Source organism: Prionailurus bengalensis, chromosome E2, assembly GCF_016509475.1.
Source record: "Prionailurus bengalensis isolate Pbe53 chromosome E2, Fcat_Pben_1.1_paternal_pri, whole genome shotgun sequence".
NCBI classification, from domain to species: Eukaryota; Metazoa; Chordata; class Mammalia; order Carnivora; family Felidae; genus Prionailurus; species Prionailurus bengalensis.
Window position 1 is genome coordinate 22261919 of NC_057352.1, and position 72089 is coordinate 22334007.

The window sequence follows — 72089 nt, forward strand, 5'->3', positions numbered from 1 at the left end:
CACCTTGCCCCTCAGCACAAGGTCAGAGGTGTGAGGTAGCAGCAGACTGTATCTTCAAGGACAACTTCACTCTGCCCTTCCCCCCAAAAGAAAAGATTTGGGGTAAAAGGTTTATTTTCAATAAAATCTTACATTAATGATGCTAATATAAGAAAGCATATAGTTCTTATAGACAAGCTGTGTGTGTGTGTGTGCGCAAGCGTGCACGAGTTGTTTTGTGGAGGTGTATAAGAACTTGAAAACCTCCAGCTGTACAAGTTCACTGGACCAGAACCCAGAACATTCCTCCGCTTTTAGAAGCACCTCTTGATGTGCTTTGGAGGCAAAATCATGCTCTCAGATTGTTTGGGTCTTCCTTCCCAGTGCCTTGAGCTAGACCATGGGAGCAGGTCCAATGGTTCAAGTACCAGCCCTCAGAGTAATACCATAATGGCCATCATTTACTGGGTCTTATAAAAGGCCAGGTATTGCTGGCCCCTTCTGAATGCTACCCTCTGAACACTAGCCATGCAAAATGGGAATTAGTATCCCCACTTTCAATGTTTTGTTTTTTTTTTGTTTTTTTTTTTTTTTTGGGACAGAGAGAGACAGAGCATGAACGGGGGAGGGACAGAGAGAGAGGGAGACACAGAATCAGAAACAGGCTCCAGGCTCTGAGCCATCAGCCCAGAGCCCGACGCGGGGCTCGAACTCACGGACCGCGAGATCGTGACCTGGCTGAAGTCGGACGCTCAACCGACTGCGCCACCCAGGCGCCCCTAGTATCCCCACTTTCATAAGAGACTGAGAAAGACTACATGATTTACAGGAGCCCAAGACTCCGCGAGTGGTGATGTCTAGATGCGCTGTTGGTCTCAAGGGGCCTCTGACTGCCGTGACGTCATGCTGTGCCCCTGAATGTTCAAGAGCAATGGGCAGAATTCATGCATCCAAGACCATGGGATTTAGAGAGTCCAGCACCGCAGCTCATCAGTTTATAAATGCCTTACTAGTGAGCTTTTGCAGGAAGTTTCAGTGTATCAAGGTATATTTCTATTTATACTGGGAGCAAATAGAAAGACTTACTATTGCTCAATAAGTGGAGAGGAAAATTGAGGGAAGACTCGGATAGGTGTTAGGGTCAGAAATAGGGTTTCATTCATTCTGTTGACCGAGCTCATTATGAAGCGTGACTGCTAGGATCGCCAAGCCGCTGAAGAAAATGGGAAAGCAATACCTCCAAGGTCCCTGAGACCATCCCGCACTCGAGTACCGACGCATGGGCATGGGGACCTGGTGTGCCCTCGAAAAAGACAGGTAATGTTTCAAGCGCTCAGAAAATGCAATACGCCGCTTGATGCTCTGTCAAACAATCGCATCCCAGCTCCTTTAAGAGCACAGGATGTGAAGAATAGCCAACTGCCTCAGCATGCCCTGCTGGAGGCCCCGGGGACAGCATGGAGCTCCAAGTCAGGGGGTCTGCGTGAGGCGGGACGCTCTTCCAAAATGCCGGTCCAAACGCTGTCACTGATCTCCACTCAGCTAGCTGCCAGGCATGCTGTGGATAGCTCCAAAGGTTATGCCAGCATTGCCTTTCCAGAGAGGCTGGGGGCTTAGTGGTGAGTAGGGGCACCTTGTCACAGGATTCCTGGAATGTTCTGCTTGTCCTGAGTCAACAGAAAGACGTTTTCCACTATAGTGCCTCCCTGCATTCCCAGCATGCCTGGAGTTGGGTCACCCTGGGTTGCTGAGCACATATGTCCCCATGTATTTGTGGCTGCAGAAGCCCAGATGCCCCTGAGGCTCAGGCCTGTCCTCATATACCTCTCCTGCCCCACCTGGAGACAGTCCAATGTGAGCAGATCGGATGGAGACACGGAGGTGCCCTCGGCAAGGCCCCTTCGCACTGGTGTATTCAAATATTTTTCAGCATTCATTCAGTGAAGGAGGGAAGAAAGTGATATTTATTTGTAAAATTGCATGCATTTATTTTTTCAATTTTATGTCATGACTATATCAACATAAAACTATAACTAAAAATTAAACATCACCGGAGTACATAGAATAAATGTGTAAGTCCCCAAATATACTTAACCCCACCGCCGTGTCCCTCCCAAATTATGGAACAATTAGATGTACATCTTTCCAGTCATCTTGTCTACCCCTTTCCATAAACATATATAATATATATGTGTGATATAATATAAATATAATACATATTATATATCATGTTAATTATATATTAAATATGTAATAGGATTTTCACATAAGCAAAGATGTATCATACATATTACCCTGTATCCTGATTTCTGTTACTTAATTCATTAGCCAGATATTTCAAAACCAATACTCATTATTTGTTTAACAGCTGTTTAATATTCCATAGCATGGGCATGCCATAATTTATTATAAAACATTTAAGGCACTTCTATTTTTTTCATTATTACAAATAAGACTTTGATATAGAATCTTGTATGTAAGTCTTTGAACATTCATGGAAGTGCTTCTGTAAACTAGATTTCTAAAATTAGGATTAATTTTTTGAAGGGCATGAACACTTTAAAATCAGATGCCTTTATCAAATGGTAGATGTCATGGTGTATTTTTTATATCCTTGCCTGCTCAAGATATACTAGTTGTTTAAAATTTTGCCATTATAAGGTATAAAAACAGACAATCTTGTTTTGTTTCATGTTTTGAAAGGGAAAGAGAGCTCAAGCAGAGGGAGGACGGAGGGAGAGGGAGAGAGAGAGGATCTCAAGCAGGTTCCACGCCCAGTGCAGACCCCAACTCAGAGCTTTGATCATGACCTGAGTTGCAATTGAGAGTCAGGTGCTTAACCGACTGAGCCACCCATGTGGCCTCAAAATAGGAATGCTTTGAAATAAATTATTGTAAATATTGTTCCCAATATATCATCTCTTTTCTGCAGAAGATTTTGTTTGTTTTAACGCAGCCAAATATGTTCATGTATTTGTTCAGAGGCCCTGAACAAATATTTAGGAGTACTTTCTATACTGTAAGATTATTTTCCTTTAATTGTGTTTATGAACTTTTAAACCTATGTTGAAATTTTGTATATTATGAAACAGGTCTAATTTTTTTTTTTTTTTCAAATGAATCGCTGACTATCTTCATCATTGGGTGATTGGTCTAGTCTTTCCTCTTCCAACCACAGTGCTGCCTTTGTCATAAACTAAACCCTCACATGGTTCTATTTCTTCCCGCTTCAGGTTATGCCATTGAGCTCTTTCTTCTGTAAGATCACGTGGCTGTGACCGCCATACTCTTAGATTAAGGGTGGAAATTTGGTGGGGAAATTAGTTCTCCCACATCAGTCTTCTTTTTTCAAAATTGTCCTCATGATTCTTCAGTAATGTCTCTCCCATATGCTCTCAGAATCTGCTTGTCACCTTTCTTTAAAAATCTCTTACTGGGATTGAATTGGGAGATGTATCAGACATGTTGTGTCCCAATAACACACCTCAGCAACCCTCTTTGTTCCAGATACTGCTGGATTATTTCCTAAAATAAACTCCCTGCAGGCAAATCCTTGTCTCAGTCTTTGCCTCCTGGGGAAGAAGTCCCCAGCCCGAGAAAGGAGAGCACTGAGTATTGAATAGACAATTAATGTGGGGAGATTTGACAAGTTTGCATTATTATTGCATTATCTTCCTACCTCTGAGGACTCTTCAGTTAATGTTCTCTCCTTTGTAAGCATTTACAGTTTTGTTTTTACAAGTCCTGCACATGTCCTGTTAGCTTTTTTCCTAGATGTTGTATGTGTCTTGTAGCTATGCAATGGGATATTTTCACTGCGTATTTCCTAGCTGTTCTTGTTGTTGTTTAGAAATTCTCTTTTTATATATTTATCTTGTATCCAACTACCTTCAAATAATAATTCCAAGGAATTTACCTAAATTTGTCGGATATGTAAACTTATTAATTATAAGTGGTAACAGATTTTTTCTGTTACGATGTTTTATCTATTCCCTTAATTTCAGTTTTGTATTTAGTGGCTAAGACTTCAGCGAGTATCTTATCCAGTTTCTTAAGAAAACCAAATAAAATATTCCTAACTTTACATCATTTATTTGTGTTTCTTAACCTTTTAATTGTGTTAAGAAGGTTTTTTTTTTCCCTTTCTTAGTTTACTATGGCTTTTTAAAATCATGAATGAAAGATTAATTTTACTTAAGGCCTATTCATATGGCATGTCTTTTTAAATCTATTAATTTTATTGATTGCAGAGATAGATTTCTGAAGGTGTAACTGTCCTTCCGTTCCCCAGAGAAGATCAACTTAGTAACGAGTTTCATGATTATGTCTTATTTTGAGTTTTTGTATCTATGCTCATGCATTTAAAAAAATTAGTTTCCTTTTTTATGCTACTTTTATCTTCTTTTAGTGACAGGGAAATATTATCATTATAGAATGAGTTGGGAAGGTTTACTGTGAAATATAAGAATTATCTGTTCTATTAGAGTTTTAGCACAACTTATCTATAGATGGTATAGGTCTGGTGCCATTTTTAGGAAAGCTGTTATCTTTTTCCTTTGCTATTAAAAAAAAATTCTCCTACAAATTCTGCATTTCTAAGGTGGTCCACTTGAATCAATCTTACTGATTTGTATTGACTAGAAAATGTTCGATTTTGGCTACATTTTAGAATATAATAATATTCACTTAATTCTATAATATCTTCAAAAGAAATTATATTCTTCCTTGTTTCTCTTATCAGCTACCTTACATATATTAATTTTGACCATACTGGACAGACATTATTTTTTTGTCTTTTAAAAGAGCAAGATATTAAAGCTAATGATGCTTTTTGTTTCTTTAAATTTCGTAAATTTTGTATGTGTTACTGTCATCAATGTTTTCCTAATTTGTTTAGGTTTATATTGTTATCTTTCCAGCTTCTCGAGTTACATATTTGGTTTATTTAATTTCAACCATTTTAATTTTCTAGTTCATACACTTAAAATTCATTTTTTACATTTTTTAATGTTTATTATTTATTTTTGAGAGACAGTGAGAGAGACAGAATGTGAATGGGGGGAGGGTCAGAGAGAGTCGGAGAAACAGAATCCAAAGCAGGCTCCAGGATCTGAGCTGTCAGCACAGAGCTTGATGCGGGGCTCAAACTCACGGACTGTGAGATCATGACCCGAGCCGAAGTCGGACACTTAACCACCTGAGCCACCCAGGTGCCCCTATACACTTAAAATTCTTATAGTTTCCTTTAATTTCTTTAAAAAAGATTTGCGTGACTTATTTTTATTGTGAATTTATTATTTTGATTTTATCTCCTTTTTTAACTCAAGGATTATTTTAGAAATCTCGACTTTTAATGTGATCTGTTTTTATGATCCACAGCATTTCTGATTTGAGGAATTCATAGAAATTTTCCTTGTGGCTTAATGCATGGTCACTTTTGTAAATATTTCATGTGTGTTTGACACTAACGTGAGTTTTTCTATTTGCTTGGACAAAGTGTGTGCATATATACAAACACATATATTGTCAAGCTTATTATTAATTATTCAAATATTTGATAACAGTACTCAACTTTATTTTCCCCTAGATTTATTAAGATATAATTGACATACAGTGTCGTGTAAGTTTCAGGTGTACAATTGGCTCTCATTTTTATTTTAGTCTGTGTGTTCTTTATTGAATTCTGAGAGAAGTCAGGCAAATATCTCTCCGTGTTAGTAAGGATTTATTACATTATTTCTATATTTCCATTATTTTTGCTTTATAGGTTATGAAGCTATGTTCTTGGGTATATATAGTTACCTTTCGTAAGATGAACTGAGACCTCTCATCCAATATGCTACTTCTACCTGGGGTACGTAAAAGAGTTTGATGCGCCCTGAATGGAGGCATCATTCCAAGAGAAAATTTTGGTAAATTTGGTAAAGAACAGATTCTGTAGGCTTTTCAGTGCTATGCTATAAGTTTTGGCTTTTGTTTGCTATGTCATGAAGTCAACAAAGGGTTTCCCCATGGTCATGATGTGATCAGATGTTTTGTCTTAGAACACTCACTCTGGCTGAATTATGAGAATGATGGTATGAGAGGGTGGACAGACTGACAGCCGGAGGTGTCTCCCTCATCACCAACTTCATCCTTGTTGACGAAGTTTCCTATGGAAGGTCATAATGAGAATAGAAGAGAAGGCACACATTTAAAGACATACCCTTCACCAACCCTTAGGATCCACACAGCCATTTCACAGAGTAGCAGATCCCACAAGCCAATTGACCACAGAGGCCACGGGTAAAGGTCCTCAGAGAACTCAAGCATTCAATGTCGCTGAGAAAAGACTTTTGCTGGAAAGGAGATTATGAAACCCTCAGCCTGGAGGGACAGTTCAGGCTGGAAACATGGTGAAACTTCCAAATTGCATAGCAGATTGATAAATGATGAGCCCACACTTGGTTATTAGGAAAGACAAAACATATCAGAGGCACTGTCCCAAAGCAGACATTCAGAAGGACAAGCAGTGTCAGTATCACATCTGAGAGGCTAGATGGGTCAAGTGGGTGGCCATCTGGAGCTCTCTGCTTCCTCTTGACCCATAAAGAATGAAAGTGGCACAACAATATCAATATGGTCTGTCCATGCTGTCACTGCCTCTTTCCTTCCCTCCTACAGTCGGGGACAAGTGGACAGACATGAACCCTAAGCACCACCCAAGCATTGGTAAGCTGTGACTGAATAGCTGTCTTCTTAGAGGAATGCTTGTCCCTCAAATTCAGGAACAAGTTGGTTCGCCTCCTATCACTCAGAAAACAATGCCAGGCAGCCCTCATGATGCAAGAGCAGACAGGTAAGCAGGTGTATCTCTGTGAAATGACCTCCTCAGAAGCACAGTTACTCAACACCCCCTACGAAGGAAGCACATCAAAATGAAGCTATATTTCTCTGACAGAAGCTAACAAAATATAGAATGTTCTGGCGAGGGAGAAAGAAGAAAAACAAGAGAATAAATTAAACTTGGAGTTTCAATGTTGACCTTGAGTTTTCCCTCTGTTTTCAGAACTTGGGGGTCAAGCAACGTCTGTTTCCAATTAATTTTATTCTTTGTCATTTTCCTTAAAGGAAAACACGCCTTTAGAATCAAGAGATTCTCTGTATTGAAAAAGTAAATAAAGACCGACAAAAGTGCCACCGTTTAGAATCTGCTTTTTGCCACAGGGGAAATGTGCCATTTGTGACAAAGGGGTATTAAGAGAGGTGCAAATATCTGTTATTGTTTCATAGAACAGTTTTCCTCTTCAGAAAAGTTATGTAACTAGCAATTCTGAAAAAGCGGTCATCAGTTTATGTTTGGTAGAAACTGATGCCACAAGCATATATATGTATTTTGTTTGAAAAGTGTTTTCAAAGTTTTTGAATTCTTTCTTAGTGCCAATACTCTAGAATCAAGAGATTTCACGTAAAGATCTGAACTCCACTTTCATTCTGAAAGCTATGGAGGTCTGATAATATTTCACAAATGGCAGCTACCCTTTGGATGGACGCACCCTTCTTCACCATGAGCTCCCTCTTCGGGCCCTGGAGGCAGGTGCCGCGTGGCATTAACTTTGCATGACGCTTCTATGTGACAGTAGAATTAAACACGTGATACCCAGGTGGTTACCAAAGTAGAAAAAGAACAGCTATGCTAAGCCTGAGGGTTTCAGAAGCTGGTGTGTGTCACACCCAGCTTTATTCACCGTGTCACTCATGCAGCCTCTGTCAGCTTGGGGCACCTGGGTGGCTCAGTCAGTTAAGCATCCGACGTTGGCTCACAATTCTTGAGTCTGAGCCCCACATCAGGCTCTGCTCTGATAGTGCAGACCCCTGCTTGAGATTCTCCCTCTCTCTCTGCCCTTACCCTGCTTGCACTCTATCTCTCACAAAATAAATAAATCAACCTAAATATATATACATACAAAGCTGAGCTTAAGTAAAGAAATCTTCAGGGCCCCTGGGTGACTCAGCCAGTTAAGTGTCTGACTCTCAATTTCAGCTCAGGCCATGATCTCACAGTTTGGGGGATTCATCCCCACCTCGGGTTTGTGCTGAGAGTGTGGAGCCTGCTTGGGATTCTCTCTCCCTCTCTCTGAGCCTCCACCCCACTCACACTGTCTTTCTCTCTCCCAAAATAAATAAATAACATGTTTATATATATATATATATATATATATATAGTTGAAATATATATATATAGTTGAAATATATATATATATATATATATATATATGTTTGAAAACAGAACACATGGATTAAAAACATCGATAGAGCATCTAGAAATGAAAAGCATAGTAAAATTAGTGGATGGTTTAAGAAGTAGATTAGACAGAGTTTAGGATAAAACATCAAAAGTACACGCCTGTGAGTTATAAACAAACTTGAAATTATCTTTCTTTATTCCTTGTCATCTGTATCTTTAAAAGGACGATGGAACAATAAGTATTACTGAGGACTCAGAAGTGTCTACCCAATGAGACTTTGTTCCATAAATGTAACATATAGCCACAGCACCATTCTCACCCCCAAGGCATTTAATACGAATGCAGTAATATTAGGTAATATACAGTCCATATTTATATTTATCCATTTGTCCTATAAATACACCTATGGCTCTTTTTTTTTCTTTCAGGATCCAATCAAAGATCTCACATGTGCCTTTGGCCCATGTCTCTTTTGTCTCCTCTTATAACTGTTCCCCCACGCTTTTATTTTCTTGCTCCCATAGCATTGACACTTTTGAAGCATCCAAGCCAGTTATCCTGTGAAACATCGACCAGATCCGGATTTTTCTAATACTTCTTCATGACTGGATTCTCATTAAACGTATCAGTAAGACAATCACAAAGAGAAGAAGGCCACTGCAAAGTACCCTGAACTTTAGTTAGCAAGCGGGTGTTGGTTGTGTTATCAATAATTAGTAATTCTGAAATTATTGTGTGCATACTGCAACTAAGAGGGGGGGAAATCCAAATATCATTAGTGTGATTAGCATTGCTGAGAGCTAGAATTTTCACCAAGAAAGGACATGCTAATGTGGATTAGAGGACAGTGAGGGAAATACCTGTGGTATTGCAAATGAGTTGCAGGGATTCGTATGGAGTCATGATTTGGTTAAAGAAAGACAAGGAAAGAAGTAAAAAAGTAACACTATGTTTTCTAGCTCTTTCCATTGATATGGCCTAGAAACAATGACCATCCGGTAGCAATGAGCACACCCGAACCCAGATCTTACTTTGCAAACGCCATTCTCCGCTACAAGCCACCAGGGTGTCTGGAAGAAATGGCTGATCCCAGCTCTGGGACGAAAGGGGCAAGCTGACCGTGGAACAGCTTGTGACAGAAAGCAAGGAAGTCCTCAAGCCAAAGGGGTTCCTAGTGACCAAATTTGAAGACGATTTGAGCTTCAAAGAGAATAAAGGCAGTAATGGATTATAGCATACTGACTCAAAGAGAATCCAGGAGTCTATGGTGATACATTCTTATTTTACATATCAACACCAACTAATAATTGTAGAAGTAATGACCAAATTAGAAAAATCACCACTTGGCAACCAGGAATGCAATAACTGACTCAGTCATGGATTGTTCGAAAATCATTGGTTGAAAAGCCACTGGGGAACAGGATATTTCCATGATTTCTAAAAATTGTCCCACAGATTATTCACTACTTATAAAAATCACAAGATGATTTCTCTAGTGGAGAGACTGGGAAGTTATGGCTTCAACCAGGTGAACAATCTTAGCATCATTTAATTAGTAGACAAATCGACATCCCAGTCCTCCTGATGTCATGCCACGGGAAGAGGAGTGGCTCTTTTGCATTCTATTTGTACCCAGAAGCTGATGTTTTCCGACAAAATGCAGAGGAAGGAAGTATAGTGCATCCACAGAATGAAGGCAGAAAAGGACCCCACACTTCTCAGGGGCTGAACTTCACTCCCAGGCACCCTGCTTTTTTTTTTCTCTCAAGATCCCTTCTACATGGTACTTATCGTCCAACTGGTGCTGCCTCCCCTGGGGTTCCCCAATATAAGGCGGTCAGGGTCCAGCTGTAGCTATTATTTGAAGCCGTGACAAAAGGCACCCGTCTGGCATAAGAACATTTCATTGACACTTAAAAAATGGGTCCTGAGCTCTTCTGAATTTGGATTAGCAACTGGACCCAACCACAGATGAGTGGGGGTATTTCCTCTCTGTTCATGTCCCCACAGCCAGGACAAGCAATCCAGCTTCACGGGAGTCTCAGGGCTGGGTGTTAAGAATGCTGCCTGGCGGGGCACCCATTAAGCGTCCGACTTTTGATCTCGGCTCAGGTCATGATCTCACAGTTCAGGAGTTCGAGCTCGGGCTCTGCCCAGTTCGAGCCCAGTGCATCGGGCTCTGTGCTGATGGCGCGGAGCCTGCTTGAGATTCTGTCTCTCCTTCTCTCTGCCGCACTCCCACTTGTGCTCTCTCTCTCTCAAAATAAATAAATAAACTGAAAGAAAGAAAGAAAGAAAGAAAGAAAGAAAGAAAGAAAGAAGAAAAAAAAAAGAAAGAAAGAAAGCTGCCTTGAGCCCCGTGGTTGGAAGATTTGATTCACTACCTCTCCTCGGATCCCAGGGTTGGCATGAATTGTCTCAGGATTTCAGTGATGCAAGTGGCCTTCTCTTGCCTCTAGGGCAAGGGACTGGGCTTCCATTCAGCCCTGGAGGGGCGAGGGGTTCTATGTCTTTCTGCTTGTCCTTATCTTACCTTTCACAGGATCTTTTTCGGCAGGTTGTAAAATACATCCTCTGTCCCAGGAGATTCTCTGTGCACTGCAGTCCATCTAAACAAATATGTATTTACAACGGGTTCTTTTTTAAAACATGCATTATGTGCCTAATAGACGGAAATGACTCTTTGGGGGAAGCACGGCATAGATCCCGGCAGTTTCTTGTTGTCTATAACATTCACCTCTTTTATATGGCTATTTATTTTTCTGCTGGTTTGGATGGTAAGAGGGGCTATGAGGAGGAAAAATCATATGCCCACATACAAACTGCAATATATAAAACCAAGAGATTGGGCATGCGGTACTAATGACTTTGGAGGCAGATGTGAATTTGAGCTCTGTACTGCAAAAAATCAAAAGGGGGGAGAAAAGACTTTTCATCTTGGTTGTGAGTTTCTTTATATGTGTAAAGTGTGGGGGGTATCCCTGTGGCAGAATGCTCTTGGCTATTAGGTGAAGGGAAACCCCACCCCCAAATGGCATAAGCAATAGAGAGACCCTGTCGTCTCAAACACCAACAAGCCTAGGAACAAGCCAGCTCCAGGGATGCCTAATCCTACAGTTCAACCATGTCCCAGGACGTGTGGGATTTTCATTCTTTCACTTCTTTCCCTTCCATGTAATGGTTCATGGTCCCCACAAGAAGCCTGCCACCGTTCTGTCACAGGAAGACTCAATGATGGCCGGCAGGGGAAGAGAGGCCACTTCTCCTTTTTTGTACACTTGGTATGCTTTCGAAGCAACACAGCCTTTCCTTTGGGTAGGATCCCCATGACACCTCGTTGTAGGCCTGTGGCTAAAGCGATCACCGGTAAGCAAAATACGCAATGATCGGTCCTGACCAGACGTGGTCAAGTTCTTTTTTTTTTTTTTTTTAAGCAGATTACATGTATCGGTACGTACGTCATTAGAAATTTAACTGGTAAATTTAAAAATATTAATTCGCTTCGAAAAGAAAAATAAACCCATAGTTTCTTGATGTACATAGTATCTAGTTCTGAAAAATATATTTTCCCAGACGAAAAAAAAATAAGTGAGAGAAATGGTACTCTTTTTAATTTTTGTAAGATTTTCAATGCCTGGCTTCATAGAAGGCAACCTGATTCTCAGATCTGGGTTTGCAGCCAATATGTGGTTTGGTTGAAGTACATAAAGAAATCGGGCCTCATAAAGAAACGTAGTTGCAAAAGGGAGGAGCGTTCTAAAAATCTCCTGAGCTAGCTTTGGACACTCTTCTTTGCTACTATACTAAAACTCACCAAGCGGTAGCTTTTCGAAGATCAGGTGCAGTGTGGAATCAGAAGCCCCATCAAAGAACTTTTCATGCTCCGTTAAGACAGTGGGAGCTCTCAAGCTCACGGTGGCAAATACAATTTTTCTAAAATTATACTTTTAGTCTGAAAGCTTGCTTGTCATCATTGGCAATGGGTACTGTTAACTGTTTTCCTTTGTTCACTTTTGAGAAGGTATCTGCCCATACCCAAGTCTGAATAACCATAGCGTGTCTGACGTTAAATAAAGGAAAAATGGTGTTCCATGGAAGAAGCCAACAGGGTCCCCTCACAGCTCGAACTGTTGTCCAAGAGCATTTCCTTGAGATGCCCACATCATTGTACTTTGGTAAGCAGTGAGGGGGACTTAGTGTAGTTCTCGTGTCTTCAGTCAGCCAGAATAATAATGAAACGGCATGTATTCAAGAGTTGAAATTTAAGAAAAATTATAGTTTTTACCACATTATCAAGGGTATTCACAAATAGATTTCTTTCTTTCTTTTCCGTGGGTATATGGCAGTGAGGTACATTGTCCCCTAGTACAATTTGGTGACACTGCCTTGATTCCTGCTAAGGCACCAGCAGTTTCACTCACCACTGCTTTTTACCATCAGAGCAAATGTCAGCATTAGGAAAAAAGCAAATGAGGTCTTAGTATTATCGTGCAAATAGCTTTGACCTAAAGGACTCCCTCAAAAGGTCTCTGAGACGGGTTCTGTAGACCATGCTTTGGGGACCGTTTACACCAACTGAGATTTTCCTCTGGGGCTGGGGATAACTCTGTTAAATACTATGTAACATAATTTCATGGGGGGCTGGACACACGAACAAACATGGTCCCTGCCAGCACGAAAGAAATGGGACAGAGAAAATGTGTTTGCCACGGTGCTACAGCATAGAACTCGAATTACCAAATAAGCAGCAAGGGAGGAGTTACGCTTTTAGGGCTTCCTCAAGAGATCTCAGAATCAGCCCTGCCACTACTACCCTTGAAGTACTTCTGAGAGAACTAGGAGCTGGCGGGAGGGCAGTGCTAATGAGATCGAGGTTCTGGATTTGACCAGTTAGCCAGACCCTGGGCAAGATGCCATGGATAGAGATGAAAATGTGAAGACACAATACCTGCACAAATGGATCTTAAAAGTAATGGGGGAGACGAGAAACATTCTTTCATTCACTCATTCACTCATTCACTCAACAAATGTTTGTTCAACACCACTGAATCGATCCCAGAGATCCTGATACGAATGCGACATGGTCCGACCATCATGGAACTCATATTCATATTACGGAAACATGCAAATTTTTTGTCTTAATATTTGTGTAATGTCTGGACTTTTAAGAAGGACTTTGAAGACAGAGCAGAGGTTCATCACCAATGTGTGATTGGCACCCAGACAAGAGATTGCAGAGAACTTCCCTGAGGAAATGACAGAAATGACCTGGGGACGGATCCAGGTGAAGGGTAGAGGGAGAGGATATCAGAGGATTCTGAGATCTGCGTTTGCATTCAGTCTATTGTGATATGTGGTTTGGGTGAAGTATGTGAAGAAATCTGGCCTCATAAAGATATGCAGTTGCAAAAGGGAATATTCTCCATTTTTCCAAGGGTCAGAGACTCAGAGTTGGGAAAGAGCTCAATACTCTCAGGGAAGAAAGAAGACAGAGCTCCTGAACACTGGTGAGTGAGGGAGAAGGGCTTAAGCTGAAGCTGGAGTACTAGGCAGGGTCAGAGTCATGAAGAACCTTATTGGCCGGGTGAAGTTGGTCCTCAAGGAAATGGGAAGGCATTAGTGGATTTATTCACCGGCGTGATAAGATTTTCATTTAAAAAGAGTCACTGGCTTCAGTGTGGAAAATGGCCAGGAGAGAGGAAGAGTAACTATGGGGAAATTTTTAGAGGACTGCAGGACTGAGATCCTCATGAGAAAACAGATAGCCCTGCTACCCTGCCGTGTGGGTGGCACCGGTCACAGCCCTCCCTCCAGGGCTCAAAAGACAAGGACACATTGCAGAGCCATGAGCACCAACCACAGATGGATGAAGATCAGGGAAGCAACACCCATGGTGAGGGAGCTGGATGGAAACCAACTCTATCGGGTTTTCTTATGAAAAATAAATGCAAATCACACAGAGGAAAAAAAAGTGGTCAGAAGGGGTTTCAAAAGAAGGAGGTGGTCCTGGAGTCAGCAGTTAAAAGACTTATATGGTGGACATGAGGTGTAAGATTAAGGTGAGCCCATGCCAGTCATTGACCAGGAATCTTTTTTTTTTTTTTTTCCTCTCAAGGAAAGGTTGATTCTGTGTCGAATGAGAATCTGGAAACCAATTGCTGACCTTGCCTCCTGAAAGCAGTGTCTTCTCCTGCAGAGTTGACTTCCACTAGGAATAAAAATATAGTTATCCCAGTTTGGAAGCACTGGCCAGAGTCACTTCTGTTAGAACTTTGTCACCTTGCCAGGAATTTCTATCCCAATGACAGGAGGAGTTGGAACTCTGCTGGGATTGCACTCACTTATCTGTTCAACAGAGGCTATAGGGAGGTAAATCTTCTACTGAGACGGGCAAATGTTTAGTGATTCTAGAGAAAATTTTCGTGATGACCCAGTATGCGATGATGACTATGGAAAATGCCACAAATAAATCATAAATGATACCTGGGTAGGTCAGTACTGCAGAAGTTTTCAGTCTGCTGGGATTATACACAAAGGCTTAACCATGTCGTCATGAGGATGCACCTGTAATTAACCCCGGGCAAGGGGAAGCTCTCCTCTACAAAATATCTCTTGGGCCAGGTAAGGGTCTTTCCTGAGCTCCACTGAGGATGACAACTAGGGCAAATTATCGATTCTGACCTCAGCATCGGCAGCCAAGGTGGTATCCTCCCCTTGAAGAAATGGGGATTTAAAGCACTCACAGAACAGACTGATTGGGTGGCCAGTTTAGCACTGTGCTTCCAGCAGTGAGTGAGGTGAGCCTGCTCTACTACGGGGAAAGGGGGCCACAGACATTTTAGACAAAGCTTTAGACTCACTGATGACCTGACTCGTGGAAATCACTAGAGTATCTCAGGCCACAATAAAATGAAGAATAAAAATCCATTGCTCACAGCCGGGGGCCCTGCAGAGACCATGCCTGCTCATTACAAATAAACCATGCGATTTGCTCATGTTACATCTCCAGTGCATCCCAGCTCCAAAATAAAACTCCTAACAGAATGAATGCGCTGCCTATAAATCTCAACACATCCCGCATTATTAGTAAAACTTTTTAAAATTCATAACTGATAAGTCATAAACTCTTTTGCTGAATAAGACCCCACAAACCAAGTGGTAAAATACTATGAGACCTGGTCAAGGAATAAACCTGTTGAATAAATCTGCTGTGCAAAAATTTATCTCGATGTTGTATATAATGAAACCCTTCTTAAACAAAAACCTGATGAAACAATAAAACTGCTCAGAGACTAAATTTGCTGCACCCCAGGGCCAGATTTCTCATCCGATTTTGGAGCTGCCAGACATCCCCACCTGTTTAACCCCTGGAGTCCTGTTTTTACACCAATTTTGCTCTTCGGTTTCAGTCATTTCTGTATCTGCAAGATGTAGGGAACTTTCTACAGACACAGCACAGAATACTATTACATTACTACCAATGGCAATGCTAATAGGCACGAAGCTTATCATCTCCCCTCTTTGGACCTTCATTCGCTCTCCCAGCTATCTCACCATATGCCTGCTTTCATTTTTAAAATCCTCTCTATGCTTGATGAGTTTTGTTTCCTCCATTCAGAAAAGAGTGCTGGTCTCCTGCCTCCTGTCTCTCACCTACAGAAAAAGACAACAGAGGGAAGGGAAAGCAGGTAGAGAAAATGAGCTTTGAAGTGAGGCAGGTGGGCCCCTAATATCAATAAAATATAAATATAAAGCAAATGCAGGAACTTTCCCTTCACTCTTACCGAAATATCAGAGGACAGAAAATACTATCATGGCAAATCAGAAATCTAAACAGTAGAGGGCTTGCTAGCAGCCACGGGCAGACATGGCCCAGTAGCACAGAAAGACTAGCCATGGTCCTCACGTGAGCTCTTTCCTCCAAAACATGAAGACCAATGTCAAGAGAAGAAGGCAAATAAACCTCAAAGAGAAACCAAATTTGAGAGTGACTTTACAAATTGCATTTTGTGGTCACCTTCTTTGCCAACTCTTACATATCAGCTAGGGAAGTCTTAATAAGCAATTAAGGGGCGCCTGGGTGGCGCAGTTGGTTAAGCATCTGACTTCAGCCAGGTCACGATCTCGAGGTCCGTGAGTACAATCCCCGCGTCAGGCTCTGGGCTGATGGCTCGGAGCCTGGAGCCTGTTTCCGATTCTGTGTCTCCCTCTCTCTCTGCCCCTCCCCCGTTCATGCTCTGTCTCTCTCTGTCCCAAAAATAAAAATAAAAAACTTTGAAAAAAAATTAAAAAAAAAAAAATACATGGACGCCGTATGGAGCTGAAGTTCACAACAGTACCCTTGGGAAATTTAGTGCTTATTTCTGCAATTTAGCCAGTGCAGAAATGATTTCCAGAAGTCACCTTTGGGCATTTCCTTCAAAGCTAGTTTTGCTAGGCTCTCTATAAATGGCGCCACCCATCATCATCGTCGTCATCACCATCTTCTTCATCATGGCTTCACAACTACTTTATGGAATTTGCATCCATTTGGTGGTTAATCAGTTTATTCACCTATAATTTATTGAGGCCATCATATTGTCAAGGCTCTGTGGCAGGCTCGGGGAGAGAGGTGTTGTAGGAGTAGGTGTTGAGATAGAGATGAGCAAGGCAGCCCTGCCTTCTACACATTGTCACACCCGCCGGGAGGATGGAATGTGCCCTGCACCATGACAAGGACAGTGATAACAGCACCCAATGCTGGGTCTCTCCGTCTTCACTGAAACACCAACGTTATCATTTCTGGGCTTTGTTTTTCTCTCCCTCTTCCCTTTCTCTGAGGCTGATAATGATATAAAAGGCAAATCCATCGGGGAATTGTCTTTTCCCTCTTTTGTCATCATATTTATTAAATAACAAATTTAATAGCTGGTAAGTAATCGCTTATTAAAGTAGAATTAATATACCACAAAATTTACCTTCTTGACATGTACAATGAATTTAGGATATTCACAGAGTTAGGCAACTACTAACTATCTCATTTTAGAACCTCTTCATTCGCCCAAATAGAGCCTCTCTGCCCACCACCAGCCATCACCTGCTCTCCCAGCCCCAGCCCCTGACAACCGGCAATCTATTTTCTGTCTCTGTGCATTTGCCTGTTCTGGACATTACATCTAAATGGAATCAGACAATATGTGGTCTTTTGTGACTGGTTTCTTCGACATAGGATGGTGTTTTCAAGGTTCACCCTTTTGTAGTATACAGCAGTATTTTATTCTTCTTTCTTGCCCTTCCATTATATGGATATAACATATTTGATTCACTCATTCCTTAAGTTATGAGTACTTGGGTTGCTTCCACATTTTGCCTATTATGAATAATGCTGCCATGAATATTTGCGAGCATCTGTTTTCCTTTACCTTCAGCATGTCCCAGGGAGTAGAATTGCTGAGTCATGCGGTACCTCTGTTTCAATTTTTGATGAACTGCAAAACTGTTTTCCAAAGTGACCACACCATGTTACAGCCCCATCAGGAATGTATGTGATTGCAATTTCTCTGCAGTCCTGCAAACACTTAAATTATCTGTCTCTAATTTTAGCCATCTGCATGGGTAGGGAGTGATACCTTATTGTGATTTTGATTTGCATTTCCCTAATGACTAACGGTGTTGAACAGGTTTTTCTGGCCATTTGTGTATTTTTTTTGAGAAATGCCTATTTTAATATTTCCCCATCTTTTAAATGGATTAATAGATTAAGGAAGTATTAATAGTTTTTTTATTTGAAACTAACTTTTTATTATGACGTAAGAATACTCATATATTCTGGCTTGAAGACCCTCATGAGGTAAACGATATGCAAATACTTTCTCCCATTTTTGTGGGTTGTCTTTTCAGTTCCTTGATGGTGTCCTTTGAAGCTGTTGTGTTTTTTTTCCTTTCTGGGTTTATTTATTAAGAGAGAGACAGAGAGAGAGTGAGTGGGGAGGGACGGAGAGAGAGAGATGGACAGAGGATCTGAAGCAGGATCCGTGATGGCATCAGAGACCCCGATGTGGGGCTCAGACTCGCAAACTACAAGATCAAGACCTGAGCCGAAGTTGGACCATCAACCGACTGAGCCACCCAGGCACCCCCAAGAAGTTTTTAACGTAGATGAAGTTAACTCATCTATTTTTTCTATTTTGCTGTTTGTGCTTTTCATGTCACAGCTGAGAAGTCGTTGCCAAACCCAAGACCATGAAGATTTACTCCTGTCTTCTAACAGTTTTGTAATTTTAACTCTTATATTTATTGACTGCAATCCATTTTGAATTCGATTTTTGTGGATAGTGAACTGTCTCGGTAACTTTGTCTGGAATCAGTTGACCACAAATCATAAATACAAGGGCATAATTCTTGAGTTTGTATTCTTTTACGTTTCTCTCCATTTCTAGTCTCATGTCAGTACCATGGTGTATTGATTACCATAGTTTTGTTGTAAGTTGTGAAATTGAAAAGTATAATGCCTTCAACTTGGTTCTTCTTTTTCAAGACTGTTTTGTCTATTCTGGATCGCTTGCATTTCAATCAAGGATCAGCTTGCCAATTTCTGTCAGAAGGCAGCTGGGACTTTGATAAGGGCTGCATTAAGTCTGTAGATCAGTTTAAGGGTTGTTGCCTTATCTAACTGTCTTCCTCTCCATGCCAATGGGGTATCTTTTGTTTAGATCTACTTCAATTCTTTCAATAATGTTTTTTTTTCAGTTTTCATTTAAATTTCCATTAACATTTAGTGTAATATTAGTTTCAGGTATACAGTTTAGTGATTCAACACTTCTATACAACACCTGGTGCTCATCACAAGTACACTCCTTAATCTACATAATTTCCTTCAATAATGTTTTATAGTTTTAAGTATACAGGTCTCTCAATTATTTTTATTTTGTTCTTATTTTATTCTTTTTGTTTCTATTGCAAATAAAATTGGTTTTTTAATCTAATGTTTTGGTTGTTCGTTGTTAGCATATAGAAATACATTGTATCCTACAGCCTCACTGAACGTGCTTATTTGTTCTAATAGTTTTTTAGTGGATTCCTTGAGATTTCCGATATACAAGATCTTATCATCTGTGAATAGAGATAGCTTCACTTCTCTTTTCCAATCTGGTTGCCTTTTATTTATCTTTCTTATCTAACCTGTTAGAATCTCCAGTACAGTGTTGCATAGGAGTGACAAAAGTAGACATTCTTGTCTTGCTTTTTATTTAAAGAGAAAAGTCTTTCACCCCTATAATGTCACCTTGGTTTTTTGTGGGGGGTTTTTGTAGATATTCTGTCAGATTGACAAAGTTCTATTCTATTCCTAGCCTATTGACTAATTGTCTCATGAAAGCATGTTAAATGTTGGCATTCAAAAAAAAAAAAAATCTTGAGTCAAAATTTTTTTTCCTGAGTCTGTTGAGATGATCATGATCAGTTTTATCCTATTAATATGGTGTATTAAATTGACTGACTTTCAGATGTTAAACCAACCTTGCATTGTTGAGATAAATTTTGCTCATAATGTATAGTCCCGTATACATATTTAGTCATATATATATATATATGTACATATTATATAGTTTGTTTAAATACACTTTTGTTTCTATATATTTTTGTTTTGTTTATATATTTTTGTTTTGTTCTTATATATCATTTTGTTTATATATTTTTTTGGTTTTTTGTTTTAAATGTATATATGGCTGGAATTGGTTTGCTAGTATTTTGTTGAGGAATTTTTGTTTATATTCATAAGGACTGGTATTAAGTCTTTGAACATTTGGTAGAATCAACCATTTAAGACATCTGGGCCTGTGGAATGATTTTTTTAAGTTGCTAATTCAATCTTGTTGTTCATCATAGGTCTATTCAGATTATCTGTTTCTTCTTGAGTCAGTTTTGGCAATTTATGTTTTTCCAGGAATTATTTTTCCTTTCATCTAAGTTATCTAAATTTTTGGCATGCAGCTGATCAAAGAAATCCTTTTTATTTCTGTGGAATCCATAATGAATCCCCGTCTTTCATTCCTGATTTTAACAATTTGAATCTTCTCTGCTGTTTTTATTGTTCTTAGTGAGCTCAGCCAAAGCTTTGTCAGTTTGTTGATCTTTTCAAAGAACTAATTTTTGGTTTCATTGATTTTTTTAATATATTTTTTATTATTCCATTCATTCATGCTCTAATCTATATGGGACACACTTTCCTGGTTTGTTTTGTTTTGTTTTGTTTTGTTTCGTTTTGTTTTGTTTTGTTTTGTTTTTTACATGTCTCTTTTGTTGTTGTTGTTATCGAAAACTGAACTTTTTCTTTTAATGTTTATTTACTTTTGAGAGAGAGACAGAGACAGAGCATGAGCCAGGGAGGGGCAGAGAGAGAAGGAGACACAGAATCAGAAGCCGGCTCCAGGCTCTGAGCTGTTAGCACAGACCCTGACGGGGGACTCGAGCTCACGAACCGTGAGATCATGACCTGAGCTGAAGTCAGATGCTTAACCGACTGAGCCACTCAAGTACCCTGAAAACTGAACATTTTAAATATTATACTACAGCAATTCTGGATATCAGATTCTCTCTCCCCTTCCAGGGTTTGTTGTTTTTGTTGCTTATTATAGCGATTATTTTTGGTTCTATGGTGACTTCCCTGAAGCATCTGACTTCAGCTCAGGTCATGATCTCACGGTTCGTGAGCTCGAGTCCCCCGTCAGGGTCTGTGCTAACAGCTCAGAGCCTGGAGCCGGCTTCTGATTCTGTGTCTCCTTCTCTCTCTGCCCCTCCCTGGCTCATGCTCTGTCTCTGTCTCTCTCTCAATTGTCCCTTTCAATCCCGTGAAGTTTGTTTTTGTTGTGTGTAGCCACTGAAGTATCTGCTTAGTTAGCCTAGTGGTCAGTTACTCACTGAACAGACATTTCCTTACGTGCTTTGAATCACTTGTCCCCCAAGACATTCTGTGTGTGCAAGCAATACTTCAATGCTTCAGCGGTTCACAGCTCTGCCCTAGCCTTCGCTTCCTGATTGTGCAGAGCTGTGGGGGCAGCCAGAGGTGAGAGAGTGGGGCTTTCCCATGTCTTTTCTGGTAGTATCACAACCCTGGGAACGGGCACAGCCTTGTGTGTGTACATCCCCTCTACATCCTCAGAAACATGTCAGTCCTTCCTATAGTTGTCTAATTCTCAGATGTTTCTCTTAAGATTTTTGGCCAGTTTCTTGTTTGCCCCAACTGATGTCAATAAGTTGTGTGAAATAATTTCTGTGAAATAATTTCTGTGAAATAATTTCTGTGAAATAATTTCTGTGAAATAATTTCTGCTGATTGTTTTCAACAAACACCCTGGAGATAGAGCTCCTCCCACCGAAGGAGCTTTGAGTTAGATAAAGACAAGCCCTGTGAATGAGATTTTTCTGGGCATCTGCCAAACAGGTAAAATGGTGACAATTCCTGGGAGGAGGTGCTCCAGATCCACACTGTCCCTTCTCCTGATTACTATACTGCTGTTTTTCACACCTACTGTGATTCTGAGACTACCACAGAGCTGGGGGGAGGGGTGGAAATGGGGCAAGTTACAATGCTTCCATGTATGTTATTCTTACCAACACTTAGCTGTTTTTCTCAAGAACAAATGCTCTCCGGAACACTGGAGGTTTCTGGTCAATTTCCAGAGTTCCAGAAAAATTGATGTCAACAATTTTTTGCCAGTATTCTCAGTGCTTTTATGGAGGAGCAGATTTCCACCGTTCTGGATGTCCTTCCATCACACGTATTTTACATTCTTTTTTTTCTCCCCCTTTTTCCTTGTGCTCACTCCAAACCAGTTGTGAAATGGAACCATGAACATCTCAACCAGGTGGTGAAAGATTTGCCTCATGTGAGTAAGAAATTTCCCTCACGGCCTCTAGGACAGGGATGTGTCACATCTTCCTGGAGCAGCCCGTCATGCAGTCAAATCAAAAATCTTCAACTAAAAGGGAAAATGATAGCGGCCAAATAAAGGTAATGGATATTTGACTAAAAGATAGGATTTAGATGAACTTACATAATGTTAAAATTATCAAGAGCAATGAACAATAATTAAGTCTCGAAGTCCCCAAAGCCATCAGGAAATGAGCCGGGCCCGAGGACACAGCACACAGACCTTGTCCCACGTGCCCTTGCCCCCTCTGTCACTGGTAGCTCCTTTTAGGCCTGCTTGGCTGTGCACCTTATGTTTGTTTCTATTTTCTTCGCCGACAGTAACTGGCCTCAGCTCAGATGCCGTGATCTGCTATCTCCCAGCCATTTTTCTGAACATAAGCAGCCTGCATTTAAAACTCTCCAGCTCATCTGTCTTCATTTGAAGACCGAGTTAAAAAATAAAATTAATGATTGCTATCAGGGGGAAGACGAGGAGCATCTTTGGTGAAAAGTAGGTCTGCCACGTTTGGCCAAGGCTGACATCTTTCACCGGCTGGAAATGGCTGGATATACTTGTAAACATTATTAAAAATAATAACTTAATGTTTCCTTCCTGTGACTCACTAGCATTAGCAAGGTAGTTCCAATTAGTATTTCCCGAGCGAGGTGGGCCTCTGACTTCATTTCATTTAAAAGGGGATTTGTTTTCTAATTCTTACTTCTGCTGTTGTCAATAACAGACCAGAGCCGAATGACGGCTGCCTTCCCCCCATCACTTACATTTTGCAAAGCCACGGCGAAGGAATATGCATCTTTGATTTTATTTGTTTTAGCTGCGCTTGTTCAGTGAGAGAGAAGACACATTTACATCCCTGTGATCTGGATGGTGTTGCACGGAGTTTAAAAATACAAGTAAATCACACCGAGAGACTAAATCATTTTGTAGGATTTTTAGAGTGAAGGCAAATAATTCAGGGATAAATTAGTATGAATGGCCTGGAATAGGATGCTTTTCCTTGGAAAACGCAGCCTCGAGTCTCCCTCAGACCATGTGCAGTGTGGCTAGAAGGAAGGAGGAGAGGGAGAGAGGGGGTGGGGGCCCAGGAGGCACCTTCCCTCTCAGTGGCCTGCCCTGGTTCGTGCGTCTGCCTTCCATTCTGGTGAGTATCTCTTTAATAGACTCATCTCGCTTTATTAAAGTCAAAAATATGTTTTTAAATGCTAAGCGAGACACGCATTATTGCAAATGCAAAGCTGCAAAATGTGTTTGGCAGCCTCAAGGTAATAATTTCTTCCAATTTCAACACAAAGTTGGTGAATATTTCAATTGATTATGTTGGGCGATCCAGTAGTCACTTAATCATATTAACATATAACTTGCATATTCAACATAATCTCACTTGCTGGCTTATCTTATAGCCCAGAAAGCCTCACAAGGCAACAGGCGCACACGTGCACACAGGTTCCTGTGCGCGCATGTACACACACACACGCACACACACACACACACTCATTTCCTGTGGTAGGCTTTTAACCAAAGTTCTATTTAATGTCTAAGCTGTGCAAATGAATGTCTGTGTGAACTGACGTAACGGAACTTTTTAATAGCATAACAGAGCAAATCATTATGCAGAAGATAGGAGGCATTATTTACAACATTAATTAAGTCCAGGGGTTAAAAAAAGAACCGTATAAAGTCACTCCACTTTATTCTAAGTGCTTTTGCTCGGGAACCTGTGCCTTGTTCTTCTACTCACTTGGAAATTCAAGGGATGTGTGGAAGGCTGAACTTCTTCACTTTGTTATGTGATGTGGGTGCTTAGAGTCTCTTTGCTTGTTATGGCGCCGAGAGATGCCCTGCGTGCCAGGAGTTGCCACGGCTCACGGGAGCTGAAATGCCACCTATTTAGAAAGGAGCCTTTCACATGTGTTGGTGTAAGTTGAGCCCATACACCCTGGGACCCGAGAAGGAGGAGGGTCTGCCATGGAGGTATGTGCTCTCCGTCCTGGAAGAGTCCCCAACACACAGCTTCTTTTGTACCCCGCAACCCACCCAAACTTCTGGGGCACCCAGTTGGCGCCCAAGTTGAACGGCAGCCTGGCAAGTGGCAGACTTGTCCCCGGTGAACGCTGAAGTCTCTGTCAACATCCGGTGCGTGAGACGGCAGAGGATTCTGAAGGCTGAAAGGAAAAGCTCCATTTTATCCTGTCTCTGACACCATTCACACATTTTGTCCAGTGTTAGATGCTGGATTAAGAGTCCGTCCCGCGCCTCATCGGTTGACATGAAAGCTCACAGCACTGTGCCCTGTGCGTTCGATCAGACCGATGCTGGAGCGGAAAGGAACATGAGACGGACGGCAAGGCTCCTTAGTGAGGGAAGGGAGGCAATTTGAAGGAGGTTAGAGCAAGCAAAACAAAGAGAGGGAGACAATCGTGTCTTGCGTGGAATAAAAATGCGCTCCAGCAAGACTCTAGGCGGGTCTCATTCTGGCCACAAAGTCTTTTCCTGAGGGAGGAGTGGCTGGAAGCTTTGTCTCTGAGCAACGGGCCCTGCAGGAAAGATTTCAGTGGGTCTGACTTTGAGGTCCACAGCTGACTCCTGCGGCCCAGCATTGGCTCCCTGGAAACGAGATTTCCCTGAACTCCAGAAGTTCACAGAGTGACATAACTGACAAAAAGAACGAGGCAGAAGCTTTTCTCCCCGGTCTTTGTTAGAGGGCCAGCGAGACATGGGGGAGGGAAAAATCTTTTTTGAGCGGCCCCAAATTCACCAGGCTTAACCCACAACTTTAAACTGAGTATCCAGCTGATTTCTTACCAAGGCGAACCATAAATAAGGCAGGTGCCCTGAGGAGTGGTATCACCAATAACTTGGTAGGCCACATGGGAATCTGTATGCTTCTCCAGAATTTGGACCACGCCACACAAGTCACACAAAGCACGGCCAATTTTCCAACTGAGATCTGGTCCAAATTCTGATTTTCAATATCCCGAATCCCCGATGGGCCTTCTTGCCGAACTGGTGCGGGAACAAGAAGTCCTCTGGGTCTTGCAGCCTGGCTGGCAGGGCCAGGACTGTCCCACAGGCAGAAGGAAAGAAGTGAAGAAGTCCATACGTCTGGAAGTTCCGGGCAGGCAGAAGGCGACAGAGAAGAGACTGCATGAGAACACGTCCTGCTGTGCCTGGTGATTTGTTGGGTATCTCAGTGTTTGTTCTGTGACAAGTTGGACTTTGGTACAAGGTCAGCTCCTGAATCTTGATTATGTTTTTTTCCCCCTTGAGCCAAGAGACATTGATCTGTACATCTAGTTTACCTTGTTTTCTTAGCCATTTGTGACACAGTACAACAGTTCCCATCGAAAAAAGTGTCATGTAAATAAATTACAACTTAGGACGTATACATTAAATAATTTTATAAATGAACTTTAAAAATGAAGGAATAAAAAATGCCAGGCCTGGCTTGTAGAGCAATAGTGATTATTCTGATCATGTTGTCATGTGTAATGAAGCACAGGCCCATCATTAATCAAAAGAACCAATCAGATAACTAATTTAGGCAATATTCTTTACCACAGGACATGTCGGTCAGTAAAAATGCATTAAAATAGCAAAGGATCAATAGCAGACACCAGGGACTGTGTTTACAAACCGGTCTTAAACTTTAGGGCATTAAATTCTCAGTCATATTGGGTATCTGTTTGGTAAAGATAAAGGAAAACTTCAGAGAAATGAAAGTTTTTTTTTAAGTTAATAGTGCAGTCATAATGTGCACTGTAATAAATGTACAGAATGTTGCATTATTTTGTGATGAATGGCAAAAGTGTCCCCAGCTCCCTTCAGGAGCGTTATCAAGGCTCAAAAAAAAGGACCATGGAATGAGCAGGGATTGACAAATTGGTCCAAAGATGGCAGCGGGAGGTAGGCAGGTCCTGGGTGTTTAAAGACAATTTATGTTTTGAGCGGCTGGAGTCAGAGCGCAGTGGTCAGACCCAGCCAGCGGCGGCTAGCCTCATCTCCGTGGCGTCTCAGCTGCCCTGCACTTGACATGACCGCTGTCTCTCCGGAAGGTGGGCTCAGCCTCCCTGCAGCACGTATCCTTGCCAAAGCCTCAACTGGCTCACTTTTTATGATGAAAATTTCCACTCATCCTTCCAGCCACACACGGTGCATCGCAAAAGGTCCAACGTATTTACCTCCTTGTTCTTCCCTAATGGTTAAATGCATTCTTTTTAAAACTTCCTCATACTGATGCTCCAAAGCTAGCATAGCTGCTGAAGAAATCCTCTTATGCAGCGGAGGGCAGAGGTGGCGATCACACAACGGGATGGGGGCTTGGAGGAAGCTTCTTCCTTGGCCGGCACCAGCTCCGAGTGGATGTCACAACATCCGCCTAAAGGCCACCAGAAACACACACACACACACACACACACACACACACACACAGAGGCACCTCCTCAGTCCCGCAGGTCCGATGTCTTGGTGCCTTTAGTTCGTGAGTCAAAATAAGGCAGCGCTTAGAGTAGGGGAGGTTGCTGGAATGTTTCTCTCCAGTGACAGTCACTGGCAATGGTGACCTGTACTGATTAGAGTGGATGCTACACTTTTCCAAGGACTTGCCACACACGATTCCATTAGAAAACAACTCCATTAGGAAAATGTGAATCATTCTGGCTTCATTCAAGCATTATTTGTAAAGTACCTACTATGTGTTAGCACACATAAGGGAAGGAGGGAGCAGGGAAGAATAAAGGAAGGAAGAGAACTTCTCCCCTGACCCCACTTCCTCCCGGGACCATTGCTCCCATCTGGCTGCTCTCTTTCACGGCAACCTTTCCAGAAAGACAAAACAGGGCTATCTTTGCTGAATTTGTTCTCATCTATCTCATCTCAATTATGTTCTCATCTCATCTCAACTATTCTCATCTCTGTCCTGTGCTTCTTGTTTCCCTGAAACAGTCTTAACAAGTCACTGATGGGTTCCATGTTTCCAAATCTAGTGGGTATTTCTAGGTCTTAAACTTTAACCTCTCAGCGTTGTTCAAACTATTGAGGCCCTTTCTGTTTTCTAAATATTCTCTTTGCTTGGCCTCCAGAATCATGAACATCCCTCCTCTCTGGTCACTCCCTCTATCTCAGGGTACTTTGATAGCCTCTCATCTTCTCGTGACCCCAATCTCTAGATGTTGGCTTGCAAGGGCACACCATTGAAACAACCTAAATATCCATTGATGGGGGAAATGTTACATAAACCTTGGCACACTAATTATATGGAATGCCAAATAGCTGTTTCAAGAATCAAGTTAAATCTCTATATATTGGCAGGTGAAGATCTCTGAGACATATATTAAGTGACACCATTGCGGGAAACGATGCTATTTAAGTACGATATATTTCTGTATGTGCGTGTGCGTAATGCATCTTTAAAGGTCTGAAGGGGGAATACACAATGCTGGGTATGAGGAATAAGTTGTGGGATAGGACAGGATTTAAGGAATGGTCAAACAGGACGTACATTTTCTCTCCACCGGTAAGTGTTTTGAAAACAAATAATGTCTCTTGTAATAAAAGACATTGTAATAAAAGACAATGATGTCTCTTGTAATAAAATGATTTTAAAGAAATAACTATTAGCACACCCTCTGGTTTAGTCCTTACGCCCTCTCCCTCAATACCCCCTCCAGAGGTGACTTCAACCCATTCAAAGACTTAAATCTCATCTATTTGGAAATGCCTCTAGATTTGTGGACCAGATCATTCTTTTGAGCTCCAGATGTGTTTCTATAGCTACCTATTTGGATTCTCCACCAAAATATCAGCAGCAGCTTCACAAATCATCTATGACCAAGTGGAACACTAATTTCCCCCCAAATCTAACCCTTGCCAAGTTTTTCCCATCTCAGTAAATGACATTACCATCCACCCTGTTAGTCAGGTTGAACCCTTACAAGCTACACTTGATCCCTACCTTCCCCTCACACCCGCACCTAGTCCGTTCAATCAAGGCACTGCCCTGTAAATCACCAAAGTTACTCTGGAGCCATCCATTTTCCCTCTGACTCCTTCACTGTCATGCTAAGTCAAGCCACCATAGTCTCTCTCCTGAGCTCCTGCCACGGCCTACTGTTGATTTCTCTGAGTCTTCTCTTGCCACTCTCCCCTCGGTTCTCCACCCAGCTGTCAGAGCAACCTTCTCCAGCTTAAGAGGGATCAGTCATCTCCCCAAATACCTGCTCCTCACTGCACCTTGCTTGTCCTTCTAGAAATGGGCAGATAGAGCTGGAGATAGTGCTGGTCACCTGAATGCTCCACAGAGGAGCCCAACCAGGGTAAGTAAGCCCTTTGCTCAGCCTCCTTTCCTGGAGCATCTCTTTTCCTACTGACTAAAGGGAAAGAAGAAGAACAAACAGATGTAGCCTCAGTATGTTCAGTGGAAACACTGGGTAAGGTTTACTTCTGCATGGAGGAGTGTCTGAGAATGCCCTCAGCATTGCTACTGGCATAAGACAATGTGCAGTTCAGGCTGAATCTCTGGCTTCCCAAGTTCTACTCCATGTGGCCAGAGAATTGCCCAGAGTGGCAGGACCAAGCCCATCTGTCCAAATCGAATCCAACAGGCTCTCGCTGTTTGTTCTCAAACTGCAGGTGGTGGGGGGAACCCACAAGGAAAAATGGAGAATCGCATTATGTAGAACTTTGAAACTATTTTTCCTTGGAGTCCTTACTCTGGGATGAGATTCAGAAGGTTAGAAAGAGACCAAATTCGAGTTGGATTTAAAAAAAACAAACCAAAACACATATCTAGATAATTGACTTGGTTTTAAGAATTGCAAGTCTAGCCCAGGTTTTTGAAGACAAATTGATAAGGCACTTCCTAAAAAAAAGAGACTAGGGTAAGGTGGTTTGCAAAAATAAAACGGCGATTATGTCACGTTAACTGCAAATGTATTTCATCACTGGGTTGTTGTGAATGCTCTTGTGAGGGAAATTTATTAAACCTTATGGAGGTGAGAAGTTAAGACTGGAACGTTTGGAAGGCTAACAGTAAAATGTGCATGGGCACCATTGTGTCACTCTACTGATTTAAGGATCAACTGGTGTTAATATTGGGCTACATATGTTACATGAACTCCAAATGAAAAGAAAAGAATTCAAACCAAGAAAAAAGAAACCACATTATTTAACGCTCTGGATAGCCATCATACAGGGGAGCACAAACACGGTGATTTCTGATGTGCAAGCCAGATCCCGGGCAACCTTCAGCCAACAATGGCTGTGCCGCGTGAAATGCACGAAAGGATGCACCAGAGACCCACCAAAAGCCCACAGTGCAGAATCTCTTAGATAGCCAGAAGTCATTTATTAATAAAGCTATTGACATGTTTTAATATTTATAGTTATTTACCTTGCAAAGGAACTGAATCAGGGAGTACAGAGATCAAGTCCCTCGGGAGAAGGAGTATTTACCTAGGCTAATAGCTTCCCTGTGGAGAACAGGCAAAGAAGAACAGGCAAAGAACAGACGGAGGGGCCCTACAAGCCCTTTTCAAGGACTCCGGTGGGAACTCCCTGAGAGGAGGTACATGTATGGCAGTCCTGCAACAATGCCATTTCTTCCCAGGGCCACTCTCTGCTCCTGTCCTGCCTCATGCCAGTGAAGGGAGCTCCCTGTGGCTCCCAGTGAAGGGAGACGGGGGTCACCCTGAAGCTCCCTGTCTCCCGGATTGGGCACCCCTGTGGTTGACGGTTGGAGTCTAGGTCCTAATTTTGCTCCTTCTTCCACATGTGACCCACACCATCCTTCTTCGAAGACCATCATCAACATGGAAGGGTGAGGAGGGAATGACCAACAGCTCAAGCTAGAGGAGAAACATGGTGGAGGCTGGACCACGGGGGAGAAGTAGAGGACAGGGAGCACAAAGGGTCTTTGGGAACAGAAAGAGACCTAAGACTGACAGATAATGGCCCCATGACACTCCAAGAGGGTCCACTTCTGCAGCCTCTGGCTCAGTCGAGTTAAATGATGTTATGTCACCGTAAGTCACAGACACAAATCTATTTCCTGCTCCTAGGCCATATTCCTACACGCTGGTGGGGCACTCTGTTCCTGGGATTTGCTGAGGACCCGGGCTGATGGAGGCTTCATTTCCGTGAGTGTCGTGGTGCAAGAGGAATGAATCTGAAAGAATTCACAATGGAAATACAGTGTTCTGGCCACAGCCCATTGGTCGGTCACAGTCGCACGGTCACCACAAAATTCAAGGAGGAAAAACGGTACACCTGTCCCATGAAACCAGCAAGAAAAAACGGGGCCCCTCCCTGAGCAGGAGAGATGTCTCCCCCAGCTCCGTGGACAGAGCTCAAGGAAGATTTTGATCAAGTCGAAAAGTGACCATGTAGGTATGCCATCCTCTGGACTTGAAACAGTTTGAAATGTTTTGCTTCCATCTAAAAGGAAGTACTGGTAAACATTCTCTAGGTCTCTGGCGGTGGGCTGGAGAGCAGTGAGACCATTGTGTTAGTGCCATTCATGCTACAGGGCTTATCAGTCACTTCAACAAAAGTTTTATGATACACCAGCAGCTAAAGTTGACTAGTCAAATATAACAGGACGTCAGGAGTGTTGGGGCCCAACGGAGGCGGTGTTTGTTTTATAGCATTTGCCATACCACCACTCAGTCCCGTTTTGTCATTTTCCCCAGCAGAGGTCAGCTGTGCTTCTAAGGCAGAGAAACACTCGCACTTGAGTTCTCCTGGTGACAGAGTTTCCAGAGAGAGAGAATAAAGGGTTAAAGGACCGCAGGAGTGGCAGGCAATGCAAGAAAATGACCAGATGATGAGCTCTGGGATTGAAATTGCATTCATGGTCCAATCACAAAGCAAGTGGGAGGAGTGGAGTAAATGGTCGGGGAAGTCAGGAGGCCAACACTGGAGCTGCAGGTAAGGAGTACGTGTTTACAAGACCTGGTAGCCAAGGAGCGGGTAGGAGTAATGGCCACTGTTGCGTAGGTGTTGAGGAATTGAATGAACCATGTACTGAACCGAGCATCCACAGAGAACACCTGCTTCACATTGATCCTGGGAAGAATCAGGGTGACAGGGACAGCTGTGACACAAGAGCTGAAGTCTACAATGATGGAGACAGTAGAGATGGTGATGGGCAGGGGGATCAAGGTGATATTGCTGGAAAGCAGAGCCATCAGTGGGACAGGTTTTTACTTTGGTTTTATTTATTTTTAAGTTTTTAAAAAAAATTTTAAAGTTTATTTATTTTGAGAGAGACGGAGATAGCATAAGCAGGGGCGGGGCAGAGAGAGAGGGAGGGAGAGATAGAATCCCAAGTAGGCTCTGCACCATCAGCACAGAGCCTGACAGGGGGCTAGAACTCCCCAAACCATGAGATCGTGACCTGAGCTGAAACCAAGAGTTGGACGCTTAACCAACTGAGCCATCCAGGCACCCCTTTACTTTTGTTTTATAAACAAGAGCGGGGTCATAGTTTTCTGGAAGTGACGACAGTGACTCATGAGGTCTCCTCATCTCCCAAAGGCGAGATTTGTGGGGTATGAAAGCACAAGGCCAGCACTGAGAAGGGCTGCATGGGAAGATCCTAGTGTTCCAAGAAGATACAGGTTTCAGGCCTCAGGGAAAAGGCTCAGGAAGAGACACTTGTCTGTGCAGGTGCGATCTTGGAAAACAGCTTGCTAAAAACTGAGTCCATCAATCGATTATCAGGTAGATTGGTATGAAAAAAAAAAAAAAGTCATGGAGAGAAATGGAGTACGTGAAACTGCAAGACAAAATCCAAGGAGAGAATTCAGAAATCGATGTGTGAGAAGTTATTTATCCAAATATGGGTTTTTGCTTTGTGTTCTGAGTAGGCTCACTTTGGGACAGTTGAGGGACTAAAATCAGAAGCCTGGAGGCCACCTCTTACCTGACACTTGTGGGCACCTAAGACGTGTCCAGTTTATGTTGGGTGTCTGGGAGGGAATGGGAGAAGACGTGGACAGCTGAACAACAAGAGAGACAGAGAGAAGGCGGTAAACAGAAAAGTACGGCAGTTCCCCCAAATCTAGGGAGAGTCGACCCATGGCCTAGTCTCCTGAAAGAGCCCCTGGAAAAATCTCAAAGGTCCACATGGAGTGTGGAGCAGGGTTGCTGCCAGACTTCATGTCCTCTCGTAAACCCAGGGAAAAGGCATGTCAGCACAAACCAGGGAACACCAGAGTCCGGACAGATGTCCCCAAATGCTCTTGTCGTGTTGATACCTAGGACAGGGCACAGGGCTCTTATCCTGCAGGTCTGCGGGGCATGAGGTTTTGAGATCGCTCCTGGGTCATGGTGCAGGCCTCACCCTTCTGTGCAGATCAAGAAACCAGAAAAGTCCATTCCAACTCCTACGTACTGGCTAAAATCATCAAGGCCTGTGAATTCATCTCCAGGAGCACAATCTCATTTCTGCGATAGGAATGAAAAAGCTGCCACCCGAGTAGGCCCAGAACAAGAGTCCTCGATACTGTGTTGTATTTTGATTATCACCGGAAAATTAGACCTTGAATCACTGGGGTATTTCTTGCCAAAGCCTTCCAGGCCGCCTGTAGGTGAAAGGCACGTGGCTTTTGTTTTTTGTTTTTTTTCAACATTTATTTTATTTTTGGGACAGAGAGAGACAGAGCATGAATGGGGGAGGGGCAGAGAGAGAGGGAGACACAGAACCAGAAACAGGCTCCAGGCTCTGAGCCATCAGCCCAGAGCCCGACGCGGGGCTCGAACTCACGGACCACGAGATCGTGACCTGGCTGAAGTCGGACGCTTAACCGACTGCGCCACCCAGGCGCCCCAAGGCACGTGGCTTTTGAATGCACGCCTCCTTCCCTCCCACGTCGCCACCTTCTCCCACCCCGTTCAAGTCCACTTCCACAGCCTTCCAGCCAGAGCAGAAAGGCTGTAGAAACTCCCGTAGATCACATTCCCCACCCACTGCCCCCCCCCACATTCACTAAATGACCCCTACCCACCCCATGCCTTGAAATCCCACCTCATCTCATCAGGTAGCATATACACCCCAGGAAGAAAGATTGCCTGGAGTCTTTGCCCTTGTCAAAGGGCTGAACCCAAGTCAAGGCTTTCAAACAATATTGGTTTTTATTAGAAAGACCCGATGAGCAAATATCAAGGCAAAGTTAGGGCAAGTGTGGCCAATGATGGTGAAGGGGGTTGCTCTTCTGTAGGCACAGAGCAGCGCTCACGTCAGCAGGAATGAACAGATGTCTCTTTGTCACCTTCAGCGCATTTGCCCTCCTGGTTAGCTAACATTGAAAGAAGGAGCGATTTAAAACTTTAACAGCTGGGTTGGAGGCCAAGTTCCTGAGAAATGTACTGCACCTGCCACACACAGTCTCAAGGAAATACTTTTAAAAACTGTTACCTGTGCCCATTCAGGGGGTCATGAGTTTTGTTATGTATGTTGAAACCAAAACAGTGAATATCTCTACTTCTAACCAGCCACAACGTGTCTACGTTGTTGTTGTTTTTATTCAAAGAACGTAGGAGCCTACTTTTACTGGATGTAATTCAATTACTTTTTTTCTGTCCCATAAAAAAAAAATAGCTCATTCAAATCAAACCAAGACTCCTTTCCATTTTTGGCCTGTTGACAGCATCTTTTGTACCCAGCTAAGCAGTCTTTGCAGTATTTGGCACTGTTCCTGCTCTGAGGGCAGGATTTAGAACAGATGCCGACTTTCCTGAGTCGGGACGCTACTGAGTTCTCTGCTGATTACTAGGCTGCATAATTAGATGTGACAGCCCGGAGATTCCTGGCCACAAACCACTCCTAATGGGGGAAGCCGCTCTGCTTCTCTTGGAAGGCACCCCTCTGCAGAAGTGCCACACATTGGAAGTTCCTCTATTAACCCCATAATTCCTCCAGTGCGCGCGGCCATAAATCTGGGGACTCAGAGAAGACAGCCCAAGACTGGTAGCCTGAAGCTGCTAAGTACAGGGACTCAGCATCCATTGGAATAGCCTGGTTAGAGGTCTTGTGAGAACCCACATTTGCTGGGCTGCACTCTGTGAAATTGATGAGTGCAACTGACAGAGCAGAGCTGGGCAAATAAACAGTGGTCTATGCAGAGGGTCCACCCTGGCCACGCTCAGACCACACACACAGTTGGCAGCTTCAGGACAAAGGCTCTGTTCTCCCTCAGTCAGTAAGCCTAACTCTGTGGCACAGGCACAGATATTCTTGAGCACAGCCCCTGTCCCCTCCGTGGGTCCCACTGGGTACAAAGGCAGCCAGGGTGGAGAAGAGGGTAGAATCTGCTCGTATTCCCAGACAGGAGCCTCAATGTGCAGAAAGGTGAGTTTGTTCCTTCGTAGCATCAGGGATCAAAATGGCCAATTGCACCTTAAGCCACGCCCAAGTCATACTGGATCCAGCCCAGGTGTAGCAGGGTGGCCAGCGGGCTCAGAGAACTGGATTGAAGCCAAAGGTCTCCACCCCTTCGAGGAGCTCACCTGAGCCACACCCAGGGACAAAAGTAACAATGACACCCCAAGGCACAATTACCTATCACCAGGGTCTCTCCTTAAGGCACAAACTCCTTTGGAAACATAGCAGGTGCAACAGAGCTGACTGCTTACTTATCTAGAAATTTCAAAGGGGGAAAAAAGCCTCTGTCGATAGCATCACCCAGAGAATCACTCGGCTGAGGGGTGAAACGCTCAGAATGGCAGCACGTATTTGCTGCCTCTTGATAGCAAATTGCAAAGAGGGATCATTGTCACAGTGACCCTTGGCCTGTCTTTTGTTGAGGGTGGGGTCTCTACTCAAGCACGAGCTCTCCCAGAGACAGGAGCAGGGCTTTCCCCTTCCCTGGGCAATGGGTCCTGCAGCGCCCTTTCCTCCCCAGGGAGCCCAGAGGAAGCTTCCCAACAACCATAGCGGGCTGCCTTGTTAGAGCAGGCATGCTTCTTTTTGAAATCAAAGAGTAATAAAATACCTAATTAGTACAGCAGCAGTACTTTTATTCATCTATACATTTCTAATGAAAATTATGCCATTCTTAAAAATTGCAACATAATGCACTCAAGCCTTGCGTTTCGTATGCAAAGCATTTGGAAGCCTGCAGTCCCCGTGAGGTGGTAATTTCACGAGGAATGGTAAGCCAACAAAAGGGGGAGGAAAAAAAAGTGAAGCCCTAAGTAATTTCTTTTAAGAAAACGTATAGGATACACTAATTTGAAAGAAAAGCGATTTTGAAATATAAAAGGAAATCTAGAAAAACGAAGCATTCAGCCTTTTTATTGCACGGCGTTGCCAATAATATTGTATATGTGATTAAAGATTCTTTCCGCAGCCGCTTAAGCCAATAGAAATTGAACTTGCCGGGGAGTGCAGCCTCCCTCCCACGGTCCTGCCTTGAAGATAGGAGGAGGTCGGAAGACCTCATTGTTATTGGGATTCAAATGGCATCATCATTAAAGAGGTGACTACAAAGGAAATATTTAAGAGCCTCAGGGTCAGCTTGCATATTGAAGGTTGTCTGTCTGGAAACAGCGCATCACAAAAGAAAATTTTAAGGAGCCTGGGCTCTGGGCTCCAGCTGCTGGAAGAACAGATGTTTCTTGCAAGTCACTGCCTCCATCCCACGCGTGGTTTATACAACATTCAAATTCTGCTTGGCACTTATCCTGAAGCTTTTATTCCCCGCCCCCCACCCCCCTTCTCTTGTAACAGTTGTAAGAAAATTGGTCTCTGTTATCTGAAAGCAGTAAAGGCAGTGGCGGTTTTTGAGTGTGCCCTCATCCTGGATCTCAGGGCCAAAGACCGTGGCCCTGGCTTTCTGGATGAATCTCCCTTAACTCGGGTGCCTTGGGAAAAGGCGTTTGCCTGTGTGAGCCCTGCGTCCAGTCAGGCAAGGGAATGCAAACCTCTTCGCTTTGATCAGCTCCGCTGGGGGTCTGCCCCTGAAGCCTTCCCCGTGGACATGACTTTGCAAGGAACTTCTTTCACTTGAAACTTTCATTGAACTTCTCTGGATGATGTTAGCCATCATATGGTTTTGATAATATAAAGCGATATGCTAATGTTCAGGCCAGCAACTGCTGCGTGGGAAACCGCGTGGCAGGAACAGGCGACCTTGGTATTAGCTCCCTCTGGGTCCGGCTAGCTTCGGTGGGCTGAACCCAGTGATCCTGGGTCAGGCCGGGGCACCAAAGACCAAGGAGCGATACAGGCTGAGAGGGGAGGGGATTGGTTCCTCCTCGGGCAAGGCGCTGGGGCTGCTGCTTCTAGGACAAAGGAAGAGACGTGAGTCCATACTCTCGGCTCCGACCAGAAGGGGTGGGTGTCTCCTGTTCTCATCCAGAGCACACATGTATGCTCCAGGCCACACGTATGACCGTACGTGTGCCCGTGCACACAAAGCACACAAAATTTAATAACCCTGCTCTAGCTACAAATTAATTCAAATCTTGTACTCACATTAAAAATGAACTCTATTTTATGTTGATCATTAACTAAGAATATTTCACACTGGAGATTTGTCATATTAAGGAGAATTGAAACCACTTATATCAATTAAATGTACAGCATTATACTTAATCTCAGCAGAGATTACCAAAATACTCTAAGCATGATTTTACAGAAATGTAAAATATAAATTAGACAGGGGAATATTGGCCTCCACACACGCACGCCCCCTGCCCCCCTCGCGCTCCCCTCGAAATATGGCTGCCTGCAAGTTGATGGGGTTGCGGACGGTGGGCAATATTTCATCAAAAAACTCCTGCCATCCCCGGCACCATAAAAATCAAGGCCGGAGTAAGTGCTTGGTGTGGATGGGAGAAAGATGGTCAGTTTTAGCTTTTGAGCATTAAAGTGCTGGCTGAGGATGGACACAGCAATGAAGAAAAGAGGGGCTTTCGAAAAGGCTTTACAGAAGGACCAGAAAGAGGGACTCTGGCAGGGCCTCCCGCCGGAAATACTGGAACAGAGCACCCGGCCTCACCTGCTTCTGACAAACGCACGGTGACACGCACTCTTCCGAAAGCACTGTGGTCAGACAACTAAAACCTCGCGCTCGGCAGCCAAGCCATCCCGGCCACGATGCAGGCTCCTGCAGATTTTACTGGCCCCCGAGAGATGCAACCCAGTCATGCCACCCAGACAGACCTTCTCCAATATTCCTGCTGAGCCAGGAAGACTTGGCCTTTTGTCATCTAATTTTTATTCTAAATTCTAATTTGAGTTCAGGCGTCACCTCCTCCAGGAAGTCTTCAGTACTGCTCCAGGCTGGCTGTGAGCGCCTCCTTGCTGCTTGCATAGGCCCTTTCACTCCCTAAACACACTGTATTCTCTCACCTGTGTGCACACCTATCTCCCTTCCTAAACTGTGAACTGCTGGAAGGCAAGGGTGGAGCCTTATTCATACGTGCGACTTCAGGGGCCCAGTGCATCCTGTGAGGAAGCAAAGGACACCTGCCTGTGGGGCCTGGGCCTTCCCCTAACAGCCCCTTCACAGGGCATCTGAGGAAAGGGCAGCAGTGACCACTATGGGGGTGCAAGCTCCTGGAGGAGTATCGGGGCCCATACAGTGGTGGTGACACAAGAGGTGATGGGAGTCCTGGAGACAGATTTGGCCCCCGTCTCACAAAGGCACCCCCCTCCTTTAGGCAGGAAGTCCTCTGTGTATCTCCAGCCAGCAGGGATCCCCAGGACTTTCTGCCCCTAATGCTGTACGTCGGCAGAAGTGGGTTGAGTCACCCCTTCAGTATCCACCACCCTCCGGGCATTGGCTGTGAGTAACATGAGGTCCCGGCCTCCCTGGACTTTGTGGGCTTTAATGTGTCTCTGTGAGACAGAAGCAGTAGAAAAGGCAATACAATCAGAAGCAAGAACAGATCAGACAGAGCAGGGCAAGTGCCATCAAGAATATGCAAAGGGGCGATTAATAAGGAATAGCAGGGAAAAGGGTGGGATGTATACCACCGATCCGGGGCACTGGGGGGTGGCCGGGGGTTCACGGAGACCTGATAAGCAGCACCAAGTGCAAGGGTCCACGCTGGCAGAGTCTGGAACAAAGCAAAATGGCCATTGTGGCTGGAGTCTCAAAGCCAGAGAGGAGACAGAGAAAACGCAGAGGCGGCCACAGCCGGTGCACAGGGGCATAGGCTGGGGCAAGACGGTCAGCTCATTCTGGGTGTGAAGGGAGACCAGTGGGGGGTCTCACTGCCTCCCTCCCCTCTGCCGTGCCCCTGACTGGGGCTGTCACCTCCCCCTGGTCGAGCCAGGGCGGCCAGGCCACTAAGAGAGACTGGCCAGGACTCCGCGAGGGACCTGCAGTGACCCTCCAGAGGCCACCCGTCTCCCTGCTGGTAAGGCCGTGTATACCACGTGCATTTGGGTCTGTGTTTACCCAGCTCCGTAAGTCCAGGGAAACAAGGCAGCCCAGTATCCTTGGGGATGAGCTCGTTTAAGATGATGGCCAGGCTTGGATTCTGACATGCATGAGGTGACCAGGATGCACCCCCACGGAGGATGAAGCTAGACACTGGCCCGGGCGTGGAAAGAGGAGGAGGGGAAGGATGCCCGTGTCCTCCCCCGAGGCCTTGACCTCTCGGCCATGAATGCTCTCGGGTGGGTTTGCAAGTCCACGGTGTTCCTCCCTCTTCACAGACTGGTTGGCTACGTCAGTCTCTGCCAGGGTTTGGGTGACAAAGGACAAGCGACCACCACTCTCAGGTGACGGCTGCCGGCTCGCCGTAGGTGCATCCTCGCCAAGGGAGAGGCTCCTCCATTACGACTTCTCTCGGATGCGGCACGACCTGTCCATTCGTTTGCGTCACTGCAAACACGCGACGTGGGTAAGTCTGTGTCGCTTTTGTTGGCGTTTGCCGTTGCAGATTTTTTTTTTTTTGTAAATATATTTTTGCTGGAAAAAAAAAACTCATCCACCGGGTTACTGCTATTCAATGTTAGAAAAACCGCATGTATGTACCTCTTATATGTAAAATTACAAAATAATCTCCAAATTAGCAAAATCTGCATTTCCCGTGCGCGGTATCAGGTTGTTATTTCATTTCGGGGTCTGTGCTTTTGAGCCCAGAGATTCAGCAGTAAGTGATGTTTAGGAACAAACAGTGATTTGGGTAAGAGGCTTCGACAACGTCTGTGTGAAGGCAGCGGTTTCTGTAGAAACCTTTCCTCCCTTTGTCCTCTCCTATCTGCAGGGTATTGACAGCTCTGACAAGACTTTGATTATCTAGTCGGCATGAGCCTGAGACTTGTCACTTGTCAGGTTTGAGCTGACAGTCCCAGCGCTGATGGAACAATTGGAGGGAGATTGGCTGTTCGTGAGGAGGTTTGGGGTCAGCCACCCAAAGTTTTCTCTGCGCGGTGAGGAGGAGAGTCTCAACCCTCGTTAAGGGCTCGGGGAAGTCAGCCCAAGGAGTGGGAGGGGCTCCGGCCACCGGGGCGGGGACAGCGGCTCCAAGCCCTCTGCCCCCCATCCCCTCCTCCAGCGGCGAAGGCGGGCAGTGCAGGCTGCCTGCAGGAAGCTCCGTGCCCTCCCCACATCAGAGGAACTGGATTATTTCCACATCCAGCCTAAAGCTGATATTAGATTTCCCCTCATTAGGAGGAGAAAATGAGGCAGAGAGTCAGCAGCTGGCTGCAGCTGATGTGAGGCAGAGGAATGAGGCCACTGAAGAACACGGTGTTTATTGTCCCAGGCAAAGTGGAGTGTTATCAATTATTATTATGCCTCATCCATTACGCCCTTGATTAGTGCTAGGCGCCTGGCTTGTATCGCCTGTGCCTCACGGTGCAGGATGGGTGTGTGACACAAGTCCCATTACTGCTGCATTTTGCAGATGAACAAACTGAGTTCACGGAGGAGCTGGGAGCTTGGCAGGGTCGCTTGGGAGTGGCATCCGCGATCAACCCCAAGGTTCCCGAGCCGCGGTTCTGTGCCCTTCACAGGCGGTCAGTAACCCTCTCACCGGGGATCCCAACCCGAGAAATGAGGCCCATAACCCATCTTTTTGGACTCTTTTAACATGTGTGCGTTTAGATGGTGCGTGCACACACCTGTCCGATACAGTCTCTGCCGCTGCTTCACCTGCTGGCATCTGTCTACTGTCCCGAGAGCCATTCCGTTGGGGACCCTGACGTAAGTCGGGACACCAGGAGGCCACAAGTCCTCGTCTCGGCTCCAACAGCACCAGGGTCAGCCCGGAGGCTTCTTCGGCGAGAAAGAGAGCCTCGCGGAGTGCTTGAGTGGCGAGGCCCCCGCCGTGGGACAGCCACCAGATCTGCGGGAAGCAGAGCCTCTGTCTAGCGGAAGTGATGTCGTCTTGGCCCAGTGGAGAACCGCCACCAGGCTCCCACGTGCTCTGGGCTCCCGGCCCAGCCTCCATGCCGACCTGCTCCAACAAGGATGTCTAGAGTCTGGATACAGCCTCCACTCTGGGAGCAGCCTATACTCAACCTGCTGGCCCATCATCTGGACCCCAAGGATGCCGAATCATCCAGGCTTTCGCGAGACAGGTGCCCTGAGGTGGAAGTGAGGACCAGCCCCCAGGCAAGGGGAGCCTGCAGAGAGGTCCTACTCCTGGCAGCGGATGAGCCAGCAAGCAGAGAGGGCCTGCAGCCTGGGACGGCTGGGGGGCACCCCACGCTGCCCGCCCAGGCACCCACCGTGACCCTCTGCCCCTATTTCCTGGGTCCGAGTCTTGATGCTTTCATTACACTGTTTGCTGCTGGAGGGCAACAGCTGGCCCGAGTCACCTGGTGTCTCCTTCACAGAAACTCCAATCGGAGCCGACGCTGTGCAAACGGTCACTGTCCTCTGTGGGACGGGATGGAGGCTTGTTGTGTGTAAACACATAAATAACCTGACGATGGGCTGAACTCCTTGAACTCTCACAGAATGTTGGATTTTTCCAAGAAGGCAAACAGACTTCTTGTGTGGAGGCAGGGACGCGGGGGTCTAAAGCCCCTTTCCTGCCTCTGCCATTGTATTTCTTGCCAGGAAGCACCAGCCTCATTAGGATGTGAAGTCCCGACTGAGAAACTATCTTACCCGCGCACAGGTGGGTGAGGTTTCTGGGGCCAGACCTTGAGGAAAGGCCCCCGTTGGCCAAGCTCCGCTAGACCACCCACGGGCTGGGATGGTGGAGGGCTCCGTGAAGGCAGAGAGGACTTCACGAAAGACGCACACCCCGCTGAGACTCGGGGGGCATCCTCACAAATAGGGAGTCTTTCATACCACGAGTACTTTTCACACATACCCTCCCACAGCTTGCATTCTGGTGGGAAAAACTGACGACGTAAAGGGTATGATACGTAAAGACTACCGCAACTCCTTTTCTCCCCCGACTGGTCCGGGACTGGTTCTTTCAGTAGATGCAGGACTGTCCCGGAGAAAGGGTAGAGCTGCGTCATTGACATGACACCCAGCCACAAAACTATGGCCAGAGGTCAAAGTCCCAGGAAAGCTAAGCCCAGACCCCATCGTCATAGAAAGCCAGACTGAAAACCTAGCATGGGCTCCTGGGACTCCACTGCCTGTGGTTCTTACACACTACCAACATGGACACCATCATCGATCAACGCCCCTTCCCTACAGACCCGGCCATCTCACCACGGGCGGCCCTGTGCTCAACCACACCCTCCGTACCCTGAATTCCCAAGTTGCCCGGCACTCTGCAAGGATTGGTAATCAGAGTTCCCTTAATCCGGGCTTATCCCAGGCATCTGACCAGCAGGTGTCCCAAAGATTAACTACGTCTGACTATGCATAGCAATGAGGGAAAAAATTAATGCCTCGCTAAGATCCAAAGCAATGAAAATCCACGGCACCTAGACATTGAAAATCAGGCCAGGAGACCGTATGCTCTCTGCTGCACAGCCGGACGTGTGGCTTTCGGTACGCTAGCTCACATTCTGTGCAAAGACACGGGCACTTGCTGTGCGGCAGCGGCTGGAAGGAGAAGTGAGCAGTAGTTTGCACGCGTGCTCACGCTTAACCCACATACATATACCACAGGCACAAATGCGCATTACAGATCGTGTTAAAACAAAAGAGACACAAACAGACTTGTTCTAATGGAGGAGGGAGCAGGGGGCTGGATGGGCTGCTCTGTATTTCCCCCTCCACTATAGTACCCTCTGAGGTCCCCCAGAAGCACCCCATGGCTCCACACACCAGAGAACACAGACCGTTGACCCTGCCGGCGAAGTCTACACTCTGACCTGCTGAGTTGACCCTACGAAGGCAGGCCAGCTCAAGTCCTCTGTGACACGGAGTGTGGCCTAGAAAGTGCCCGAGGCTTTGGCCTCTTAAAGTCATAATGCTCCCCCAAGCCGCTCTCCTTCTTAATCGCCTGAACCTTTCAAATGCACCCAACCTTCATTCCTCAAGACTAGCAGTCTCTGCAGGCTCCCCCTCTCCTCCTGGCCAGGTGGGCTTTACAGCCCCCTGACCCAGCTTCCTCTGGAGTGCTAAGAGGGGACAGGGGACTTCACAATTCTCTCACAGAAGGATGTAGAAGGCAGTCCGTTAAATCCTAGAACCACACCTGAAGTTGGACCCAGAGACCAACGCCAAGGGGATGAGACAACCAAAGGGCAGAAATGTGTTTACAGTCACAACACGTGACCTCATCCCCCAAATCCAAGGAGCTGCCAGCCTCCAGACTGGAAACCAGGAGTAAACTGGTGAGACGGTTGTGATCTCTGTCCCCAGAACATGGTAAAGAAAGTAGGCCATTCACCGACTAAGGAGTGTTAGGATCAGGCGAAATCAGAGCTGACGTTCTCAGGCGCAACGGGTGGAGATGAGGCATCCCAAGAAGGCTTCCTGGAGGAAGTGTTCTCTCGGCTGACACCTGAAGGGTGAGTAAGAATCAGGCAGGTGGAAGGATGGATGGGAGAGGGAAGGCGACAAGAGAGCCAGAAAGATGTTCCTGCAGGTAGGGAGCTCAAGGACCTCACACAGAAGTAGAGACCCATCCTTGCCCCAAGGGAGCTCCTAACCAGCTAAGGAAACGCTGCCTATAAAAAAGAAAGAAGAGGTAAGACAGATTTCTTTCTGCCTTGAGAATTCTCCAAAGCATGAATGAAGGTGTCTGCCCCTTTGTCTCTAACTCCAAGCCACAGGTACCACCATCACCCCAGCCTTCCCTGCACCTGGCCACACTACTACTACTCTTCAAACGTCTTCCCTGCCCTGGGAGGACCCAAATGCCACGCCGGGTGCCAGCAAGAGGTCCGCTGGCTCCTTCCCCTCCACGTGGACTGTGCCTCCTCTTTGCTCCCAGACCTCCTCCCACCCTTCTCGAGGATGGTGACCAAGCAGACGAGGACCCAAGAGTGACACCACAAAGGAGCTGGCACCACCCCCCCATGGTCTAGGATTGAGATCCCCCAGATAACGCACAATGATTGTGGAAAGAGCTGGCAAATTAAAGATGGTTGGTATTGATTCCAAAAATACTTTTGCTTTCAGCAAAATACATCTTTAATTACTTTCCTACTAGCTGTCATTTTTCATAAAGCAGTCTAGACTGCTCGTGCCAAATCATGCAAAGACTGTTTTCAATGAGATGCCTTTTCTTAATATCAAAGATCACAGAGGGCTTTTAAAAATCCCTTCTGAGGGGATGGTTGACACATGTCTAGCAAACATGTCACACGCGCAGAATGGACAGAGTCCTGGGCCCCGCCGGTAATAAACGGGAGGTGAGAACACTGCCTGTGATTCCCTCTGGCATTTTCCCTCTCGTAATCTCTTCCATGTCATGGTCCGGGCGGGATATACATATCTATGCAAACAGCATGCACGTGGCTTTTGCTTTTTCGCCTTTATTGGTAATTTATTATCTATAGATTCAAACTCCCTTCCCCTTCCCCCAGAGATCAAGATAGCACCTATGGCTGAAACAGTTCTTCTCATCCTTATTTATTGGAAGCAAGCTGCAACAGAGCAAGGGAGAGGGAATAATTTGAGCATGTTCCCCCTTGTAAGTTTGATTGGAAACGACCAGGACAAGTTGAGAGTCAGGGACAGGAAGTGTGGCAAAAATGCACATTTAGCTTTCAGCATCAGAATCAATGTCCAAATCTAAAATTGATATAATTGACTGTTAATTAATTCCCTTGATATTTTCATTAACACTCGCGAGCAACAAGTATTCCATGTAGCACTTCTGAATTATTCAGCAGGCCCTCGGAGTCCCTGGCCAAGCGTCCTGTGATTGATGCCACACTCAGGAATGAGCTCAAACAGAGGTTCCTTTCCAAAGGACTGTACTCAAGGGGGCAGGAAACTGGCCAGCGGAGGGGGCCACAGTGAGGGGGCAGAGGTGTCTGGAGAGAGACTGAACTCCCTGCCCAGGGCACCCCCTGCAGCACACAGCATCCTGGGGGCAGGTCCAGGCCGCCACTGTGAAATCTCCAGGCTCCTCTGATGATTACAAAGATAGGGGAGAGATCCTCACCACACAAGGGGTGCAAAATATATCGAAATCACTATAACTTGAATATTTTAAAAGCTTAGAACCTAGAGCTTTGGAGAAAGAAGTATGATCAGATTGCCCCATATCAGCCCAGAAGCTCAGTGTTCAGGACGAGGACAGAGTCTCCCTGGAGGGCTCCCCACCGAGGCCACTCCAGCTCCCGCCCTCTGTGCTCCTGCTTGTCTCCTGCTGGACCAGGTGGCTCACTGACCCACCAGCACAAGTGCAAGGAGGAGGTGCTCAGCCTCTTCCAGCTCCCACCCTGCATGCTATCCACTTTGTACTTCCCACCACCTGAGAGCTCCTAGAGAGTCCTTGCCTAACTCGTTGAGTGAAGTTCAAGTTGCAAAGCCATGATCTGCGCATAATTCTAACTGGTCGGCCCATGTCCATGAACATGTTCTACCATAGGGATGGAGCTGTCCATCCCTATGGTCAGGAGCAGGACAGAGATGGGTGGCCAGGGGATGGAGCTGACTTCCCAGCCCTGAACGAGGCCTTCCCAGAACAGCTTAAGGGCAGGGGTGCCCACTGAAGAATCTCTCTCACTTCTGCCTGGCAATTCCCTCTGTGTGGGGGATATCAAAGGGCATCCTGACTTTCAGTAGATGTCATCTAAGTATGCTACAGCCAGTCTCCCTGGCTGTTGACGCTGCCTTAGTTGCCCAGGTCCAAGGTTTTCACTCCTACAGTTCCCCCAGGGAAGGCCTTAGCCACACCGGACAAGACCTCCCTCAAAGCCTGCCCTTTGCCTGCTATTGAGACAGACTGTTACTTGGTATGAGGAACCAGGGAAAATAACCCCCTATTTTTTTTGCCACTAAAACCAAAAGGTACATTAGTCTCTACACTATTAAAAAAAAAAATACAAAAAAATTTAAAGCTAAAGAAGTGAAAAGGTCATGGGGACCTGGGGTGATTGATGGGGCCATAAGCCTCGGTGTGAGGCTTCCTCTTCAGACAGGATCTCTTTTAGGATTCTGGACAGAGCCCCCGCGTGCGCTTCTTAATGCACAGGCAAAATCCAGCAGTCCCTTTTACCTGCCACCTTGCTCCCGCACTGCCAGTCACCTGTTGTCAACAGCGGTCCTGAAGCAGACAATCCTCCTTCGGTCAGAAGGTCAGTAGGAGCCTAACATTACATCACGGTGCCTACGTCCTTCCCATCAGCTCACCTCCTCACGTGAGCATTTTATCATCTCACAAGAAGAAGGGGGAGTACGGCACAATAAAATGTTTTCAGAGAGAGACCACAATCACACAACTTTTATTGTAGCATATTGTTACAGTCGTTTGACTTGATTATTAGTTATTGTTGTTCATCTTTCTGTGCCTAATTATAAGTTAAATTTTACCATAGGTACATATATATGATGGGCATTCTTGTGTATAGGAAAACAGTATATATAGGTTTCAGGCATCCATTGGGGGGTCTTGGAACATATAGGGATAAGGGGGCACGACTTATCCCGGGGATAAGGGGGCACGACTGTAGGAGTCGAAGAGTCTACCCTGCCTGGAACCTTCTCCCAGCTCATAGACAGGTGAAGAGCTCGGACAGGGGCCCTCTCTCTGCTCCTCTCATGACAATGTCCAGGCAGCAGATGCCAGAGAAAAAAGAGAGAGGGGCAAAAGTGTTTTGCCAGAGAAAGAAATCACATTCTCTGATCCCGGTTGTTTATTGGAACTTAAAAAATAAGTTTAAGAAAAGGACTCAACAAAATAAATTGAATAAAGTAAAATAAAATTCAGTTCAAGCTAGGGAAGAGCTTGTGAGTTAACATCATAAACCCTCTTTTGACAAGTGGCTTTCCATCACCCAGCAGCTCCATCGATGGCCTCGGGATGGTGGCCTGATTGTCAGCTGGCAGATGAGGGACGATCCGCTTGTCAGGATGCCAGCGGATTGCCCTCGAGTTGTTTGTAATGACAGGCGACAAAGAATGGCTGCTCGGAGTGATCTCTTGTTTTACAAGCTCGGCATCAGGACAGAGCCTGCATCTGGGAACACTCGGCTGAACGCCCCTCTCTGGACACAGTCCCCGTAGGCCACCCTCTACCTTTGGCAATTTACACACCAGGCCGGTTCGCTCCCTGTCATCTGAGTTCCAATAGATACCGTAGTAAAAATGATGAATACGCTTTTCCTTATGACTCACCACATTCCCTGCTCCGAGATTTCTGTCTTTTATTGTTGCGCTGAAACCGTCTCCAATCATTTTTTGCATCTGATCTTGATTGTCTTAAAAAATTAATCAGACACATGTTCACTATGTTTTTTATCCAACTCTCTCCAGAATGTTTTTTGACAATTTAGAAAAATGTTTTGAAAAATAGTAAAGGGAAATATTTAAGTAATTACGATCCTCACGTTGCGAGGCCAAGTGAAGTAAGCTAATGCAATGGAAACATGTTTTACAGATTTCTTTAATTATTTTTAAGTACAATACAATTGCATTGCTCTGAGGGGAAGATTTATAACCTGGACCCTCTCTGTACTTCCCGCTCTGGGGGCCGTTCACCTCACCAAAAGGACAATGGTCGGGCCCAGCAGCGGCCTGGGTTGGACCCGACTTGAACACTCCCCCACCCCATAACTTCCTTCAGCCCCCACCCCAAGCCTCTTTGAATAAACATACAATCCAAGTCAAAACCATATGCTTGCTATGCAAAAGCATCTTGAAGACGCCTCAGAACCAGACTGCGGTCCCGAGGACCTCCCAAACAGAAGTCCTCGTGCTGCCATTGCAAAAGTGGCGCTGTGTTTATGGCTTACATGTGCCCCTCCAAACAACCAGTCGACCTTGGAGCAGGCAGCCCAGCCATGAGTTCATGCCACCGTTGTCTTTGGCAAGGGTACAAATCATCCTGGCTGTTGCAGAGATCCCAGGGCCAAAGAGAGGAACGGAGCGAGTGGATGCCTTCAGGGTTGTAATTCACGAGTTCGCTAAGCGGTGTGAGAAGAGGGCAGGAAAGGACTCACACAGTGAAAGAGACCCACTTACTGTGACCTGGTGGGTCTGCTCCCATTCAATTCGGAGGCCAGCACCCTGGAGTTCGGGTAGATCCCGCAGGTTAAAGGCACAGTCCCCCAAAATACAGCCCTCACTTCTGACACAAGTTCAGGAGGCCCCAAGTCACTTGAACTTCTGACCAACTGGATATAAGCTTGGGGGAGTCCCACCACCCGCTCAGTTTTGATAACTCACTAGACCAACTCATAGAACTCAGGAAAGTGCTGGACTTCTGATCACAGCTTTATTATGAAGGAGCCAGGACCAGCCAAATGCAGAGACTCATGGGGTGAGGTCTGGGATAGTCCCCAGCACAGAGCTTCTCTACCCTCTCCCCACGAAGTCAGGGCATGTCGCCCTCTTGCCATGTGGATGTGTTCACCAATCAGGAAGCTCCACCGAGCTTTGGTGTGCAGACTTTCTACTGGAGTTTCATTCTGTAGCCACTGAATTCAATGCCAGTCCCCACCCCCTCCCAGGTCAGGCAGGCTCAGAGACTATGATTGGTCCTTCTGATGGCCAGTCCCCATCCTGAGTCATCTCATTAGCATAGACTCAAGAGCTCATGAAGAACAAAGACACTTTTTACTTGGGACGTCCCAAGAAGTCAGTCTCTCTTCAAGAAACCAGGGACAGTAGCCAGTCAAGTTCTTTATTACACAATGATATCAAAACCAGAGACTCACCCACCCAATGGGTGCCCCTGCCCCTTGGAGACCTGGCTATCCTTGACTCAAATCTTCACCCAACTGAATTCCTACTTTCTCTGAAAGTCCAAAAGACACCCATGACTCGGGTGGGCTTACAGGGGCCTACAGTCTCAAAGCGTCCTATGGCTATGGCTCCTGGCCTGTGCCAGCTGCCTCTCTTTCCCTCTGAGTCCAATCTGACTTGGAACGTGACTTCATCTATGGCTTCCACTCTGCCCCACTCATACTAGTTATATTTACCGAGGACATGGGGTCATGGTGAGGGGTCATTTCAAGCAGCGCCTCACCAAAGTGAGCCCTGCTGTTCCATTCACTGCATTTGCTCCCCAGACCACAGCACGCCAACGTTCTCACCTCCCTCAGGGCACCATCTTTGTTACTCAGCAGAACTTTGGGAGAAAGACCCACATGGCCAGTCAGTATTTGTCTTCTAAAAAAAATTTTTTTAATGTGTATTTATTTTTGAGAGAGAGACACAGTGTGAACGGGGGAGGGGCAGAGAGAGAGGGAGACACAGAATCCGAAGTGAGTTCTCAGCACAGAGCCTGATGCGGGGCTCGAACTCATGAACCACAAGATCATGACCTGAGTGGAAGCTGGATGCTTAATCAACCCAGCCACCCAGGCGCCCCTCAGTGTTTGTCTTCTAATTAATACAGAGCTCTCTCCTCCAGGAAGAATTTGTGTGACCCCCTTTCAACCCATTGCTTCCACACTTTTTGTGACAGAGTCCCAAACCACCAATGGATACATGAAAACTTTGCCTTTGGGGCCTGTCACCAGAGACGGGGACAGGTGTGGAGCAAAAGCTGGTATGTTACCCACTCACACATTTTGCCACTGCACCTTGGTGAGCCTGTATCTGAGAGACTTTGCCTCACCGTTGGGTGAACCTCACCCTGAGACAAGACTCCTTGGGATGGCTGTTGGAGCAGTTGGTTTGTGAGCTGTATAACGTGACACTGCCGGGTGCAGAAGCCCTGAGGGTGAGGATGCAGGAGCCAAGGCCATGCCCTAGTTCAGCATTGCTCCGGGGAGCCTTGCCAGGGCTCGGCAAGATCCCCCACAGGTTTTTCCAGCACCTTTAATGCCACAGCTCTCCACAGGGGCCTGGAAAACACTGACACGTCCTCTCTCCCCACCCCTGCTTTTCTCCCCAAGGGGGCCCTCAGCCAGGCACATGGCTCCCCAGGCTCTGCAGCGGGGGGGCAGGACAGGGCAGGACCTCCCTTCCTGGGCTCAGGCTACTGTCCCATAGGGCCTTCAACTTGCTTTCCGGCTCCCAAGGGGACAGCCCAGAGCAGTGTGACCTGTGCAGACTCAGCCAACATACATGGGGAAAAAACACAACCTGACACTTTCACAAATGTACTCCAGAGCCCTTTGGACTTTTACTTTTTTATTACTATTTCTGTCATTTCAACAGGTTTTCAGCTGTGGATCTAGAACAAGGTGCTGTAGCAGAGTTCATTCACTGGTAATAATGGGAGGGATGGCCCATAATTTTGAGCCTCTGCTCAGCTGCTGGATATGAAGCACCATACCAGGCCCTTCCCTTCTGCTTCGTCATTTGCTGTTTGCAGTAAGCCTCTAAGGTCCGTGGTGGGAGGGAGGGAGGAGTAACCCCATTTATGGCACAGACTCCAAGGCTCAGAGAGGACCAACACTTCTTCTCAGGCAGCCAGCCCAGAGCCAGCCAATGGGGAGGCCTGGCTCCAAATCTCGGTGCTTTCCACTTGACACCTTGCCCACCCTGTGGGTGGGGAAAACCTGCAGAGAGGGTCCCTGTAGACCCATCCTCGGCCAGGCAGGAAGAGACATCTTGTACTGGTACCTCATGAAGGCGATTTTCTCCATCCAGTAGAGTCGCGGCCAGAGCTGGTGCCACGCCCAAGAGAATGAGTTTATCCTATCTCCTGAGTCATCCAGACCATGCTTGGCCCACCAACAACTTTCAGAGGCTCCCCTGTGGTGGAAGGAGACTGGTCTTGCCAGTGTGAGGAGCAAGAAGATGTCTGCCTTCCTCAGCAGCTGGTTTTATTGAATTGGTTCACAACTGGTTTTGGGGCAGAGGGGTATTTTCACGTTTTTCTCTTAGAGGGTCTTAATTAGGAGAGTAGCAGCTCCCTGTGGATCCACCAACATAATTCCTCTAGGACAAGGGGTGGGAAGCCAAGGGACAGAAGCCCAAGGCCCACGGAAGGAAATCCCACAGACTGTCCTCATGGGAGAGAAGGCTCTAGTAGACCCTAGGGAATAGGCGTGTGGTCATTGAGGTCTGGAGGCCATGCGGCCCTTTCCTTCCTCCTCCCATGGTCCCCATAGGAACACCTAGCCTGTGGGTGCTTCTCCAGGAGTCCTGCTCCCCGCAAAGGGAATCAAGGGTCAGGAGAAGACCACTTGCCCCGCCTAAGCCCGAAAGGAAAAAGTGTTGCAAGGGATCTTCCTGTATGGATATGATAATGAACTCAAACAGGAATGGTCTCAGCCATCAAGGAATCTACAGTCTAGCAGAGAAAACATCAACATCCCCCAACCCCACCCCAGTTACACACAAAGTAAATACAGTAGGGTCAAACTGTGATGTGTGTGCTGTGAAGGAAATAACTGGTGTGGGCAGGTCAGGGGAGGAAGACATGAGACAGGCATGACCCAGGCCATGGAGAATTTTGTAGACTCTGCTAAGGAGCTCAGATGTTGTCTGCTGTGCAGCAAGAAGATGTTGCTGGATTGTAACCAGGATGGCCTGATTCAATTGATGTTTTCAGAAGAGTGCTCTGGCTGCCATGTGGAAAATGACTGGCAGGCGCAGGTACGGGATCGAAAGCAGGTTGTGGTAACAAGAGCAAAATGTCATGAGGCCTGGAGCAGGGCAGAAGCAGCGAAGATGGAGACAAGTGGGGGGCTTCAAGACATTTTTAAAGTAGAAGTGGGAAAACTGGCCACTGTCCTGGATGCGAGGGCGAGGTAAGGTAAGGACTCAAGGAATCTGGTGTAACCAACATGGTTGGGTGATGGTGATGTCTACTGAGAGGAAATGTGTTAGCATTCATTACTGCAAAATCTTTATGCACACTTCATGACTTAAAACAACACAGATTTATTATCTCACAGTGTCTGTAGGTCAGTGGTCAGGGGAAAGGGTGAGATTCTTGGTCCTGGGTCTCTTGGAGCTTTAGTCAAGGTGTTAGGTGAGCCATGGCTCTCATCTGGAATTCGGGATCTCTTCCAAGCCGACTGGCTCAGTTTCCTGTGTGTGCAGGACTAACATCCTGATTCGACTGCTGCTTGCAGCCAGATAGCACTCTGGTCACACTCAGCTCTGGGGCCCTGGCCCCATGGCCCTGTCCATCTCAAAGCCACCACCAGAGAATCTACTCCTGGTAGAATCATTCTGAATTCCTCTTCTGCCACCAACTGGAGAGTTCTCATTGTGTTCAAAGGGCTTGTGTGATCAAGTTTAGTCCCACCTGGAAACTCTCCTTTTCTTAAGGTCAGTGGTGCCATACAACATGCCCTAATCATGGGCATCAAATCCATTACCTTTAGAATCCCAGGCACTACACCAGAGGGGTGGGAAATCTTGGGCAAAATCTTAGAATTGTGTTTATCACATGAGGTTGGTTGGGGCTGGGTTAAGAATTCAGTTTTGGATCTTGTCATTTTGATTTAATTGTGGAGCCACTTAGGTAAGATGGACAAAGTCTAGTTTGGCTGCATAAGTGAGGTCTGGAATGAAGATATACACTTTGGAGCAATCTCTGTGTTAAAAATGTGATACTAGGTTAGGGTTACCTGAGAATGAATGTGGGTAGAAAAAGAGAAGATGTCCAGGGACTGTGCTCTCAGGACTCAACACTTAGAGGTTGGGTAGGGAAGGGGGATTGAGCCAACATGTCTAAGAAGGAGAAATCTGAAGCATGGGGGGTGGGAGTGTCATAGAACATAAGGTGTATGAATGTATGTCTTCAGGTGAGAGCAGACATCTCCATCTGAAGCTGCTGAGCCTTCTAGTAAGTTACACAGGAAAACATCCACTGGATTTGGCAGCCTCGTTGGGGTCACTGGTGGCCTTGCCAAAATAAGTTTTTGAAGGTGTTAGGGACGGAAAGTGGATTAGAGTGGGTTACTGAATGAAGGCGTTTGTAGGGGGGCTGCAATGTACCAAGGAAGAACATGTCAGCCGTGCAAGATGAGAGAGGAGTCACCTGAGGAAGTGATGACCTTGAGAGAGTAAGAAGGGATGGTGTCAAGGGCACAGGTCGAGAAGGGTTGACCTTTGATGGGAAAAAGTCCACTTCCTTCTCAGGGAAAGGAGTCACATCAGACAGCATGGGTGCTGAGGCAGAGCATTTACCAGTTGGTGGTGGGAATAACAACGAAGACCCATATGATGTGTCTGCTTTGCCATCTTGGGTGAGATAAACTTCCATCGGGTGTGGAGGGCAGGTTGGAGGCGAGGGGAGAACTATCAGCGGCCAAAAGGTCACTTTCCTAGAGAAGCAGGATTGCAGGCATGCTGAGGGCAGGGCTGCAGACCCCTTCGAGGAAGCCTTCTTGACCACAGGCCAGAGAGCCTTCAGCGCCCAGTGCCATGCTCAGTGGCAGAGCTTACTACACGCCACGGGAACTGCAGACGTCTCTGTTGTCTCCCCATGTGACTGGGACCTTCTGGAGCATGGAATTGTATAGCTTTCACCCTGGGCAGAACACCAGGTCTGGCCTGGCTATCTGAGTCGCTCAGCAAATGTTTCCTGACTCCCACTGAGGAAGACCCAAGGGGAGAGCAGGCACGGATGGCAGTGGATGGCTGTGAAGGTGGCTGCTAACAAATATCGTCCCATCGTGGCTTTGCTTTGGCCAGCCAGGACAGGACTCTGGGCACTGGTTCCTTCAAAAGGAGCCTGTTTTTGTTATATGGAGGCTGGGCTGTAATCCTAATTTTTAGATCCCCACATTCTGTGCATAGATCCATGGTTTTGTACTTAACCCAAATGAGCAGAAACACCTGGGGGGAATATCTAAAATATAAGCTTGTTATTAAGAGTAAATAAACCCACACAAACCCTCCACCAACCGGCTGTCTCTCCAAGTCAGTGGGAAGCAGGATAGGATGGGAAGGAGCCCCAGCTGAGCCTGCTCCATGGAGCTGGGCCATGGAATTCTGTCAGCTCCCAGTGCTGCGGAGCCATCTGTGGGCCCTGCCGCCTGATGGCCATTCATGCAGCTCCCCAGCCCGGTTTTCTCAGCACTGTCTCCTCCAGAGCCCCCACAGTCCCTGGTAGAGCTGCCCCATGCGGCTCTAGATGAAATTAGTCAGAGAAGAGGGAGGGAGAAGGAGGCCTAGGGAGAAGCATGGTAGAGACACAGAGACAGAGCAAAATAGCAAAGAACTAGGCAGTAAGAGAGAGCCCAGAGTGGATGGCAAAAGACCTATGTTCCCATCCTGGTCCCACACTTTCTGTGCAAGTTGCCAAGTCACCTTCTCCTTCTGACTTGTTACCCCACCCATAGGATCAAGGTGGGACTAGATGAAGGTTGGGGCTCCTTCTGGCTCCAATAACCCATGGCTCTGAAGACAGGTAGGCAGCTGAATGAGAGAAATGTTGTGACTGCCCACGGCCCATACCCAATCAAGGCAGATGGTCACCTACCTGACCCCATGGACAGGAACCAGCAGAGCAACTCAAGTGTCAAGTTAGAGGCCCCCCAACTCTGGTTTAGACAGTAGGAATATTTGTATCACGTGTGATAACAAGCCCAGGCGAGGCGAGGATCCTGGAGTTGGAGGTTGTATTAACTCGGGGCCATTACCTAACCAATGCCTGCACAACAGTCTCCAACCCCAAGAGAGCTTCCCCTCAGTCTCAAGATGGCTGCTCCCAGAGTACCAAAGTTGTACTAGAAATTACAAGGTCTAGGGGAAGAAAAGGTTTGCCTCCTTTTAAGGGTGACCCCTTACTCAGAAGCCTCCCTCTCCCCTCCTCTACTCCTGGAAGACACTTGCTGACTATGCCTCATTGGCCAGAAGTGAGTCGAATTTCTGTTTCTATACCAATCTATGACCAGTGAGCTGAGGTTACTTACCACAATTGGCTCAGACAGGTCAAGAGGGATGAGTGATGGAAGTTGACCAACCAGACCGCTACAGAAGAGAACCACGTTTGCAGCACAGCATCTTTTGGACAAAGAAGACACGATTTGGTGAGATCTCTGGCAGTGTCTGAGCAGCAGCCCTGAGGATGAGGCATTGCCCCGAGGCCAGTGCAGCCCTCAGAAGTCTTCTTCAGCCGTGGACTTTCCAAGTAACCCTTGGAGTCTCCTGGCCTTTCTCCAGGCCTATTTCCCCTCTAAACCAGAGGACATGGGTGAGGTTATCTCTAAGGCCAAAAGTATCCAATATGCACTAAGTTCATGACTAACAATGCACACCCTGTTCACTCATGATCATCTGAATCACCAGAAAGAGAAAGAGACTTTCACATGTGTTGGTGGGCTCGGTGGTCAGTTCCCCTTGTTTTTCAGAACATCACGAAGAAGAACAAAATTGTTGAGAAAGAAGAAAGAAAGAAAGAAAGAAAGAAAGAAAGAGGGAGGGAAGAAGGAAGGAAGGAAGGAAGGAAAAAGAAAGGGAGAAAGAAAGAAAGAAAGAAAGAAAGAAAGAAAGAGGGAGGGAAGAAGGAAGGAAGGAAGGAAGGAAAGAAAAAGGAAGGGAGAAAGAAAGAAAGAAAGAAAGAAAGAAAGAAAGAAAGAAAGAAAGAAAGAAAGAGAAATGACCCACATCCTCCCCTCATTCGTTGCTAGAGCTACTTACACAGAGGAATGATGGGCATATGTAGGCCTGCATCAAGGTTGGGCAGAGGGGCTTCTGACTATAAGAGACAGGAGAGGCAATGAGAATAATCTCAGTAAAAAGGCAGTTATTGGGCCACATGACTAGAGGGTATGAAAGTCACAGCATGGTTCCCTCAAAAGAAATTCAGGATTCTGTTCCCTACAGACATCAGTACCTCTGGGATGGCAAGTAATCCACAGATACCCCTGTATTTGGACTCCAATTGCTCCCAAACACGGCATGGTAACGTCAGGCCCGATTTTGCACTCATCTTCCAACCTTTCAGCCAGAAACTAGAAAAATGCCCTTGACACTGGTCTCTGTCCCAAGGGACAAGCCTGAGGAGGCTTCCTGGACAATAACACGGCTCTGTCTGGGGCCGGCCCCACTTAGCAAGGACTGAAGCGGAGGTCAGCAGCCTCCGCGTTTTCTGAAATTTCCCCATGCGAATTCTCTCAAGTAAGAAAGGCAGACATAGTAATAGATGAAAACTGCCCTAGGAGTGTGGAGAACTGACAAAGAGAACTCAAGAGATCATGTGTAAAGTCAATTCATTAGTGGGGCTTTGTCGGCCACAGCCCAACACACTCCCCGGGACAGGAGCCCAGGCTGCCTGCACCCCACCCAGGGCACATCCCACCCCTCGAGGGGGCAGCGAGGCAGAAGTGAAAGAAGCGAGTGGGTGGCTGGCATACAGGTTCCCTCCTCTGAGTCCTGACTAAGCCTCGCTCTGGCTGCAGCTGGACTCCTGGGGCCAGGGCACAGTCTGGCAAAGTGGCGATGCGCGTGGGGGCTGGGTGCGGATGGAAAGGACACAGAGCGCTTTGTAAGCACATCTGGGCCGCTCTGCAAGGAGAAGCTGCTGACAGACTGTTTGCCAATAAAGAAAGTCGCACAGCCTAATAACAATCAGATGGCTCTCCAGGCCATCTCTGTCCTGGCCAGGCTCTGCAGGACATCCCTGAGCACATCCAGGCAGCTCTTCTCCTGGGGGACCCAACTTAGTGGGGTCATGTGGCTCCTTCCATCAGCTGAGTGCCAAGAAAGCTCTTACCCTTCCTGAGGGTCAGGAGTCTGTGCTTTGACCCAAGTCATCCAGAAGCACTACCGCCAATGCTCTGGCCCCTGGAGAGCTCCCTGCAATCAGCTTTTATGTGAGCCATCCATTGATTAGGACATTGTTGCACAAGACCCACATCTCTGACACCTAGAAACTGGCCAACTCGTTGTCTCACGTTGTCTTCTTCCCAAGATGGCTCCTGGGTATGGGTTTTGTCTTCTCAACAGAAGCGTACTTCGAGTTTCCTGGAGGCAGGGCCCCCATCTTGTATTTCCCTCCCTGTCTGGTGGCACAGAAGAGTCATCCAAATGTCTGCATTCCTCTACAGCTCCAGCAGTTGGATGGTGGGCACAGAACCCCATAACACACAGGAGAGGAGAAGCTAAGAACCAGCCCAGTGAATAAATTGGCCAGCTTCAAAACTGGACCAGTGAGAGGGGACAGGAGACCTCAAAATCCTTTAGATCCAAGATTTTCAGACTGGAGAGAAATCTCCTAGAATATGAATCTTACCTGAAGCCTCAGTAAATAAAACAGAGGGGAAGGGGCTTCCCTGGATGGCAGCAGGGGCCTGGGAGTCAGTTTACTCTTTCCCTCAACTTTTCCATTCCTTCTCCCAAGGAATGACCTGAGAGACCATGGGGGATTCCCCAAAGTTCTCTGGGCACAACGTAAAAACCCCTTCATTAGACCCTCTGCCACCTTGCAGTGGATCCAGATGAACAGATGCCTTTCCCAGCTTTCACTGAAATTAGGAAATAGCAAAGCATCTTCCATGGTGGAGATATCCCTGGATGTCAGCTCACAAACCCTGGATTCCAGTTCTAGCCCAGTACCTACTTAGCTAAGTAACCTTGAACTTCATGTCTCTGAACTTCAATCCCTATGTCAATGCAGGTGATGCTGTCCAGCTTGCAAAGCAGTGGTTCTTGCTGCCATCTCTAGAATGTACCTGGAAATTGACAGGCACTGACTTTGTGAGTCCGATTGTGCCCCTGTAACACTCGATCTTTGCAGAAGTAGAAGACAGAGGGCCCTTGTTGGATCAAACCTATAGCAGGGGATCTGGGAGGCCACGGGGGAGTTTCATAGGACGTTGGAACAGGGGCAGAGGGACAGCAGAGTTTGGGTGTTTTTCCCTGGACACATTTGTGAGGCTGCTGCAACACATCCTGTACATTCTATTATTAGGAAGGAACCCAGCCCAGGACACAATCATCACAAACCTCAAACTGCTGTTTACAAATGCGGGGAGTTTAGTGAGACCTAAAATGCTCTTCCCCAAATGTATTCTCCCCCGCCCCCTTGGTTTTTAAACCCATGTGGATTCCAAGGGAAATTGAATCCATATGTTTCTGGTTCATTTACACTGAACTCATCAAAATGTAATTTTGCAACATCTAGTTGACGTCCAGGATGTCTTTAGAAGCCTCATTTTTATGCCTTTTTATAAGCCCCTCTCCCTTGGAGACAGGAAGTTATGCTTTGCCAAGAGTGGATGGAATTGCAGCCAAGCAGGAGTTCTGCTGAGAAGACACACAAGGTGGAAAGGGCCTCTTATCTCATACTTGGGACCCTTATTCCTGTCCCCATCCCATTCCCTGAGAACAACAAGAGGCGCACAAGGGGAGGTGCCCAGCTCGCCAGCCCGGGACCGAGTGGGCTTCCAACGTAGCTCTGTTAGGAGAAGCTAAGATGGTCAAGCTTCCCTTGATGGTCAAGGAGATGAAAAACAGCCTGTTCCATTTGGTTGATGGGGACTCTGAGGTGGCCAAGTGACTCGTCCAAGTCAACAGCATAGCTGGGATTAACGAGCAAAATAAAAAACACCTTTCCAGGCTGAGAAGTCCTGTGGGTGAGAACGTGCCTTGGACATCTGCGGGATAATGGAGAGAAATAGACGTGGTCCCTGACCTGGTTCACTCTGCAGCCCGACAGGATCCTGAGGTATTACATTATCAGTGTGCTCCCTGCTTCCCAGTAGGTTAATGGTCCATTTAAAAGTAAAATTTTGACCAGCTAATAAGGCTTCGGTCACAGGCTGCAGTTTACACACAAATAGGAATGCAAGGAAGGAGAGGGGTGCCTCGGGGTCGCCGTGGTGGAGGCAGATAAGTGGGAAATTTGGATTCCGGTCCTGAGTCCAGCACGGAGTGGCATCGTCAAATACCTGCTCTAATTAATTAGAACATCTTCTCTGGCTCCCTTCTCAACAATTACACAGGCAGAGAAAAATAGCATGCCTTCTAAGGGTTTGCAAAGGTCCTCGTGTATTTTGCACTGGTCATCGGAGGGTGGTGACTGCCAGCTATATGCCCACAGAGCAGGGCCTGAATGCAAGATGTGGGCTGGGAGAGAAGTCTGGATACACAGAGCCGGGCTCTCGGCCCCTTGTAGCAGATGTTTGGAGAAAAGACAAAAGGCCCTGGACTGAGCAGACTTGGAGGGACCGGCCAGGCCCAGTTTGGGTTACCTCTGTTCCCATCCCCGGTAACCAGTATAATCATCGTGGCACCGGACCTCGTCACGCCCTAATGCCAGACTGATCCACATTCACCAATCTGGGGACTGGCAGTCTTTGACGTGGGTGGGGGCAGTGTGGGTGTGTGGCTTCCTGGCCTACAGTTTCTTCTAGACTACCATGAAAATGAGCTTGTCGCCCACTAACATCAGTCCCTCCCTCTCTCAATTCCTAAGACTGGGTCTGTCACTCAAGGGGTTGTCGTACTGAATGCCCTGAGCATGCCCCCACTAGACTGCTCGGTAAAATTTCAGCCAACACATGGGCAGTCCCCAGCAATCTTAGCCAGTGGAGAAATGAGTGACTGCCAGGTTTCCCCAGATGAATGGAAACATTGCAATGGACACTGTTCTTTCTCTTCTCTTTCTCTCTCCCTTGCTTTATCATTCTCTCTCCCTTTCTCTCTCTTTCTCCCTTTCTTTCTTTTTCTTTCTTTCCTTTCCTTTCTTTCTTTCTTTCTTTCTTCCTTTCTTTCTTTCTTTCTCTGTTTATTTCCTCTCTCTCTCTCTCTCTCTCTCTCTCTGCTTTAAATGTCTATATGATGCCTGAAGGTTTAGCAGCCATCTTGCAAGCACAAGGCAGCAAGCATGAGGACATAAGCCAACATGCTAGGGAGAACAGGGTAGAGAAACAGTGCAGATGGCTTGCTCATACACTGGAGTCTCTATATCTAGAATAACTGCTGTGCAACTAAATAAGCTCCCTGTGTTTCCACACCTTTTGTTGGGTTTTGTTCCTTGCAGCTGAGAGCATTCCTATTTCTCACTATTGAAGGACAGGGTCTAAATATTGTGGAGAGTACTTAGTGAAAGCGGAGACTCAAGCCCCATGGCAGATGAATTCCTAAGTCCTATATTACACACAAAACAGAGAAGCCATGGCCAGAAAACTGGTCTGCAGAGAGTGAGGAGCCTAGAGCAGCCAGTCCATGTGACCCAGGCATTCAGAGCAAGTAGAAGGGACAAGGAACCAGGACTGGTCCCAGCCCAGCTCCAAGGGCTCAAGCTGAGTCCCATGGACAGGAGCATCTGTCACTTCTGCACACACCACAGCATGATGTTGGCATTCTGCCACCTTAGAAGCTCCAGGGACATGTCTCCTCAGACAAAGTGACATTTGCTGATGATGTCCCTTCAGGTCATGGGATGCATCATGGAGCAAGGCCCAAGAGTGGCAGCCATACCCTGGTATCCTGACCACACCCCAGAGACTGAAGCCAGCTCCTCCCCAGGTCCTGGTCATGTCTGATGTGATACCCTTATAGAAGTGGGCTGGAGATGACAGGTGTTCAGTGGTCATGGCTGGACCCAACAAAGGTGAGATGGGAGAGGGACAGGGAGAAGCACATATGGCCTCATATGAGCACAAGCAAGGCAGCCCCTGGGGATGCAGAGACATTTAGAGAGAGGTGGGACAATCCACAGGGGGTTGAGTCGGGCACGATGACAGACAAGCATCCTCATTATGACATTAACAGCTTCCATTTTTATCTAAGCCTGGTGACACTTGAGGACATGTGGATTACAGAGGTCCCTTGTGGATCAAAAGGTCAGCCCTCAGCACATGTGAGGGATGGGGACATGTTTGTCTTTGGGGTCTTCCCAGTTGTCTTGCCCATATTTTCTCTTCATTCTCAGAGCAACTTCCCTTCTGCCTAGAGGCCAACAGTGTCCTGGAGCTGGGTAGGGGACCTCTCCAGACTGAGGGGGCCCTCGCCTCCTCCTAACTGGATGCTATTTTTCCCTTTTGGCCTTACCCCATAAATCTCAACTCCATCCCAATAATCTAATAATGGGACTAGCCATGAGCCATCCCTTCACTCCCCAAAGAGAGCACTAGTTGTAGTCGTCCATGAGTTATGGAGAGGCTCTCAGAACCTATCTGTTCATGTCTGGGTGCATCCAGGGCACCTCAGACTCCTCTAACCCTGCACAGCTCCCCTGATGAGCCACCCATGGCATGGCTAAGGCAGAGAAGTGCCCAGAATGTGCACTGAGCAGCTGGATTCGACTCCCAGGCAATGCGACCTGTTGCCCCTCTGTTCTCTGGAAGGCACTTGAAATCTACAGAACTCAGTTACTGGTCACTTGGGCAATTTGAGCCTGGCTACCAAGGGAAGAAAGCCAAACACTCCCTGGTGCCCCTCTTGCTCATCTTGACATCCACATGTATCATTAATTTAATGGCTATTTTCACTGTCTAGATATTTGGCCCATAAAGAGAACTGAATTAGCTCCATTATTGATTCTCTTGGTATAGTGGGCCTAGTAAGGTGACCGGCTTTCCTGCCCATGAGAGAGGTAATAGTCAGGAATAGAGCAGAGGCCAAAGTTATTTTGAATTAAGTACTAATGGATAGGATTTCTATAGCTATTTTTTAATACCTGTACAATTTGATGAAAATCAGACACAAGAGGAACTCAATTTTGTTTTTCATTAATATTCACTTTGTTAACACGAACAGATGATTTCTGGGAGCTCTCTTTGCCCTTTTAATTTGTCTCCCTATAATGTGGCGGAGATATCCTCCATTATTAAACTGATTAGCAAGTGGCACGAATCTTTTCTTGTCGATTTCTTCATTATTTCTTATGCAGGACAATGTGTTTAAATTTTGTGAACCAGAAGGCTGGGGATGGGAGTGATGAGGGGGAGGGGGAGAGCTGGGATTTTGAAAACCCAAAAAAGTACTAAATAACAACAGCAAACCTGTCATGAAGCAACACACTTTTAATTCTTTAATGGAAGGATATTGCTCAGGTCACATATGGTAATATACATTCTCGAGGATTCAAGGACCAGGTAGACCTGACCATCCCATCCAAAATAAGGCAGGTCCTGAGCTGCTGTCTACAGAAGAAGGAAACATACTCTCTATAACCCCCCCTTACAAGTATGCATTTAAATGCTTGAATATTTCTTGAGATGGACAGCTCACTATCTCATAGGGCAGCCATGACCAATTTAGGATATTCTGTGCTTAATCCTGGATTGAAGGGAATGGAAGCCACCTTCTTCCTCAAGGTGACCCAACAGCATGGGCAGAGTTTTTTTGGAAACAGGAAGCTTCATTTCCCCATGAAACACTTGGAGCCCTAAGTCCACAGGGTGGCAGGGTTCGGAGAATGGGAGCAGAAGCACCTTAAGTATCTCTCAAGTAACTTACCTTAGACTGGTTTAATTCACCATATTCTCAAAGTCCTTTCCCCAAGAGCATTTCATATACTATGCAAAGGATCATGTTAGCTAAAGAGAGGGTGCATTATTGCCAAGTTGTTTTTTTTTTTTTTAATTTTAAAAAAGAAATAGGAAAAGCAAAAGAAAAGAAATGAAAAATAAACCTTGAGACTTCTGGGGAAACTAAAACAAAGTAGCTAAACAACTTGTCCCAAGGTTGCCTGCCACAGCTGGTGAGGATGAGACTCCCGGTCTAGTCTCATCCTCGTCTAAGATGAGACTAGATCTTGGGTCCTTGGGTTCCACATGTTCTAAATAGAAATACTGGTTTTTGTAGGGCACCTGAGAAGAAGGCATTGTCCCAGGACCTGACACAAGATTTGGTCACATAGACCATTGCTACAGCAGAGCCAGAGGCACCAATGGCTAATTCACTCCTTACTTTGTGGGGATCTCTGCGCATTCTCTATGCAAAATTCGATGCCAGATCAACCGGTATTCTTTGAAAATATGATACTGCATCAGCCCAGCTCAGACAGCTCCTCATTTTCCTTTGTCTGAAGAAAATTTTAAACATTTTTGGCCTGATAAAACAACTAATCCAAGATCTGGCTGAAATCTATCATTATAACGTCATTACTCATTTCTCCTGCAAAACTAGTTTTAGTATAAAAGCCTCAGTGTCTCCTCTACACTCCCAAAAAGTACCAGGCTCATTCTCAGATTCTTCTCGTTGCTATATTACTCATCTTAGTTCATGCTGGTTTAAGCACAAAGAGACGTTCCTGATGTACATAGATGAAAAAAACGAAAAGTATTTGGTATCTGGGGTGGCTACATCTGGAGTCTCAAACAACATTTTCAGACTTTGCATCCCCCCGTATCCTTGGCTCCAGTTCTCTCTGCACTGGCTTTACCCTCCCGAAGCTTTTCCTTCATTAGTGGAAAGATGACAATCGAGAACATTAGGCTGTTGAAGAAAATGAAAAGACTACTTTGAAAAGGTACGTGCATCTGTGTGTCATTTGCAACATTATTTACAGTAACAAAGATATGGGAACAACCGAAGTGTCCCCATGGAATGGAAAAATGGATAAGGAAGATGTGATCCAGATAGATAGCTATGATAAAGATATTATTCTATATGCTAAATATTCTATAGACACAGATATAGTGTTCCATTGTATATGTAGATATAGATAAATATAGACTATATGTAAGTATATATAGATTATAACTAAAATTCTGGAGAGAAAAAATGGAACAATAATCTTATATCTGTACCTATACCTAATCTATATCTGTATACAATAGAATACTATTCAGCTATAAGAAAATAACAAAATCTTGACATTTGCAACAACATAGCGTTATGCTAAGTGAGATAAGCCAGACACAGAAAGATAAATACCATATGATCTCACTTATATGTGGAATCTTCAAAACAAACAAACAAACAAACAAACACCAAACCAAGTTCATAGATATAGAGAACAGATTGGTAGTTGCCAAAGGGAGGGTAGGGTGGGTAAATGGGTGAAGGAAGGAAAAAAAATACTATGCTGTCAACTTATCAGCTTAACTAATGCAAGAAATAAATCTTCTCTTTCTCAATTGTTCCAGAATTAAAGGATCTGATTAGGTAGGTTTGGATCATGTAGCCATCCCCACACCAATCTTTATGACAAAGAAGATGAATATGCCAATTTTCAACCTCATGGAAATACAAGAATCGAACGTATGGGAGGGATAGGTAAGACTGATGTAACCGGGGGGGGGGGGGGAATACTGCTAGAAACCTACAAACAAGAGTATCTAACAGCCCTACTCCTTCTCTGTGTCAATAAATCTTGCCTAATCATTAAGTAGGACAGAACTTGAGTCCCATTCATCTTACACAATTTAATACCTGTATAACCCAGTCTCCTAAGTTTTCTTCCTTTACTGAGTGTCTAGAAGACATCTTCTGACAATCATAGAATAAAATAATGTCAACACAGGGAGAATCCTTAGATATACTTCTAAGTATATATTTCTTAATAATCTTTAAAAAAAAATGAGTTCCTGCAATAGGACCAGTACTGGTTAAGGATTTAGGACAAATAAATAATGAAGTATAGACTTTATGACCTCCAACTGAGAGATCTTGCTACCATTTAAGAGTCAGCTAAGTCAGCTCACTATATTTGTACTTTAGTCACTGTCCCACATCTACAGATCGGATCTAGACTTCCTGAACTGACAGTTGGCAGGCAGATAAAAGACCTTAAAATAAAATATAGTGAGGTTAACACTCTAGTTCTGTCACTTAGTACTACTGGGTTTTAAGGAGAAACAAAACAAAAGGAAATAAGACAAAATTACCTTCTGAAAGATCAATTTTCTCCATGACAAAATGGGAATAAGAATAAGCTACTGGGTTTCTAGTTCCGGTTAACATGGGGTAAGCGTACTCCACCCTGTCTCTCTCACTGCCTATCACCAAAACTGTACAGAATGGACAGAGCAGTGGTCCTAAGATTCCAAAAGGAAAAAACAGCAAGGAATTGGAGAAGGGAAACAGATACCAAAATGCCACCAAAACAGCAGTGAGCCTCCTTCGTTTCCCTCCTCCCCTTGGGTTTCTCCCAGCTGAACTCAAAGTCAGCCCAAAATCTGGAACTGTGTACCAGGTACCATCAGAAAAAAGGTCCAAGATAAGTTTTCTGTTTATGACCAAAAAAAACCATAAAAGTGACCCTACAGAGACAGTGAGGAAAAATTTCTATTTTTTGTTTAATGTGTTTTATTTTTGTTTGTTTGTTCATTCTCTTCTGCTCCAGCCACAAGGCAATCCTCCCATGAGAGAGCAACAGCAGTGTCTGATAAGATGCGAAGACTGCAAAGGAGAGAAATACTTCTTCTCTGACCAGAGGAGCTGTGGTCCCCAAAGCATGAGGATTATCCATCTTCTCCTTTGACTCTGGAGGTAGATGCAGTTGCAGGAAAAAACATGAGAGCAGGAAAACTAGTCAAAAGTCCAGGAAGGAAAGTATTTGAGAGTGGAAAAGTGTTTAAGAGATTATGTAGAGGAAAATGCTCAAGAAGGTGTTTTTATAAAGTTGTGTATGAACTTCTGGGCTTGCATGCAAATCGCATATGCATGGATCTGACCTTAAGCAACATACCCAAATCTCTGGGAACTACAGTACAGAATATATTACCTCCTGGGTTTCAGACTGGACACTAGGTGACACACATGAAGACCAGGTCTGAATAGCCAAATTACTAGCTTTAAAAATAGAATTTACATTGGAACCAAGAACCCACAGACTGTGGTCCTTTGTCTTGAAGGAAACTGGTTTGACTTACTTCTGAAACAAAACAAAACAAAAATGAACATTATTCAGAAGAGTCAAGCAAGATCCAGCATCTGGAATAATCTTCAAAATGTCCAAGATGTATTCCAAAAGTACTTAGTATATGAAGAATCAAGAAAATCTCTATTTTACTCAATGAAAAGATAATCAACAGACCCCAAACCCGAGATGATACAGTGTTCCATAGATGGAACTTTCAAGCCATGACTTTAAAGCAGCTATTATGGGGCATCTGAGTGACTCAGTCGGTTAAGCATCCGACTTCAGCTCAGGTCATGATCTCATAGTTTGTGGGTTTGAGCCCCATCTCATGCTCTGCACTGACAGCTCAGACTCTGGAGCCTGCTTCGGATTCTGTGTCTCCCTCTCTCTCTCTGCCCCTCCCCCACCTGTTCTCTCTCTCTCTCTCTCTCTCTCTCTCAAAAATAAATAAATAGACTTAAAAAAATAAAGCACCTATTATAACCATGTTCCAATAAATAAGGAAAACACTCTTGAAATAAATAGAAAGCAATAATGTCTCAGAAATAGAAGAATAGAAATAGAAGATACACAAAAGAATAAAATAAAAATTTTACAACTGCAAAACAATGACAGCATTTAAAAAATTCATTGTATTAGCTTAATAGCCAGGAGATGATATAGGAAAGAGTTCCTGAACTTAAAAGTAGGTTCAAAAAAAATATCCAATCTAAATAACAGAGAAAGAAATGAACAGAGGCTGAGGAACCAGTGGAAAAATACCAAAGGTCCAATATTTGTATCATTAAATTTCCACAGAAGAAATTAGTATATGAAAGATAGAAAGCTTATAGAGAAAGAGAGAGAGATAGATAGATAGATAGATAGATGATGGCTGAAAACTTCCCAAATTTGATGAAATGCATAAATTTACAAGTTCAAGTAACTCATGAAACTCAAAAGGATAAAGTCAAAGAAATCCATGGCCAGAGACATCATTATTAAACTTGAAAATTGAAAACAAAGAAAAATATTTAAATCACTCATATATATATTATAAAAATAATGATTTGAATGGCTGCTGAATAATCATCAAAAGCCATGGAGACCAGAAGTGGTGCAATGCTCTTAAGGGGCTGAAAAAGATAACTCTTAACCTACAATTCTGTATCCAGTGGAAATAATTCTTTGAGAATAAAGTAAAGATGAAATAAAGACATTCTCAGATTAAGTAAATCTAGGAGAATTATAACCACACTAAACCTGATCTAGGAGAAATGCTAAAGAAAGTATTTCAAGAAGAAGGGAAATAATACCAGGGGAAATTCAGAACATCATAAATAAAGGAAGAGTAATAGAAATGGTAAATAGCTGGGTAAACATAATAGACTATTTTTCTCTTCTTAAGCGCCTTATAATATACATAAAAGTTGAAAGCAGAATGTATAACATTGTCCAATGGCATTTCTAACGTAAGTAAATGTAATACATATAAAAACAACAACGTAAATGAGGGAAGGTAAAAGTTGAAAACTGTAAATAAACTGTGAGAATTTAAGTATGTAGATGACAATCCTTAGAGCTATCACTAAACAGAACTATAAAATGTATGGAGTCAAAAATAAATAGTTAATTGTGTCATTTGTTTTTTGTTGTTGAGTTGTATGAGTTTATTATAGATTCTGGATACTAGACACTTATAAGACCAAGATATACAATTTAAAAATTTCCCCTTCTGTAAGTTGATTTTTCACTTTCTTCATAATACCTTTCTAAAACTTTATCTTTTTTCAGTGGCCTCCATATCCCCACAAACAGATTATAAACACCAAGCTCAGGTGCACCAGAGTGGTCACTGCCACAAGTTCCCTTTCTTGTTCTTCCCTGACTTAGTAACATTCTAACACACCAATGAAATCCCCCATGCTTTTTGTGTTTGCATATTCCACCCTAACCCCAATAAAGGCACCTGTCCATGGCCCCTAGCCCTTCTTCTTGATTCCCCATCTGCTTCGTTCAACCTGCTCCCCGGGAGTTCCTCTCATATGGCCCCTGAGTGGCATGGCATGCTTCCCTCTTGTAGGACCTGTGAGTATAATAAATCTCTTTCACTTTTGTATGCCCACCCCCCATGGTGTATGACATGTCTACAACTAGCTGATTATCAAAAGAAACAAAAACAAACAAGCAAAAAAACCATTGTAAGTAGCATAGTTATTCCTTACAACATATTTGGATGCGCAAAAGGTTTTAACTTTGATAGAGTCCAATGTATTTATTTTTTTCTTTGGTTGCTCACTTTTTTTGTTAATGTTTATTTATTTTTGAGAGAAATGGGGAGAGAGAGAGAGAGAGAGAGAGAGAGAGAGAGAGACTGAGCATGAATGAGGGAGGGGTAGAGAGAGAGGGAGACACAGAATCTGAAGCAGACTCCAGGCTCTGAGTTGTCAGCACAGAGCCCCACAAGGGGCTCGAGCTCACCAACCCTGAGATCATGACCTGAGCCAAAGTCAGATGTTTAACCAACTGAGCCACCCAGATGCCCCTGGTTGCTCATGTTTTTAGTGTCATATTTAAGAATCCATTACCAGGGTGCCTGGGTGACTCAGTTGGTTAAGCATCCAACTCTTGATTTTGGCTCAGGTCATGATCTCAATGTTTCACAGGCTCAAGCCCCACATCAGGCTCTGCACACTGACCACTAGGAGCCTGCTTGGAATTTCTTCTCTCCCTCTCTCTCTGCCTCTCCCTTGCTCGTACTCTGCCTCTCTCAAAATAAAAAAATAAATTAATTAAAATAAAAGGATTACCAAATCCAAGGTAATGAAGATTTATCCCTATGTTTTCTTCTGTTTTATATTTCTAGCTATTATATTTAGGTCATTGATCCATTTGGATTTAATTTTTTTTTTATTTATGGCATGAAGGGCAGGTCCAGTTTCATTGTATAGTGAATACCCAGTTGTCCAGGCACCATTTATTCAAGAGACCATTCTCTCCCCACTAAATGATCTAGGTATCCTTGTCAAAAACCAACAGGCCATAAAAATATGGGTTTATTTCTGGACCCTAAACGATATTCTATTCTCCATACATTTGTCCTTATACCAACAGCACACTGTTTTAATTACTTACATATATTTTTCACTTCAATTTTTAAAATGTAAGAAAATAAATAAACAAGTAAAAGGGAAATAGCAATGAATCTTCAAATATCCAAAAGAAGGACAGAGAAAAGTGAAAAATATTAAGAAATATCAGTTCTTCTCAAACTTTCCCAAAAGTATTGAAGAGTAAAGACCATTTCCTATCTCATTCTATGAGGTGAGCATTACTTCAATACTAAAGCTAGACAAAGATGATGCAAGAAACTACAGATCAAGAATAATGATAAAAAATTCTTCAACAAAATACTAGCATATTGAATTTAGCAGCATAGTAAAATCACTAAGTGTGACTTACTCCTGGAATGCAAAGATGGCTCAAAATACATAAATCAATCAATGGAATACAAAGCATTAATAGAAAAAAGAAAGACAAATTACAGAGAACCATCTCAATTGACGCAGAAAAAGCATTTGATAAATTGCAATACTTTTTCATGATAAAAACATTCAACATAATAATAATAGAAGAAGACTTCTCCTGTATAATAAAGGCCATATATGAAAAACCTGTAGCTAACATCATACTCAATGGCAAAAGACCAGAAGTTTTTCCTTAAGGTCAAAATCAAGGATGACAGCTTTTACCATTTCTATTAATGTACTGCAAATCCTAACCAGAACATTTAAGTAAAAAACAAATAAAGAAAACATTCAAATTAGAAAAGAAGAAGTAAAATTATGTATTCAAAAATGACATAATCTTACATGTAGAAAATTCTAAATGTTCCACAAGAAAATCTATGAAAATGAAGATATAAATTCATCAAAGTTACAAGATACAAAATCTAACCCCCAAGTCAGTTGTATTTCTATACACTAATAACCATCCCCAAAGGAAATTAAGAAAACATTTCTATTTACAATAGCACTCAAAAAAATAAAATACTTAGTAATAAATTTAACCTCTCTTTAGACAAAAGACATAAATTTAGATAAATTTGTCTCTTTAGACAAAAGACATATATTGAAAACGACAAAACGTTTCTGAGAGAAATTAAAGAAGACATAAATGACGTACAGATATCTTGTGTTCATGATTTGTGAGACTCACTACATTAAGATAATAGTACTGCCCAAGGATATCTACAGATTCAGTGCAATCCCTCTCACAATCCTAATGATGTTTTGTTGCAAGAATAGAAAAACTCATCTTAAAATTAATTTGGAATCTCAAGGGGCCCCAAGTAGCCAAAACAATCTTGAAAAAGAACAAAGGTGGAGGACTCACACTTCTGATTTCAAAACTGACTATAAAACTGTAGTAATGAGTGCAGTGTGGTATTGGCATAAGGGCAGACATACAGACCAACGGAATTGAACAGAGCATGGAAATGAACTCTTATAGAAGATAAAATCACTCTTGACAACAATATGAAGACCATTCAATGGAAAAAAGACAGTCTTTTCAACAAATGGCCCTGGGAAAATTGGATATCCACATACCAAAAAATAAAGCTTTATTTTGTGCTGCATATAAACATTGACACAAAATAAATCAAGATCTAAACAAAAGAGCTAAAACGATGTAAATTCTGCCAAAAAATGACATTGCATTTGGCAGTAATTTCTTAGCTATGATACCAAATATATAGGCAAAAAATAGATCGTTTGGACTTCAGCAAAATTAAAAACACTTGTGCATCTAAGAACATTATTAAGATATTAAAAAGACAAACCACAGACTGGAAGAAAATATTTCAGATCATATATCTGATAAGAGTAATAATCAGGATATAAAAAGAACTCCTGTAACACAATAATAACAAAACAAAACAATTTTTAAAAAAAAACAAAGGACTTGAATAGACATTTTTCCCAAAGAAGATACACAAATGGTCAATAAGTACATGAATTCATAGGTGGAATTTAAGAAACAAAACAAATGAACATAGAGGGGGAAAAGGAGAGAGAGACAAACCACAAAACGGACTCTTCATTATAGAGAACAACCTGATGGTTACTGGAGGGGAGAAGGGTGAGGGGATGGGTTCAAGGAGGGCCCTCATTGTGATGAGCATTGGGTGTTGTATGTAAGGGATGAATCACTAAATTCTATACCTGAAACTAATATTACACTGTATGTTAACTACCTGGAATTCAAATAAAAACCTGGAGAAAAAAAAGATGCTCAATATAATTTATTAAGGGAATACAAATCAAAACCACAATGAGACACAACGTCATGCTAATCAGGATAGCTATTTAAAAAAAAGCAAAAAAGTGTTGTCAAGGATATGGACAAATTAGAACCCTTCTGTATTGTTGGTGGGAATGTAAATTGGTGCAGCTTTGGTGGAAATGGTTTGCCATTACTCAGAGAAATTAAACACAGGATTATCTTATGACCCAGCAATTCCATTTCTAGGTCTATACCCCAAAGAACTGAAAGCAAGGATTCAAACAGGTACTAGTACACCAAGTTTCATAGCAGAATTATTTATAATAGCCAAATGTGGAAACAACTCAAATGTCTCTCAATGGAAGAATGAACAAACAAAATATTGGATACATGCACAATAGAATATTATTCAACTTTAAAAAGAAATGGGATTCTGATACATTCAATAACACGGTTGAACCTAAACATAAGTAAAACTTATGTAACCTTATGTAATTTTACTTATGAACCTAAGTAAAATTAGCCAGATTCAAAGTAGCAAATATTGTGTGATTTCACTTATCCGAGGTATTTACAATACACAAATTCAAGAGACAAAAAGTACAATAATGGTCACCATGGCCTGGGGTAGGGAGAAATGAAAAGTTATTGTTTAATGGGTACAAATTTACTGTTTGGAGTGATGAAGAAGCTTTGGAAATTGATAGGGGTGATGGCTACACAACACTGAATGCTCTCAATACCAGTAGATTGTACACTTAAAAATGGTTAAAATTGTAAACTTTTGTTGTGCATTTTACTATGATAAAAATAATACTAAAAAAACTACCTGTACACTTTTCGAAAACTTAACAAACAAACAAAAAGACATGAATTAGAAGACAGAGACGATCAGATGGATTTTTTAAAGGCCCAACTGCATGGTACCCACAAAAACTCACTGTAAATGTGTTGATATTGGATGGTTAAAGTAAAATAATGGAAAGCAATGTATCATGGAAACACTAAGCAAAAGAAACTTGGAATGCTTATATTAATATCAAAGTGAAAAAGGAAAACAAAATCAGAGCAAGAAAAGTTATCAGAAATAAAGAGGGTCGATACAAGTAGTAGAAAGGTCTATTCACTAAAAACTCATAGCAATCATAAATATGTAGGCATCTAACTCTATAGCCTTAAAATACATGAAGCAAAACTGATTTAACTGAAAAAGGAAACAGGCTAATTCACAATCATCCTTGAAAACTTCAATACATCTCTCCTCGTTAAAGATACAACAAATACAATATCATCAAGGAGACAGAAGAACTGAAAACCATCAACCACCTGGATCTACTTAACATCTATATAGCATTTACCACAACAACAGCAGAATGTATATTCTTTGCAAGTTTACAGGGAACAATCAGCAGCATAGGCCATATCTTGGGTCACATAACAAATTTAAAAGAATTGCAATCATGTTCTTTGACCATACTATCGTGGTTCTTTGTATCCAAAACAACAGACATAGCTTTCAACCAAAAATTACAATCATTCT